General features: G+C 39.4%; 5 protein-coding genes across 15 annotated transcripts; all 5 read left to right on the forward strand.

The window, feature by feature from the left end:
* The first annotated feature begins 3,365 nt into the window (after positions 1-3,365).
* LOC121864239 (glycine-rich cell wall structural protein-like) lies at positions 3,366-7,049 on the forward strand. Of its 10 annotated transcripts, none has more exons than XM_042363299.1 (4): positions 3,366-3,399; positions 4,948-6,429; positions 6,535-6,589; positions 6,746-7,049. In XM_042363299.1, the coding sequence occupies exons 1-4, from the start codon at positions 3,388-3,390 to the stop codon at positions 6,991-6,993; spliced, it is 1,797 nt and encodes a 598-aa protein (XP_042219233.1). In that variant the 5' UTR covers positions 3,366-3,387; the 3' UTR covers positions 6,994-7,049. The 10 variants fall into 10 exon arrangements, with proteins under 10 accessions (XP_042219233.1, XP_042219229.1, XP_042219232.1 ...); XM_042363295.1 differs by having other exon boundaries at positions 4,948-6,400; positions 6,527-6,577; positions 6,611-7,049; XM_042363298.1 differs by having other exon boundaries at positions 4,948-6,361; positions 6,455-6,589.
* A 9,071-nt stretch (positions 7,050-16,120) lies between these two features.
* On the forward strand, positions 16,121-20,691 carry LOC121864241 (uncharacterized PE-PGRS family protein PE_PGRS54-like). Its single transcript, XM_042363301.1, has 2 exons — positions 16,121-16,133; positions 18,602-20,691. The coding sequence occupies exons 1-2, from the start codon at positions 16,122-16,124 to the stop codon at positions 20,381-20,383; spliced, it is 1,794 nt and encodes a 597-aa protein (XP_042219235.1). The 5' UTR covers position 16,121; the 3' UTR covers positions 20,384-20,691.
* A 12,966-nt stretch (positions 20,692-33,657) lies between these two features.
* LOC121864297 lies at positions 33,658-36,378 on the forward strand. Its single transcript, XM_042363385.1, has 2 exons — positions 33,658-33,676; positions 34,526-36,378. The coding sequence occupies exons 1-2, from the start codon at positions 33,665-33,667 to the stop codon at positions 35,657-35,659; spliced, it is 1,146 nt and encodes a 381-aa protein (XP_042219319.1). The 5' UTR covers positions 33,658-33,664; the 3' UTR covers positions 35,660-36,378.
* Positions 36,379-45,056: 8,678 nt separating this feature from the next.
* Positions 45,057-48,895, forward strand: LOC121864298 (DNA-directed RNA polymerase II subunit rpb1-like; the record flags this gene model as incomplete). The annotated part of the gene is made up of 2 exons (XM_042363386.1): positions 45,057-45,136; positions 48,185-48,895. Coding segments are annotated over exons 1-2 (723 nt in total), but the record flags the coding sequence as incomplete, so codon positions are not given.
* A 12,034-nt stretch (positions 48,896-60,929) lies between these two features.
* On the forward strand, positions 60,930-62,887 carry LOC121864299. 2 transcript variants are annotated; one of them, XM_042363388.1, is made up of 2 exons: positions 60,930-61,013; positions 62,122-62,887. In XM_042363388.1, the coding sequence occupies exons 1-2, from the start codon at positions 61,002-61,004 to the stop codon at positions 62,704-62,706; spliced, it is 597 nt and encodes a 198-aa protein (XP_042219322.1). In that variant the 5' UTR covers positions 60,930-61,001; the 3' UTR covers positions 62,707-62,887. The 2 variants fall into 2 exon arrangements, with proteins under 2 accessions (XP_042219322.1, XP_042219321.1); XM_042363387.1 differs by lacking the exon at positions 60,930-61,013 and adding an exon at positions 61,080-61,104.
* The last annotated feature ends 9,202 nt before the right edge of the window (positions 62,888-72,089 follow it).

Genomic DNA, 72,089 nt, shown 5'->3' on the forward strand with positions numbered 1-72,089 from the left:
TTAGGGTAGTCCAACCTAAATGACAAATAACAGTTATTACACAATCAGTCACAGCAATAACAGTGTCTCTCCTCCTATGGTGATTAACATAAGGAAAACCATGAGTGATTGGGTTAAAACTTGGCCAGGGGGAGAGTTATACACCTTGGTTAATTAATTAGCGAAGGTGGATCACACGTAGGACTGAATCCCTTTAAAACAGTTTCGTAATTTTAAATGAAGAAAAATTAACTCAAAGGGGACCAACTCAAATTGATATGTAACTCCCTAATTTTATATTGATGATGTTTAAGCGTAGTACTAACCTACATACGCGCTTAAAGACCTCTGTAGTTGTTTGAGCGCAGTGATACATTACAACATCAATATCAACACCAATTTCAATACGATAATAGGCGTCATAAATGTCGGTCGATGAACCACAAGTCAGAAGGTATATGGCCAAAATTCTGACCAATGAACTCCCGAAATAATCAAAATTCTGACCAATGAACCACCGAAATAATCAAAATTCTGACCAATGAACCACCGAAATAATCAAAATTCTGACCAATGAACCACCGAAATAATCAAAATTCTGACCAATGAACTACCGAAATAATCAAAATTCTGACCAATGAACCACCGAAATAATCAAAATTCTGACCAATGAACCACCGAAGTAATCAAAATTCTGACCAATGAACCGTCGGAAAAGCCATAACCCAACTTTCAACCAATGAACTGCCGGAATATAAAACCGTAACCCAAATTCGAACCTCTGAACCGTTGGAATATGAACCATAACCGCTGACCATTATTTTCATAACCATGGCACAAAGAAAGAGCCCCGCTTTTATCCGTTAAACCAATGTATATTAAACCACTGTATGTTAGACCTCTGAATGAACGGGTTATGACCGTTTCGTTTCAAGTCGACTGAAAGGTAGGTACCAGAAATACGTATATTTCATTATAAGCTAATGTGTAACAGCAGTTCTCCACCAACAAAGGAAGCTCTTCTATTCGATACCAAGTTTTTATATCCTGGCTGGAAACGAAAGCAAGCAAGCAACACACCCACACGTACCAGGAAAAACACAAAGCGCAGAGAAATATTACAGAAGTGTTGCTATCAGCTCTAAATCGCCTCGCCCCTTGGAATACTAACTCCCTTTACTGTCTTTCATTAAGACTTTTCATCATTTTAGACTTTCACGCACACACCACAATTAAATAAATGAATATAAAAAAAAATACAGATTCCAAATAAGAAATTTAGGATTTTATGAACGTCCCTATATTTCCAACGTCCAATGGTGGAAACTTTACTGAATCGGCCTGTAGAGAGAAGTGGTTTAGGTTAGGTTAGGTTAGGAAGTGTATGTCAGTTTTATGTAGTAGATTCCCCTTACTTTCAAGAGAGTTATAAACTGTATTGAACGACTTGACAAATTTAGCCCACACATCTGGCAGAGAAATTTAGCAAATTATTTGAATCCAAATTTATGCCCAAGAATACAATCACCAGTATGCAAGAACAAGAAAATGAAAATAAATATGTTTTACAGGTGAGCCATAAAGCCTTCAAAGGACACAGATCACCTCTTACACAAACTGTTCCGAACTTAAATCATCGTTTCGTACACACATTCAGGTCAATTGTAACTAAAATAACCACAACAATACAAATAAACTGCTAGAACATAAAATCCTGACCTTGTATACACAGCTAGTCACATCTATACGAAATGACCCCGTACACGAGAGAGATCAGAACATCATTAAAATACCCAGATCATGCAGTCTTAGCATTACAATACAAGAAGTAGCTATCAGGTGGTATGTGTGGTAGTGCAATCCGGGACGAATACGACGTAGTAAAGACCTAGAGACATAAACACGCCCGAGAAGGTGAACGTGGACACTGGATATCGCCACATGACACAGCGTATCCCCGCGACCCTGCAAAACATGGAAACGCACCTTCTACTGAGCAACTGCAGTGTCAGGGAAGGGATGAAAGTTGATATTATATTCATACAATCAAGTTGTCAATCTTGTTTACTGTATTTTTTTCTTTAACATAAGCTGAGTTTGGTGTAATCCTGTATAGTATTTTCACGAAGTATCAAAGGGAATCTTTTTCACGGAGATTATAATTTTAGGGTCATACTTTCCATACAGACCAGAGTATATAACTATAATATAACCAGTGATATTGAGGCAGCGAATAACAATACTTCAAATGAGCAAAATAACTGAGGTTTGTATGAGAGAGAGAGAGAGAGAGAGAGAGAGAGAGAGAGAGAGAGAGAGAGAGAGAGAGAGAGAGAGAGAGACGCTACTTTTGATTCACCAAGAACTTTTTGAGTAATACCTCAAAAATTGTCTTTACCGTCTTCCCACAACACAAAAAAGATTAATGGAAAAAAAAATATTAATAATTTTACGAGATTTGTTCTTGTTTTACGTTTTAGAGATATTGTTTTTAATTACAATTACTTCGATACATCTAAATTATTACTGTAGAGAAAAAAAAAGAATTGATAAAACTTACAATGTATAGATACTGAGGAAACTATAAGTCCATTCTTATATGTAACCCTCTGAGTACAATGATTTAATCCCTTGAGTACAATGATTTAATCCCTTGAGTACAATAATTTAATCCCTTGAGTACAATGTCACTGTATAAGAATTAGGTCATCTTATTCAAAGTGTTAGCAAATTATACTTGAGGCTCTAAAGACAATGTACTCGAGGGCTGGCAGGCATTGTCCTCTAGAGATTAAGCTCTTACTGGACTAACTCATTGTACACTGAGGTGAAATAACTCCTTATGGGAAATGTGGACTGATGAAATATCTCGTATATATCGTGTATAGTTGTTAGTAGTAGTAGTAGTAGTAGTAGTAGTGATCAAACCACCATAAGGGTAATGTGTATTTACTCTCTTCTTATAGAGATACATACATACATACGAACAGACATACGTGGACACAGAAAAACACAGACAGATACACAATAGGGCAGAGAAAGACAGATATACATAGACAGATGGACACAGACAGACAGGTATACACATACACAAGGACAAAGAAATATAACAGAAGAGCAGATACAGACAAATTACTCATACACAGAAAGACAAGACATCCTTGGACAGCCCCACACACACACACACACACACACACACACGTCGCTTTCATTACTGAAGCTTATAATTTGTAAATCTAGTACAACAAGTCTCTTCCAATACGCAGAAACGTGAAACAAACGCAGTGTAACGTTAGGGGGGAGGAGGAGGAGGGATGGGGAGAGTGGGGAGGCTAACGTGAAAGAGGGAGAGTTGAAGGTGTATATAAGGCAGCGGACAACCGGAGCAGACACGACACTCCATCCACCATGAAGCTCCTGGTGAGTCCCGTGCCTTCTTGATCCAGCTGTATTTATCTCATACCATTATTTACAAAAGTTGTTATGTTAGTGAGATTTAGCTTCTCTAATCCCTAAAGATATAAATATTTTAGATTTGTATCCTTGGAAAGTTTCAAAAGGTATAAATATTTTAAATTTGTATATAAACGTAATCAAAGCCTCAGTAAGGTCTTTGGAATTTGCTTTTTTGATGATTTTATTACTTATGTCATCGTAAAAATATCTGATTTACTCATTACTTCTTCACCAAAATGACAAAGTGAACTTGAATCTAAGCCGCATCAAGCCTTACATAGAAACAAATACTCATTAATCTAATCCGTGAAAGAATAATAAATCCCAACTTAAGTTTATCGCTTAAAACACAATTGTAATCGTTTGTTCATCGACCCCCCACTGCTTAACACGAATTAATTTAACGAGTTACAGTAGGTGAGCCGCCGACCCCCTCATCCCCCAGACAATTTAAATCTTCTTTGGTTCTTCAATTCAAACATTAAGTAAATAAAATTAAACTATTTCAGTCTCGTAAAATAAAATAAAAAATCCTGCAGAGACACTACCCAAGATTTTTTTAACATTTATTATAGTAATTAACATACGGACTCACCTGATCCAAACAACAATATGAGATCACACACACACACACACACACACACACACACACACACACACAAACACACACACACACACACAATGTATACAGTATATATATCTTGTAACTCTTCTTTTACGACCAGTGACTTTCCCGTAACCACCGGGACTTCCAACGAGTAGCCTAAACCTGTATAATATATATGTGTGGTGTACATCGACCTCTCCTACAATGATTCATACCATTCATTATTCACTGGGAAGCTCGATGTTGAGTTACACGAGATGTCATAAACACATAATGACTCCTACAAGCACCACCTGCTGATTCCCAGTCCTACATTCTATCTCACAAGGTGGATGGATATTTTACCTTGAACTGTTACTGAATCAAAATATACAGCGAGATCATAAGCCTGGGTTTAAGTTACGTTTGATTAGTTTCATAAGTCAACAACTAAATAGCGTCTCTGGATCTTTATAGCCAATTCACGGCAAATTAACTAAATATATAAATCTGGTTATGTCAGTGTAACTCCTGATAAATGCAGTCCATGACGGCTATATTGTGTAATCCTCTCGGTCAAATAATACTTAACGATGACCTTCCTTAATTGCGACCAAAGAGTTTACACTATCAAGACGTCAGAGGATTGTAAATGTTTGTTCAAAAGGCAGTAAAAAAAAGTTACGATACTATTATATTTATGGACATAACGATGCTAACATACAATGCAAAAACTTATGCCACAGTCAAGTTTATGTTAATGGTAAGGAACTTTAAGATGGTGAAATATATACTGTGAATGACCAAGTACTCTGATCTAACTTTCATAGTGTGTGTGTGTGTATGTGTGTGTGTGTGTGTGTGTGATTTCAAATTTATTCCACCATATATTTATATCTCCTTAACGTGTATAACTTGTACTGCAGGTACTACTCACAACCCTCGTGGCGGCGAAGTCTGACAAACTTCCGAGCTACAACTTGCCTGCGCCCTCTGGCCCAAATGGTCCTGAAGGTAGCTGCAGAAACGGCGAAATTCGCCATGTGGACGGCACCTGTGTAGTTCCTAAAGTTACACGAAACTTGTTTGTGTATAACGCCCCTGAACAGCCTACCGAGTCTTACGGACCACCACCAGACATCCCTCCCCCTCAGGTGTCCCACAACATCTTGTTCATCCGCACTCCTGAAGGAGGCCAGGGACCTGAGCCCATCATCGTGCCGCCGCCCAGGCAGCAACACGTAGTGTACGTCCTCAACAAACAGTCAGAACAGAGTCAGCGAGTCATCGAGGTTCCTGCTCCACCGTCCGAGAACCCTGAGGTGTACTTCGTCAACTATGGTGAAGGAGATAACCCGACCCTGCCTGGTGGTATAGACTTCCAGACCGCCCTCAACTCTGCAATCCAAGGTGATGGTCAGGTCATCGGCGGCGCTGGAGGACTTGGTGCAGGAAGCGGAGTTGGTGGTGGCAGCTTGGGTGGTAGTGATGGATTTAGTGGGATCGGCGTCGGTGGCAATGGGGGCATAGGGGGTCGAGTTGAAGGCAGCAACGTTGGTTTTGGAGGCAATGGTTTAGGACATGGAAGTAGCGTCGGAGGCACTAGTGGTGGGGGTTACGGAGGTAGCGGTGGAGTTGGAGTCAACGTTGGAAGCAGCAGTAGTGGATTTGGAGGTAATGGTGGAGGCATCAGTGGTGGGTTTGGAGGTAATGTTGGAGGCAACAATGGTGGCTTTGGAGGCAACTTTGGAGGCAGTAGTGGATTTGGAGGCAACGTTGGGGGCAGCAGTGGTGGTTATGCAGCTAACGGTGGCAGCAGCAGTGGCGGATCTGGAGGTAATGTTGGAGGAATCAGTGGTGGGTTTGGAGGTAATGTTGGAGGCATCAGTGGTGGGTTTGGAGGGAACACTGGAGGCAGTCCAAGTAGTTCTGAACATGGCAGCGAAGGTTATGATGACAATAGTGGAGAAAGTAGCGGAAGTTTTGGAGGTAATGCTGGAGGTATCAGTAGCAGCCTTGGAGGTAGTGTTGCTGGTAGCAGAGGCAGTTACGGAAGAAATGGTGGAAGGACAAGTGGTAGTTTTGGAGGTCAAGTTGGAAGCACCAGTGTTGGTTTTGGAGGTAACGGAGTTAGCAGTGGTGGATTTGGAGGTAACGGAGTTAGCAGTGGTGGATTTGGCGGTAACAATGGAGGCAGCAATGGTGGATTTAGAGGTAACGGAGTTAGCAGCGGTGGTTACAATGGTAACGCTGGAAGCAACAGTGGTGGATTTGGAGGTAACGGAGTTAGCAGTGGTGGATTTGGCGGTAACAATGGAGGCAGCAATGGTGGATTTGGAGGTAGCGGAGTTAGCAGCGGTGGATTTGGAGGTAACGGAGTTAGCAACAGTGGATTTGGAGGTAACAATGGAGGCAGCAATGGTGGATTTGGAGGTAGCGGAGTTAGCAGCGGTGGTTACAATGGTAACGCTGGAAGCAACAGTGGTGGATTTGGAAGTAACGGAGTTAGCAGCGGTGGATTTGGAGGTAACGGAGTTAGCAGCAGTGGATTTGGAGGTAACAATGGAGGCAGCAATGGTGGATTTGGAGGTAGCGGAGTTAGCAGCGGTGGTTACAATGGTAACGCTGGAAGCAACAGTGGTGGATTTGGAGGTAACGGAGTTAGCAGCGGTGGATTTGGAGGTAACGGAGTTAGCAGCAGTGGATTTGGAGGTAACAATGGAGGCAGCAATGGTGGTTACAGAGGCAACACTGGAGGAAGCAGTGGAGGCAACGGCGGATTTATCATCGTCAAAGGAGTCAAAAATGGTCTTGATGGGGTCGTTGGAGGTAATGGTTTTGGTGGCAACGCTGGTGGTGGGAGTGCTAGTGATGCCAAGCTTGGCGGCGGCGTCGGGTCTGCTGCCGTTGTGGCCACTCCAGGTCGCGAGTACAATCCTCCCTCGAACGTTAACACCCCTTCTGGCCAGTAAGCAACACCCTAAACAAGACACGCCCGCCCCCGGCTACGTCCTGGACCTAGACGAACGAACAGTACTAATTAACCTCAGGAAAACTTTTGTTACTCCTGGATCTGTGACTTAAAAGTGAGATTAGAATAGTTTTGGTAAATTAGTTTATACTTTTAAGTAACGCAATGTATCCTTTAATATTAACATTAGTAACATTGGTATGTTTTGTACTCTATTCTTGATATAAAAATAAATATATATATACACCTTATGTCTAATTCCTTATTTTCCTTGATGGATGTTGAGTTACACAACTTTTTAATAATGATTTCACGAATAAAACAATGAACTTAACAACATTTACCTACAGTAGTCACACTGATTTGGCAACTCACTTTATATGTAATCTTTTCTGCTCTTACTACATGAACGACATCTATTTTGGCTCAGTATTATTTATTGAACAGAATATAATCAAATTTTGGGCTAAGTGTTGAATTTATCCAACCCAAGTATGAAATAGTAATTGTCACGGGGCACAAACTTCACACCAATACGTGAATCAGCAATTACAGTAAAATAAACACTTCCCCTTGGTGTTGACACTCCTTATGAATTATCACTTCTGGACACAACACCCAACAACCCAACACCCCCACAAAGTCACGAATTACGCAGCAGGAAGCTTCACGTAAGAGATTCCATCCACAGTAGACTACAACATTCCTACCGTGAAGCTTCCCAGGAACTCTCTTTAAAGATCTAATTGATACTGAAGCCACACAGCATAAGAAGTTCACGAAAAATCACTCCTCTCCCCAGTGTCACATGTAAGTACTAATGAAGGCAACATTTTGAGTCTTGTTAACAACGATGACGTGATTTTTTGTTGATGATTACTAATATGTAATCTGGTATGTAAAAATAGGAATATGGCAAGTCTTCGTGGATACCTTGATCATAATCGTTGAGTGTACAGTTTAATTACTCTTGGTATACAATGAAGAGTATATCTACCCCAGTGTTGGTCACTATATAATATGTTATTAAACAATTACATCTAAAACACTTGCTGATAACAGTTACAGGCAATGGGAATGATGCAATGAGATTTAAGGATGGGTTATAAAGGAGAAATATCAGGACACGTGAAAGCTGAAGCAGACGAGACACTCACTATATGGTGGTGGCTCTACGTAGTGTCTTGGGGCACAAAATCAATTAGACGAGTCCCAGTACATTAAAGCGAATACGATAATGAAAAAATCGAACTCTAATCACCTTATAATTTCCAAGCTAAGCATATTTAATAGTACCACTAGCCCTTAGGTATATAATAGTAAATAATAGTATCATTACAGCGCTCGCTCTTCAGTACAGATTAATGTCTCGCCAGTGGATAAAGATGGGAATAAACAGACGTGACACTGTCCTGAATTCATGAAGGAAATATATACGAGATACATATAATAAGCTGATGACAGAGACGAAATGAGGAGAGTTAAGTTTATACCTGAACTAACTACTGGGAAAATGGTGATAACTGCAACGGAAGACAAGAATATCCAGGAAATGCTCATCCGAGACAAGCGACAAGGAGACAGAACTATATGACTGTCTAATGTTAATCACTGAATACATGACATGGATGGTATGACAACTAGCAAATAGTTAACGATATTCCCATAAGTCTTTAAACTACTGTATACTTGGCATATTAACACACACACACACACACACACACACACACACACACACACACACACACACACACACACACACACACACACACACACACACACACACACACACACACACACGGTATACACTAATGGTACACTCAGTCATAATATTCAAGGTAGGCGAAGCAGAAGGTAAGTATGGACGGTGTCCGGTCGTTGCTGAATTTTTATCACTACAGTTCTATACTGTTGAGAAGGTACAAAGGTTCTATATACAAAAAGAAGATAATCTAAGGTTAATACTGGGAAGAGTAAATGAGAGAGAGAGAGAGAGAGAGAGAGAGAGAGAGAGAGAGAGAGAGAGAGAGAGAATTTACGATGCCTGATAAAGTTTGAATAAATTTTGATGATCCGTCATATAAGAACGAAATGTGAAGTCCTGTTGGGTGTGAAGGAATCAAAACTATTTAGGATCGGCACAATTGAGAGGGCAATTGGAGAGAGCGGCACAAGGGACGAAGATGACTGGATCTCTGGATTGTGAAAGTGAAAAATGTAACCATGCATGTAAGGAAAGGACGGAGAGATAGCCAAGTCTTTCCGAACCTGACACACGGGAATGGACATGGAATGGAACGAGAAAAAATGTAGGCTGGCGAAATGAGTTATTGGAGGCACGTGCTACCGCTAGATGAAAGGGAGCGAGCAACAGTGACTTATATCTGAAGGATGAGATGAAAGAAAAAGACCTGAGATACTGTACAAGGTGTCTGCCTCACCTCACTGAGTGGGTTGGAAGACATAACCCTGAGGTGGGTTGGTCGTGGGGAGAGAGGATGATGGAGGAGTGTTGTAAAGGGGCTAAAGAGCAGCCAGTTTTCCCGGAAACAAAAAGTGGAGTACACAAGGGAAAGTCGCAGCATGCGGCCGTGAGGGGAATATATTAGGCATGGACGACACGTGTACAGAGGACGGGATGGAAGGTTTTTTCTTCCTGCAGTTACCCCACACAAAGGGGGGCGGGGAGCTCCACGGAGAACAACGAATCATTTCTCTCTCGTATGTGTGTTGAGAGGGGGAGGGGAGGGTGGGAGAGATGCCTTCGGCCATGGTACGGATTTAGACTTGCCTCACTCAGGCCCGAGGTTAGTTTATTGGGCACCCCCCTTGCATCCTGTGCATGACGAGCGCAAAATAATTACAGTCGCTCAGGCAGGAAAGCATACGGTGTTCATGTTTGCCCTATATACTACAGGCCATGGAACAGAAAATACTGCGTTGTTCCGCCCGCGAGCAGCAAGGTTATTAAGCAGTGGTACAGTAGCTCTTGTTAGATTCGGGGGTGAGACCACAACAGAAAAAAAAAAATAAAAAATAAAAAATAAAACCCCGGATGACGCTTCTCGCCAGGCAGGAGTACCCTCAACGGACAGTGGTGGATCTGGATACATAATATTTGAGGTCATCTCACTACGCATCTTAAAAAAAATAATATTAATAAACGAGATTCAACTGACCATCCTGCTACTTTCAACGAAATGATCAAGTGTGTTTTATTATGCTTCTGCTGCGTATATGTGGACAGCCATGACTCGCATCTATCCTCTTCTCCGACCCAGGTTCGTTAACAACAATTACATATATATATTACCCAGTGAAGGGCAATACAATTTCGTAGCAGGCTTCTTTAATTGTACCATTAACTAACCAAACTAGAATTTAAAATTGTCTTACGGTTTTTTTTTATCCTACCAAGACCTCTTCCCATCAGTTACCCTACAAAACAAATACTTGTTTTCCTACAATATTCTTCACATCTCTTCATATTTTTCATTCATTTCCAATTTGTAAAGTAGAACATTATTAACTAAATATCAATCTTGCTCTTTTTCGGTTTTCAGTATCCACAAGGTATTTATGTTCACCTCAAACTATTATAACACCCACTCCTCTACTCTACTCATATACCTGTACAGTATATATGTAGACCAGCGAGGAAACAACGCGAGTTAAGCCTAAATTAACACTTCTATACAACATAATATCCACATGTTTATAACGAGCCAAGACGTATATATATATATATAAAACTCTGTTCAGCAGCGGGAATGCCGACTCACCCACCACTGCTTAATGACCAACGTATGTACAGTATACAATTACATCCATCCTCGTAATCACTCGCCGCTCAGCACTACGCCCTCATCTAGTTCTCCATCATCCGAATTGTCACCTTCTGGAGTCCGGGAGTAACGTGTCTATTAACCATTTCAGCTCAGTACTCCAGTAAGCAGTACAGTATTTAATACACGCTAACATTTCAAAATACCTTTACTGTCTGAAATAATCTGAATACGCTCGGACATTAACACACACACAAGCAAACTTAAATACTTCTTAATAGCTCTACTGTGTGTGTGCGCGTGCTGGGAAGGGGGAGAAAAACATTTACAGTAAATGTTTTTGGTGTTCCACATTAGCCTCTAGCAACATGAGTACAACAACTTTCATCGTTATTACCCGGTTTGTTTACACTGGGCCCTTGCTTACCCCAGAACCCTCAGTCATCTTCTAGTTATTCCCCGAGTAATAAAAGTCACCACCTATTTACTTACTCCATAAAGAGAAAGTCGACTATATTTTGCTTCAGTTTTTTTTTTATAAATTAATGATCCTCTAACTGCGTCTATAATACTAACGAATTGCAATTTCTTGTCGTTTGATAACCTAAAGCGTCTCTTGTTACCTGCACCACTAGTTCCTACCAAGAAATTTTCTAATAAACTTTAATAAATTTTCTATCCTCGATGATTGATTCCAGGGCAACAAAAATTCAAAGCAAACAAAAATTATTAATATAATATCAATTTAAATAACATTATAATTTAATCGCCCATGAGAAGTCTTCAGATCATCTTATTACTCTAACCCAACCCAACCCAACCCAACCCAACCCAACCCAACCCAACCCAACCCAACCCAACCTAACCTCACCACTTAACCTCACCTAACCTAACCTATCATAAGTATTACTAATTAAGATGTTGTCTTTTGTACAATATTTTTACACCCAAGTTTGTTATGCCTTCACTGAGAGGATTATTCCTACAATGATCATCTCTATAATGTTATGATTACGTTTAGATTATGCTTATGCTTGTATTAGTATTTTGATTTATTTCAACACAGTCATTATTTCCAGTGTGTTAGGCCTATAGACGTCAACACTGTGATGTCATATGTTTACATCGTTAGGCCTACAGTATGTCTACACTGTTTGGCCTATGACTAATACTGTTAGGGTTATATAATTATACACTGTTATGGTCATATTTATACTGTTAGGTCTATGGCTATACTGATGGAATCGTGTCTACACAGTTGGGGCTATGTCTACACTGTTAGGCCTATGTCTACATTATTATATGCTTATGTTTGTATAATGATGAACAGTAAACATTTAGATAAAAAATTAAAAAATTATATATTAAGTGATTCACTATAACAGATTCAGTGTAATTTTGTCGCCTAACCCGAAATTATTCCAGTAAATGTTGATATTCTGACTCGATAAATAAATAACAATCACATTAGCTGACTTTCACTCCAGGTACAAGAATAAGGAAGTATATTTTGGACTCAAGTATCTTTACGGTTATACCATTTCTCTTTGAGGATTCACGACTAGCAATATCACAGCTTTTTAAAAGATCAATAAATCTGGAGACAGAGAATAAACCAGAGAATTTCCCATCCAGAACTCGGTAGACAATGCATGGGAGTAAAACATTAATGTCGAGCAATTCAACTCTCACTACGTTAAGCTACCACACAACGTGAAAACCCCAGCGTCGTGTTAGGGTCATAAAATATACCTCTAAAATGTTAGAATATTCTACCGTTCTACCACCGTGGCGGAAGGGGGGGAGGGGGATGTTGGCGTCAGTGGTAAGATACATAAAAATATCCCACGTGACTGTAAAATATACAGTTGAGGATGTTTAAGTTACGCTAGACCGACGTAGGAAAATTATTGAAATTCCAGGCGCGTGGGTTTCTACATCATGCAATGGGAGACTAAGGCCTCAGGTCGTGTTTTGTTGTGATATGAATATTAAAAATTCAAGTCAGATGGGCAGAACGGGTGTTGCGCAGCATGTGATAAAATCAAACCGTGAAGGGAGTGAAATGGAGAGAGTGAGGACATGTAACAGGTAGGGACTAATAAATGCAAGTGACGCGGCGCTTCTTCGTAAACCTGCAAAGTGACGGCGTACATTGCTTAAACGCAACCCGGCTGGCAGGTAAAAGATGAAAACTTAGATTGCATTCGGAGACAGTCCTCGTCGTCATCCTTGAAAAAAATTAAACAATGTTTCTGAATAGAGTGAAACTACGTAATTTTCACCACTTTCACCTATTTTTGTGTTAAAACTATTTCACCACATGGAGAAAGACAGTGTGAGCCATTGTTGGACGGCGTGAATGTTTAACCAGAACAGAACATAAACGCCTTTTTTTTTTGCCCATCAGTCGATACTCAACCTGAACTCAAAATATATTAAGGAACAAATGAAGATGACGAGGGAACCACAGTATCATGACTTGGACTCTCTTTCATGGCAAGAAAATAACTTCATCAACACACTAGGTACTGAGAGCTGCTGACCTAACATATTACATACAGGGATCAAGAACCTAGTTTAATGTGTACTTTAAAACATTAATTAAGGAAAGAAGATATAATGATTTATCAGTTCATCTATCCCAATACGAAACTTTTAAAATAATAATATTAAAACAGAACTATAGGTATAATCCTCCATATGAACTTATATAATTTAACTTACTTTCAATGCTGGACAATATTTAAGTTTTTTTTTTTAATAATCACATTAATAAACTGGATGCCTAAACTGAATTACATCGTGGTAACAGTAATCAAAGCTAGAGAAAATGTATGAACGCTTTAAAATAACAACACACACACACACACACACACACACACACACACACACACACACACACACACACACACACACACACACACACACACACACACACACACACACACACACACACACACACACACACACACACACACACACACGTTCTACTACTCAAACTCCACAATGCAACTCTCAAACATTATTAACACGTACGATAATCTCAAATAAAACTAGAATTCTTGCTCCTCACAATGGATCATAATCCCTAACAGAGACATTATATTTTAAGAAACCTGTTTTTATATATAGACTTAATACCACCAAACTTTTTTATTAATCACTGAAGACTCGTATATAAAAAAAACCCATATATATACTGACTTTTACATCAACAGTAATAACCTCATGGCTATTCAAATATATTAAACTACATCAGCTGAGGTTTTTCTTTCGTATTGGACTAAAATTAAACCATCGGACAATAATTAAACCTCCGTTCTCCAATTCATAAGCCATCATTGCATTAAAAAAAACCGTCCAACATCCTTAAAAATACCTGGAGGAGAAAAAATTAAAATTCAGACGCTGGATAAGTTCAGGTGGCTGGCAGGTGCAGGGGACCGGCAGGTGCAGGAGGCTGGGTAGTTTCATGTCAGTCGAAATTGTCGAGTTTCATTGACAAATATTTATAGCTATGAATCGTAATAAAGTAGCCATAAAACGTACAAAATAGCTATGAATCGTAATAAAACGGTATATGATCGCGAGTACTATTTCCTTAGCGGTCTCTTGCCAAATACATCTTGCAGTATCTTGCTATAAGCTTGCATTATCTTGTATATATAACGCTTGTAGTGGTTAGGGAGAGGCAATTAGCCGTTTTACCATAGTTATTTTATGTCTCCCGTTATACATTATATTTCTTTAGTTATATACTGCTTATAGAACCTACTGTAGTCTCTATACTCTATAATGTCTATGTACTATCACTGCCCTATTATAGATTAGAGGTGACTGCTATATAACGCGTGGTTTGTTATATAATTCATGGCCTGATATATTAATGTGAGTGGCCTGTTATATTACGCATGGCCTGCTGTATGACGCATGGCCTGCTATATCATCCATGGCCTGTTAATATTACCCATGGCCTGCTAATATTACCGATGGCCTGCTAATATTACCCATGGCCTGCTAATACTACCCATTACTTGCTATAATACCCATGACCTATATAACCCGTAACCTGCTATATTACCCATGGCCTGCTATATTACCCATGACCTGCTACAATACCCAAGACCTGCTATAATACCCATGACCTATATTACTCATATCCTATATAACCCATGACCTATATTACCCATGACCTATATTACCCATGACCTATATTACCCATGACCTGCTATACTAATTCCTCTTGTCGTATTTACATATATTAGACTATTTAAATTTTCATGGACGAGCCCCGATTTAATTATGTAACGAACACTTCTTAAACATGCATCATCCTCATCTAGCGTCAAAAAAAAGTCGTGTTCGAGTTATATATTTCATCTATGTAATCTTGTGCACATTAGACAAAACAATAAGAAAAATTAAATCATGCGGAATAAAATCCTAATACAAAGTCATGTTGGTTACTCGAGATACTGTGCTTCAATAGTTAATGTGTTTTAGGATGTGCAATAAACACGAACTTAAAATTCGGTGAAAATAAACCAAGCTTTTTATTCACTCAAATTTATCCCAATTTCAGAAAGAATAATCGGGTTTTTTCCTATCGAGTTCCCTCATGGTATAATAAATAATAATAAAAATTAATAAATCTAATCTTTTTCAACTAATCATAAACAAATTTTAGGCACGTACAGATGTCATTAATGTGAAACAAATATTAACAAAGTAGCAGAATAACCTAAAGCAATATATATATTTTTTTTTAATTGTTGATGGTCGAGTGTAATTATTAACCTTGTTACGCGCCGAAGAACTAAGATGTTGAAGGGCAGTAATAACTTAATAACGTCGACGGAACAAGGTGTCGACTTTCAGCTTGTCTTGTGTGCAAAAGTTTCAGAGAACAAGTTATTCCATGGGAAACACAAAACATATTGAAATATATACAAAATCCTTAATTTACGTTATGTAGTTGAAGCACTTTTGTTGGGTTACGTTAACTAAAAAAAATAAACTTACCTACAGCATTTCACTTAGCCATTATCATATATTACCAGTGTACTTAATAAGCACACGTTAATACACATATATGCTCACCACCATACTAGGAGACCACAACAACACTTTTATTTACGGATTAAAATTGTGATAACTTCTCTACCCTTGAAGAATGAGGACACTTGGTTTGCGTACGCCATAGGGGAGGAAGGGAGGGGGAGAGGAAGAGGGGGGGAGAAGGGGGAGAAGGGTCGTAACGCAGAGGAGAGGATGACGAGGAAGAGGGAGAGTGGGAAGTATATAAGGCGCCAGACACCAGGTACAAACATCTCACTCCACCATGAAGCTCCTGGTAAGTCCTGCTTCCCTCACTCTAGTTTTGTGTTGCTGGTTTTACATCTATGGTTTGTACGTAGGTGTTTCATATGATTAATAGTCACCCATGTTGGAGAAAGCTTCATTCCTGTACCAATTATATGATTTAATTCAGTCTAGCGGTCATAAGATTTATTATTAAAATACGTCCAACTTTCTCATAGCAAGAAGATGCATTGATAAAGTTATAATTTTACCCCAGTGTTTTCTCTATAAATTATATTCCCAGATATTAATGAATTTGCGTAAAAATTTAGAGTATTGTATTACTTCGATAAAATTAATTGAGGCACTAAAAGATTATAATGTAATGGCAATTCTTCCTTGTGTGATCATTTTTTTTATTTACTTAATTATGAGACAAGATATATTTTTCCCTCCAAACTAAATTCTCGTTTTTTTTCATTGTAATTTTGTTGCACTGCTTTACCTTTCTACATGATTTATAATACATTGTACTTAAAATGGGTTAAGACTTCGTACTCAAGAAGTTAATTCATTATATTCAATATGATAATGTCTTGTATTCGGGTGCTGGCAAAATCTTTGTACTCTGGGGTAAAAATATCGTATTCAATGGGACAATTTATGTACTCTGGAAGTTGTCGTAATCAAGTGGTTAAGTCATCTTACTCAATGGGTTAAGTCATCTTACTCAATGGGTTAAGTCATCTTACACAAGGGGTTAAGTACTACTTAAAATGGGTTAAGTCGTACTCTTACTCAAATTCGGGTGCTAAGCCGCCAATTTATGTACTCTGGAAGTTGTCGTAATCAAGTGGTTAAGTCATCTTACTCAATGGGTTAAGTCATCTTACTCAATGGGTTAAGTCATCTTACTCAAGGGGTTATGTCATGTTACTCAAAGGGTTAAGTCGCCTTACTCAAGGGGTTAAGTCATCTTACTCAAGGGGTTAAGTCATCTTACTCAAAGGGTTAAGCCGCCTTACTCAAGGGGTTAAGTCATCTTACTCAAGGGGTTAAGTCATCTTACTCAAAGGGTTAAGTCATCTTACTCAAGGGGTTAAGTCGCCTTACTCAAAGGGTTAAGTCGCCTTACTCAAGGGGTTAAGTCGCCTTACTCAAGGGGTTAAGTCATCTTACTCAAGGGGTTAAGTCATCTTACTCAAAGGGTTAAGTCATCTTACTCAAGGGGTTAAGTCGCCTTACTCAAAGGGTTAAGTCGCCTTACTCAAGGGGTTAAGTCGCCTTACTCAAGGGGTTAAGTCGCCTTACTCAAGGGGTTAAATCATCTTACTCCAAGGGTTAAGTCATCTTACTCAAGGGGTTAAGTCATCTACTCAAGGGTTAAGTACTCAGGGTTAAGTCGCCTTACTCAGGGGTTAAGTCATCTTACTCAAGGGTTAAGTCATCTTACTCTCGCCTTAAGGGGTTAAGTCAAAGGGTTAGGTCAAGGGGTTAAGTCCTTACTCAAGGGGTTAAGTCATCTTACTCAAGGGTTAAGTCATCTTACTCAAGGGGTTAAGTCATCTTACTCAAAGGGTTAAGTCATCTTACTCAGGGGTTAAGTCACTCAAGGGGTTAAGTCATCTTACTCAAGGGGTTAAGTCATCTTACTCAGGGGTTAAGTCATCTTACTCTTAAGTCATCTTACTCAAGGGGTTAAGTCATCTTACTCAAAGGGTTAAGTCATCTTACTCAAGGGGTTAAGTCGCCTTACTCAAAGGGTTAAGTCGCCTTACTCAAGGGGTTAAGTCGCCTTACTCAAGGGGTTAAGTCATCTTACTCAAGGGGTTAAGTCATCTTACTCAAAGGGTTAAGTCATCTTACTCAAGGGGTTAAGTCGCCTTACTCAAAGGGTTAAGTCGCCTTACTCAAGGGGTTAAGTCGCCTTACTCAAGGGGTTAAGTCGCCTTACTCAAGGGGTTAAGTCATCTTACTCAAGGGGTTAAGTCATCTTACTCAAAGGGTTAAGTCGCCTTACTCAAGGGGTTAAGTCATCTTACTCAAGGGGTTAAGTCATCTTACTCAAGGGATTAAGTCGCCTTACTCAAGGGGTTAAGTCATCTTACTCAAGGGGTTAAATTCTCATACACAGAACTCATAACGAAACAAAACTCATCAGCTTACTTACTCTGAAACGACTTACAGTCAGACAACTTCTATAGTTAAGTCCGGTGTCTCGGAGATTACCCGAGTCATACTGCTAGTGACTTAGCGATCTTTTAATCCCTTTTCACATGTTGCAAAGGAACTTCCACGTCTTCCACGTCTCATACCAACATCACTCACTTTGTAAATACCGAAGTAAACTATCAGGTTACTGTACGTGCTTCTCTCATTCAATATTAATGCACCTGATTCACGCGTATGCAATTCCTAACATTGTGTTATTACTTAAATAGTAGATAGACCATTTTTCTGACAAACTCTTAGTCAACTCTAAAGATTTTGTATATCATGATTGTTTATTTGGTGTTTCAGGTTTTCGTCTCGATACTTGTGGCAGCAGCGTCCGCTGCGCTCCAATCCTACAACCTGCCTACGCAATCTGAAGCTACGCAATCTATACCTACGCAATCTGAATCTACCCCGTTAAACGGTGGGTGCAAAGAGGGCGAAGTTCTTAATGTATTCGGTTCATGTGTCGTCCCTACCGTCTCTCGCCAAGTGTTCTTATTCACAATCCCCGAACAGCCTGAGTCTTATGGTCCATCCCCAGAAATCCCTCCACCCAGGGTTGAACACAACATCTTATTCATCCGCACTCCTGAAGGAGGCCAGGGACCTGAGCCCATCATCGTGCCGCCGCCCAGGCAGCAACACGTAGTGTACGTCCTCAACAAACAGTCAGACCAGAGTCAGCGAGTCATCGAGGTTCCTGCTCCACCGTCCGAGAACCCTGAGGTGTACTTCGTCAACTATGGTGAAGGAGATAACCCGACCCTGCCTGGTGGTATAGACTTCCAGACCGCCCTCAACTCAGCAATCCAAGGTGATGGTCAGGTCATCGCCGGGGCTGGAGGACTTTCTGATAACAATGGCGGTACTTTTAATGGTAACAGAAACGGTCAAGGATTTGTCAGCAATGGTGAAAGTGCTGAAGATTATAGCAGCGCTGGAGGTAATACTGGTTTTATAGATAACTCTGAAAGAAATCACGCGGTGGAAGTCAGTTTTGGAGGCAATAATGGATTTCAAGGCGTTGTAGTGGACACCGATAACTCTGGGAATAGTGATTTAGTAAACAACAACAACTTCGTAAACAACGGTGCACCTGATGGTAATAAGTACAGCGGCTTCTCTGACTTTAATGTTGATTTCCAAGTCGAAGGTGGACTTGAGAGTCAAAGTCATGATGACAACCATAATAATGGAAATGGTGGACGTGACGTGAACACCGGCGGTACTGGCGCGATTAAACTCATCGCTGGAGATTCCATTACTAACACAGGAAGCAATGGGGTTACTAATAATAATGGAGCTAATGGCTTTGAAATCACCGTTGGAGCTGCTAACGGTCATGTTCAGAATGTAGGAAGAAATGGATTTGCACTGAACTTCATAGGTGAGAGTAATCTAGGTGTTGGTGGTGTTGCTGGTCTAGGAGTCACCAGTGAATCCGTGTCGACTGGAGGAAGTGTTGGCTATGGTGACAACACCGCGAGTAACGGGCTGGTTGTTTACAATGGAGTCAATGAAAATAATGGTTACAATGGAGTCAGTGGACTTGGCAGTAGTGGAATCAATGGACTTAATGGCAACAATGGAGTCAATGGACTTAACAGCAATGGAGTCACTGGACTTGGAAACAATGGAGTCAATGGACTTAGTGGTAACAATGGAATCAATGGACTTGGAAACAATGGAGTCAATGGACTTAGTGGTAACAATGGAATCAATGGACATAACGATTACAATGGAAACGGTGGCCTCATCGGACTTAACAGAAATGGTGCTAACATCAGTCCCAACGGTGGTAGTGTTAACATCAATGGTGGTCACACTAGACCTATTGGATTCAGCAGTAACACCCAAACTAACACATTCGCCGGTAACACCAACCTCAATGGAAGCAACAATGGTGCTACTGGTACTGGTGCTACTGGTGCTGATGCTACTGGTGCTAGAGGTACTGTTACTAACACTATCGTCAAGGCAAACTTTGGTGTCAGCTTAGCAGCCTCGGGCACCCAGGGCGACGACACTTTAACTCCTTCCTCCAACAATATCCGAACACCGTCAGGTTTTTACTCCACGCCTTAGGACACCCCCACCCTCGCCTCCTCCAAGCAACGACGATTCTTTATTATATCTTTCATTACTTCCGCTCAAACTGTCTTAATTTTCATCCCTCCAAGTAACGAGGAACCATTATTAAAATTGTGACCTCAAATTACTAATGCTCAACTGTTTGTATCATCAGGAATATAGTTTGTTTTAGTGTTTGAGTCGTTCCTTTAGTTAGGAACACATGATTTTTTAACAGACTTGAATGTTGTGGTCTTGTTTTACTGTCAAATGAGAAAAATCATGTTTAGATTTTTTTTAAATAAAGTTTATTTTTAGCATTATCTGTAAGACTTTATTTTCCTTCCATTAACTGAGGTAAATTATAATTACGGTGAACAATGAGTACGATAGTTACTATACGGTCCATGGTTCACAGCATAATATCTCGCGTGTTGCATTAAATATTTAGGAAACACCACCCAAGGATTCAATACGGAGAAGTAAAGAAAAGATCAACAAATGGTTATATTCAAGTGTTCCTAAAAATAAGGACATGCGTGTATCTGTGTATATTGAGCGTTGCTGTATTGTGTGCAAGTTGTTCAATGTCATATTTCGGTAATCCCTCACTAGATTGATTTTGTACTTGGAAATTAACATCATTACCCACTGTAGGGCAACTTTGTTATTTTCACACAATAGTTGTTAAAGACAGGATATTTTTTTATTTACAAGTTTAAAAAAAAAACGCACCCAAATTTTTGTAAGTTCCACTAGCTTAAGGCGTTGTTGAGGTTTGTAAACAAATCGTATAACATATGGGGCAGCACCACCACTAAACATATAGTGTACTGTTATACACAATCAATACATAACTGATCATACAACCATCTACACTTTCTTAAACTTTATACCGAATAAAAGAAAGTGATCGTTTGTCTTGTCCATTTATTGAACATCTTCCCAAATTCCATAAAAAAAAGATGAACTGTACCTGTACATTTTATTTTACACGAGGTCTGTGACGACGTTGCCACCGCTACTAAGGACCACCGTTAACCCAGCTCAAGGTAACCCAATCAATGGAAAGTAATCATGAAATACCAAATGTACAACACAGGTCCCAGAATATAACGGATATAGAAACTAATATCACTTGTTCAGACACAATTATACAAGTACAAGAATTTATTTAATTTATTCTTAAACACAAAGGTGGTTCATTAGGCTATACAAAATCCAGGAATTATCTGTTTCTTAAAATATCTTACAATTATATCGTTCGCTGACGCATGATTAAGGAGACGCAGCTTAACCCCACCATGACCATCCATCGGTCGTCAAGAATTAATGTACCGTGGCCATCAGCCCTTAGCGCAGGATACCCGATGCTTAATGACCGTAGAGCGTAAGCGTGGTAATCCATCACTCAGCCAGAAAGTATTGTAAACTTTATCAATTAACGCATCAGGATGTGTGTTGAAAATTTTGGAATATTAAATACGATCCAATAAGAAATAGTATTCACAAGAGCATATAAATATGATGGGTCATTAATTATCCTGGTTTGTGGACATAATCTGCAGTCTTCCAGAAGGTGTAATATGGTACAGTGTGATGATCATTTATGACAATTGGCAAAAAAATTAATTCAAAATCTGGAGTAAAGTTCTTTTCCGATGGCTATTTATATTGAGAGCGTACATCAACCAATGATTTGCCAGAATTTATTAAACAAAACTTATAATCATCTTGGAGGAATCAATAAATTCTAATCTCATACTTCCATTAAATGCATCGATTATAATTAATACCTCCTGCTTTCGCTGCTTTCGTATAAAGGTACCAGTGAAACTAGTGTAGTCTGTACAGGCATCTTAGGAATGAAGATAAGCACTAATTTCTCTCATTACGGAACTATAACTAAGGCAGTCTTTGTTCCTCACAGGGCTTCCACTTTCTCCATGTTTCACCCTCCCCTTTGTCTTTGACCACAATTCATTCTCTAGACTCGCAGAAGGGGGGAGGGAAGGGGGTTACCTACACCTTTTAATAGCGTCTCCCAGTCGTACACTAATTATTGTTCATCAGTTTTGACATTTCTACTAATCAACATTAAAAATTGTATTCCCTTTATAAGGACAGGTAAGCCGCCAAGGTCCCCATAGTGGTCCTAACGCAGCATTATGTCAGAGATCAGGTCTGATGTATTGTACTTTGATCCTAGCTTTTCTGCCCTATTTTAGACTAATATTTTTGTGTTATTTTCACAGATCCTATAAAACTATCTTCTTAAACTGACTTTACTGAAAATACAACTACAGTTGAAGGTTTTTGATAACAGAGGGTCTAATGAGATTGTTATTACCTGCATATGTTCATTCGATATTACTCACACAACTGCCAAATCTTGATCAACAGGCTACCAAAACGAAAGTACTGTACCAAGAAGTGCATGTCATTATAAAACTACGTGACCACTTATTCTATTTTTTCTTGCATAAATAGGAAAAGCAAAAGTAATCCAATAATTGGAAGTGTTACAGTACCGTACTTATCTTAATTATCTTATCACACAGCTAAGTGATTATGTATACAATAATATCTTGCATCTGCGACAAGTACATCGAAATTTTAGTGAATGAAAAGGTTAATAACAGTCAGAGCTTTATATCCTTGTACAAGTTTAAAATCCTGTTAATATCCACAGTTGCATTATGTTCTCTTGCAAGCTTCTCGATAACTGTCACCATACTACATTATTCACAAACATAAGTACAAGTGAAGCCCTTACGGTCAGATGCTAACTTTGACCATTGGCCTAATTTTGTGGGACACATGTCTAGGACTATGACCCACTATCGAGAAAGCTATGCTACGTTCAGATGCACAGAGCGAGTGGAAGGGATTCACTAAAGGACTCACAAAATGGTTGGGATTTCCACAATGCAGTACATTATCTTCCGAAACAAGTAGAGAAAAATGCCCTTCACTAGAGAAATTCGATTTTCCACAACGAAAACAAACACATTCGTTATCAGGATTGTACGTTAAAATGGCAGTGTCATTCTGTGTGTGTGTGTGTGTGTGTGTGTGTGTCTGTGTCTGTGTGTCTGTGTCTGTGTGTGTGTGTGTGTGTGTACTCGTATATATAACCATTTTGCTTACTTTCTTTTTCACTCAGCTGTCATTACTTAAGGATGGTGTTAGACTTCTGGGTACACGTTAAGATCACGAAAATCCAAAACCAACATTTGGACTGAGCGGCGTGATCAGCCATTCATTATTTAATATAGTCGACTTCTTCATATGAATAAACAATGCACTATTAAATATCACTGTTAAAGTACAGTTGTTTGAAGGTAATCAAGTCATAATATCTACCTACCAGTATACATGAAATACAATTGTTAAATATTAGCATGAGTAGTAAGAGCAGTGATGAATTCCGGGAATCAGGAACTCAAAAGAGAACACAGTTTCTTGTTCGACAGACCTCCACTATCATTACCCAACAACTAAATTCAAGTGACCAACTAAACATTCAGTACTTTTTAGGGAGTTGAATAATACTAAAATGGGGTTTTAAACGAACACTATCGATTATCTATCATTTACTCAGTTTTATAATAAACCGTGAGGTAAATGCGTAATTCTCTTGATGTAAAGTAAGGAAGGTGTTGGGATTTACTAACCCCAAAAGAATTGCAGCAACTGATGGAAGGAGAAACCAAAGAAACCTTACCGTCACGCAGTTGTAGATCAAGTATTAACTGGCTTGTCATTCATCCAGCAGTGTCCGTGAGTTGTAAGTCTGTCACACGTCCCTGCGAAATATTGGATTTAATAACAACCGATATGCTACGAGCATCAGCATATTAATTATATTGAATAAAATGTGATAAAATATACAACGAAGTCACGCGACCCCCTGACGGAGACACGATGATCCTCCCCATACTGGCCAGATATTATGTAAATAACATTGATTATGTGTTAAAGGAATATCCTTCCTTCCTTAGGCTTTAGTAAGCCCCTTTATAATATTTATACTGTATATACTTGTCACACTTGCCAGATGCTTCTGGTGTCATTGTACAGGAGTACCTAGTGACAGCACTAGGATCCCGCTTCCTCTATCAAGGAATAAACAATTGAAATTGAAATTGAATTGAACGAAGTCACCATTGTTAGCAGGTGAATCACACGCGTCAAAATGATGGTCGGTTTACTTGTCAAACATTTCTTTATAAAAGCTCTTTGTATTTCCTACTGCTTTAAGATTATTTTTGTCCCATACAGATTGTGTGTACGTGTTTATAATATAATCTATGTATCCATGTGTGTGTGTGTGTGTGTGTGTGTGTGTGTGTGTGTGTACATGCGTGTATGTCTGGTACGTTTCATCTATGGACACAAAATATATATGAAAATTTTAAATAATTAGCTTTGTAATTTTGTGACTAGTGGCATCTTCTCGAGAATTTACCAAAAGTTATAAACACCGAAATAAAATAATTCTAATCTTATCGTTTAAATATTTTAGTATATATTGCCTTTATTAGTAAGATATAAAATAAAATACTAATTTGGAGACAAGTTTTCACTTCGTCACGTCTCGCAAAAAAAAAACCCATCCCAATATCAATATAACTCTTACCAGTATTTACACTGTCTGACGGGGAAAATGGACTGATTTGGGAGAACATTGGAGGGGCGAAGGGAGAGTGCTGACGTGGGAAAACCAGCAGGTAACAGGTATATAAAGAGGCTGAAAACTGGAGTAGACATCACACTCCACCATGAAGCTCCTGGTGAGTCTTGCTGCCCTCACCTTTCGGCTCTAAGCCATTCGTGATTGATAACCAGGTACTCAGGCTTAAACCACAAGATTCCAACGACATTAAACGTTAAGCACTAAACACAGGATATTAGAGCAGAAAATGAGTCCTTTCCCTGGCATACTGTAGCGGCAGATTCCAGCCACAACTTAAACTATAATTTGATCAAGTTAAGTACAGCCAATGAAAGCCTTCCTCTCAAATATAATCACCTCTCGACACTGGTTAATAAATATAATTCTTAAGAGAGAGAGTTCAAGGTCGCTTAACCGGGCCAAAAAAAAAAGTTAAGTTTTGTACATCTAGATTTTCCGCATGTTTCAATTGTTTATATAACGCAAAGTAAAAAAAAAACTAAAATATCTTGTCTAATTTACTTCGTCATGGAGACTCGTTGTTTACCTTCACACGTATTCCGGCCAACCGGTTATATCCACCTGTACAAGGTTACGATGACCGACACGACCGCTCAACTGACGAGTACGCTCACAATGACTTTGGTATTTCGTAAATCTTGAAAATTTTAAACTTTAAATTACTGACTATACAGGTTCCTTACCCGTTAACAGTCATCTGGAAAGTGCTTCATATACTAATTATATAAAACGATTTAAATGATTTGATTGGGCTGTATATTCTTAGTACAATTTCAACAGTTTATTCCAAATTATATTGTTAAACACTTGAATATTGTAGCTGGAATAAGAAAGAAGAAAGACTCGTTCCATGAAGAATACACAGGAGAGCCGTGCTAATTACAAGAACAGATTGTATCAAGTTATTCTGACAATTTCAGCGTGAAAAAATACGTGTGAAAAACAAGTCGCGCGAGCGTAATAGAGTTCGCCGTTAGAACTTGTACTTTAACTACCGTGTTATTACTGCCCAAATATTGCCGTCAATTTACATGCCCATAACTGCTGAAGCTAAATAGAACTATCAAAGGCAGCCAATGGTAGTTTTAATGTGTTAAGTAAACGTATTAAGTTCATTGTCTAGGATTCACGATCATCACAGTACAGTATATTACATAATCTTATCTTGGAGTCACCTGGGTCCCAAGTCTGTGATATAATTAATGTAATTCAGTCACGGTGTACGTAAAGCTGAAACAAAGTGCCATGAATCACTCAAATTCCAAAAGAAATAAAAACAATTTCTTAAATAAAAGGCAATTCCAGACAACAGTACTGTATCAACAAACGCCCTCAAGTTCCCAGTCTAACAATGGCACATTTTTCACCGAGAAAATATTGAAACAAGATAACTGACAAAAAATTAAATAAATAAATAAATAAAAAGAAGGTAAGATTTAGCTTAATGCGCGACTTTACCTGAATGGCTGATAATGAGACACACGGAATTAAACGTGAAGAGGAAGAGAACATACGGACCTAAAATTAGGCCTTATTCTTTTTTGGGGGGGAGGGGAGGAGGGGATCTGGGAGGGGGATCTGGGGGAGGAGGGATCTGGGGAGGGAGGGATCTGGGGATGGAGGGGAGTCATGTACCAAATTACCTTTTATTTGACGATACGTCCTGTATGCTGTAATGTTATAGTATGTTCCTAGACTACTTCTATGACCTACCACGACTTACCATACATACACCACCCAAGCAGTCTAGCTCAGTACTTATAGGCAGCAAATAATGCGCTGTAAATAAGAGGCAGCGTACCAGGGGTTCTCTTTCATCTTCACCTGATTGTTAAAAATTATCTGAAATATTGATTAAAAAGCCCTATATGTTTAACGAGTCACTCACTCGCTCAATTTATACCACCACCTTACTAACTGCTTTGTAACTGTACTCTATTACCTCGGGTACGTCACGCTTGAGGCCCGACAGGGGAAGTGACTAAGTGAGTGAACGAACGTGTTTGAGTTTTAAAACACTTACGCCACACTAATGATTAAAAAAAATCAAGTATAATGCCGGGTGATTCACTCGCTGGTAGCCCCGATATTTTGCTAACATGCCCATTATTTGTGAACCAATTTCCATATTGGGATTTCTTCAATGGCTTAAATCTGGCTGTGAATGTTTGCCTTTCGCTCATTAATGGTGCGAGGTTTATTTTGGTAAACCTTTGCCTTAAGGAAGATCCCGGCGAAGGAATCACAAATCATGAATAATTCTTTCAATATCACTGAAAAAATATAATATCTGGAGTGTGAAGTCTACATTTACAAAGAGTAATTCATATGTAATTAATATTTGGTTATGATATTATAACTATACGGGAGGACTGAGGACTTTAAATGCAACGTTATTTCAATACACTGTTTTGCCTCGCACTATAAGAAGTATGTAACTATTTACTTTATTCCATGCTCCTCAGGCCCTTACATTAGCACTCGTGGCCGGAGCATCTCCTGCACCTGAAGGATACAGCCTTCCCAAATACACTGCCCATAAACTTGCTGACGGAGGCTGCAAGCATGGCGAAGTCCTTCATATAGACGGTACCTGTGTTTTCCCTAAGGTGACTCAGCACTTCTATATATACACCGCCCCTGAGCAGCCCCAAACCTACAGACCTCCGCCATTCATCCCTACACCCGAGGTAGAACAAAACATCGTGTTCATCCGCACTCCTGATGAGGTTCAAGCTCCTGAGCCTATCATCTTGCCGCCGCCTAGGCAGAACAACATTGTGTACGTCCTCAACAAACAGTTACATCAAGCTCAGAAGGTCATCGAGGTTCCTGTGCCCCCGCCAAAGAATCCCGAGGTCTACTTCATCAACTATGGCGAAGGTGATTATCCGACACTGCCCGATGGTTTAGACATCAAGATTGCTCTAAACTCCGCAGTTCAAGACGATGGTCAGCTCATCAGTGGCGCTGAGGGTCTTACTGGAGGCGAAGATGCTATTGGTATACTAGGGATTGCTGATGGCGGTGGTGACTTCAAAGGCGATGTAGATTATGACACTAATATCAATGGTGGTGGTGACTTCAAGGGCGATGTAGATTATGACGCTTATATTGGTGGTGTTGACGGCATTGTTGATAGCGGCAGCGGCTTTGTCGATAACAGTGGTGTTTACAACGACAACGTGGGGAGCAGTTTTGGTTTAGACGCTGGAAGTCTTGTGGGGGAATATACAGAGGATGATAAGCTTGTGAGTAGTTATGGAGATGATGGGGGGTTATAAAGCCTAAAAAGACAAAAAAATATTCACGATAACGTAACCAAAATGATTCGGTTAAGAGCCAAGGGGGAAACTGGCTTCAGTATTAATGTTGTAATAAACATACCATCAAGTACAATGTTCTTTCACCCTATTATGTTTAGTCTCCAGAGAACTACTGCTCGCTCAAGAACTTGTTTTTATCGCGTGTGCCTGAGTTAATAATTGAGTGTAAAAAATAGTCTTAGCTGTATATTTAACTTTTTTATAATAAACAATGTTCTGCATCACAATTTAGTATTTAACACCCCTAATGGTATGTCTGATCATATCACCTTCCTGCTACGTACAAGACTGATAAATTAATAACAAAAACATGCCAGCTCTCAGAACTCCCAGCCATCGTCTCGTCTTCCCGGGACTTGGATGGGCTGCTGAGATTCACACGGCCAAGATAAAATGCTGAATCACAAAAGTAATAAAAGCTGTGTTCTTTTATGTTGATGGTAAACTATATTACTGCGTTTGAACAATAAGGATCTTTAAAGTGCGCATGTTAGTTAAGATATTAGTCATGGACGCCATTAAATACGTCTGACATTAGTTGTAAATAATTAAACGTAAAATAATTCTCTCTCTTATTTGGGGAGTAACATATTGCTGGTTCTGAACAAAAGAAAATCTCAATAAAGTCCGGAAAATATTATTAAACACGTCGAAACCAATAAACAATATACAAGTGAATGAAAATTTGTTCCCCGTTTGGTAGAGTACAGAATTTTTCTTTTTCATTCAACAATTCGAAATTTCTGAGAATGAAAACAGCCAATCACCAAAGATATATGGGAGTAAAGATTATCTGTATTTACATAAAAGAATCTATCTAAAACTCATTGACAATGTTTCATTATATATATATATATATATATATATATATATATATATATATATATATATATATATATATATATATATATATATATATATATATAATCACAATTTATTGCATATGATATAATCTCGCGCGTCAATATCTTTATATTTCAATATTTTTTTTATGCAACATTCCAAATATTTGCTTTTAATTATAGTAACATTATTTAAAACATTACCTGCACCTAAAACCTGAGTTAATATTTTTGTATAATTTGTTTCATATTTATGCAACCAATGCTAAGTTAATACAGTATTACCAACAAGTAATGCATTTAACAAGCAGGCTTCTAATCATCAAAAGAATTATAACATTAGACCACCATAACTTATCCCGAAACAGCAAATCCTAACGCAAATTATCCCTATAAAAATCTGATATTCCACGAGCGTAAAACATATTAAGACTACATAAATTTTTCCCCTTTAGCTCCTCCATCCACGAGTAACCAAATCACCCCGTGAGAACTCCCATATAAGAGGTCACTTGCCAATCCTCCTATTATCCTGGTCTTCCCAATGGATCATAATTACTCCCTGTCAAGAGAATCAAAGGGCAGACATAGATATCCACACAAAACAAATAGACAAAAGTAGTAGTTAGTATTTAAAACAGATGCACAATACGCTAAACCACAGCTCTTGTATGGCAGACAAAATATTCTCTCATTGAAATCTTCGTTGCAAAGTACGAGTTCGCTGTTCCATTAATTTATACAAAATCCACCTAAAAAACTAAAGTACGTAAATATCGCTTTAAGCATTAGACATGACAAGCTTATGTACTGTAATTACTAGTAAGACGACAAGGGCGAGCTCTTCGTATAGTTAGTACATGTTGACGTAACAGCTCCCTGTACCCAACTGTGCTCACACCAAGTATCTGGTCTTGAATTTTAAACCCTAGTACGTGATGCATGGAAGCAATTGTCGAGAAAGTCATAATCTGGGACAAGCACAAGACAAAGACCTGCTTACTTAGACTACAAAGCCCAGGAATGAATTGCACAACGAGGCACAACGATAACTCAAAGCCTAGCATATACTAGATACTGCAAGGGAGGAATTTTCAACATGTAAATGCTTTCAACGATGCTATCGGCTAAATATTCCTTTGTGTCTCCCTGTCCTTGTCTTTCTAAAATCAATTATACGTTAAGAGTAAAAAGTATATTCTAAGTTACATGAACCTACCTTAAAAATAGGTCACCACGCCACACAGTACATACGTTTGGTCCTTGTACACACATCTGCACAACACACAAACACACTCCTCTTATATTCTACCCCTCCTATCATCACCGCTGTAACTACATATACAAAACAAATCAGTATAAAAATGGTAAATCTCACTGTGATGTTCTATTTTTGCTCAAATTCCAGCCTCGGCCCAGGTTACCATATCCCTTCTCTACACACCTCTGACAAGCAATCTGACCCTCGTCTAGAGACCATTCCACTGCAGAACATCTTTCCTCCTTCATCAGATTTGCCTGTTCGTGATAACTTTAAATTAACACCTACCGTTTCATTAGATACCTTAAAAGCCTTTGGAAATTTGATAGGAGGTCCATGTCAAATTTCCTTCATGACTATTTTCTATGTTATTACCTGGATCAAACCTTAGTATTTGTGCAATCATGAATGAATTACTATTCTTAGTTAATGCTGCCAACGTTGTTTTCTTGTTTCAGCCTAACTTTAACTTAGTAATGACCTCTCGATGACTAGAAACCATGAGAAACTCTGTACAAATATTTACATATCAACAAGCTCACACTATATTCAGCACACCGTTAACCATTTGTCTGTCTATAGATCACCAGCACACCACCTCCACTCTCATCTCAAACTGCGGTAACATTAAACCCCTACTTGATTATGTCTCTAAAAGTCAAAGGCTACCCATGTCTCGCAGGTAAAATACACTTACTTCTACACCTCTATCGCCAATGTGTCCTAAATCAGAACCCAAGATTCAATGTAACTTATCTCTTGGAACAAAATAACTCGTATCGTCCATATCATCCTTCTCTGCAATGGATACGAGTTTCAACTGTTCCCTAAAACTTGACAAAATCTAACCTGAAGCAACAGTTACAATTAAAATGTTAACAGCCCGAGCCTTATAAGACAAACAATTAAAACCTTTTATTGAGAATTACAAGTTCAAGAAACATTTTATCAGTATTTATTCACATTTATTTACAACTCACGTCATTACTCCTTCAATCTCAACATATCCAGGCATCTTTTCCCTAATGACTCAGGTTTACGAAATTAATTTACCTTTAAAGGCAGGGAAAATCACCCCCCCCCCCCATGCGTGATCCAAACTCCCACCTCCATTTTATACATAGCCATCCTGTAACACTTTAGCTTTCATTTGTATAATATATTTTAGCTCTCCTTATCAATTCACCGTTGACACACTATAATTACTAATACCTTCTTTACAACTTGCACCTCGCAATTCTCTCCGTGAACTTGTCTCTGCTTCCACATACAATTTGCGGCGTTTCAAATACAGGTACATGATAATATATTTAATACTTCTTTAACCCAGGCAATGCGTTTACCAGTTTTCACGGATAAGACAGATTGTCAACCAAGTCATAAGTGTGTGTGTGTGTGTGTGTGTGTGTGTGTGTGTGTGTGTACATAGTGTCACCACACAAGAGTGCTTCCTTTTCGCCCTGAGCTCTAATCTCGGCTCAACCGTCACAATTTCTCCAGTCGCTTTAATCTACAATCATTAATTTTTCTTTGGTTGGTATGAATGTTTAATACACTTACTGAATAATAAAAAATAAAAAAAATAACGAATTTTTCATTGCTTAGTTTCCCTATAAAAGGAGACGCGGCCCAGTGGGTATTGCTATCTTCCTGTCCTAAGGAGTACTGGTTTGATCCAGATGCAGTCTCAGTCCAGCCATCTGTAAAAGGCCACCTAACTTCACAATTTGGGGAAGTGAAGAACGTCGAGTGCAGTGTCACCCATGTTGCCCCCTTGCGTAACGAAGACTTAATATACAGCACTGTCTGTATTAACATTGTCCTTAACAGGCAGTCATGACTATGGAACCCACTTTCACTTTTCCTGTCACTAAGCTGAACTAGTATCTACAAGTTGGAGTTGGCTGATCTGGTCATTCACAAATTTCAAACCAATCTGCTCATCCTTTTTTCCCTCATTACTTTATTCTCCATTAATTTTCCTCTAGACGAGTGAGTCTAGAGAGGAACTCGCATGTCCTAGCTGAATTTTGCTTTTCTTCACTAAAACATCCACATTTATCAGGGCGGGGGGGGGCCATTATCAAAAGCATTTATAAACACAAAACTGGTAAGTCTCGGCCCCTCCTCTGTAGTGTCTTTACAGGTGTGTCAAACATCATCCCACACAAGTTCATTATTAGTATTTTTTCATCATTTATACGGTAGGTCAAACCTCCACTTGTTATCCGATCGGTAAACTAAATTCAACAAGTTTATTAACAATTATCTAAAATAGTTTTCTGTTGTCCTCCTGAACTTTTAGGTTTATTCTCTGTCCATTAATTTCCTAAAACTATCCCAATCCATAGACTCATCTCTCTTCCCCACTTGTGTTTGGGGTAAAGAATGGGATAGACATTAAAAAAATAGGATAAATAATAGGGATAATATTATAACTCGAGTGGTGGAAATGACAGGAAAGGAGTTACATCAACTTAAAGAAACATTATCAATTAATTCAGGATGTAGACCATAAGAATCTTTACCATAAACGCTGATCCAGTGTTTCACATCAATTTACCATTACAAAATAGCGGTAACTTTTAAGTAATTATTCTTTATGAACACTTCTACTGGCCACAAACGATAATGTAGAGTTGTAGACAATGCATACGAGTATACTGTATATGAATAGTTTCATACATAACCTAACCAAACCTATTTCCGATATAATTAGGCTATCTTATGAAGGTACACGTCGTCTTAAATGAAACGGAACAACTTTTGCCATATGGGACTTCATTTCCATTAAGCTGTGGGCATAAATACAAAATGTAATACTTATTTGGCAAAAACGTCAGATGTTTTTTAAAACTTAATTGGCGATCATCCCTATTAAACTTGATTTATATGTATACTGTACTATGTATGTATGTATGTATGTATGTATGTATGTATGTATGTATGTGTACACACACGTGATACAAATACTGGATGAAAAACAATTAAGTTAGATGAATCCATTGACCTTTAATCAGTGACCTTACACAATAACATACTACAGGGTGAGTGGTTCTCATGTCCAGGCAGTGGGAAGGAGGGAGGGGACAAGGGAGAGGAGGAAGAGGGAGAGTGGAGGTGTATATATAAGGCAGTGAACCATCTCGGCAGACACCACACTCCACCATGAAGCTTCTGGTGAGTCTTCCTTGCTAAACTCTTCCACTGTAGCGTAAATTCAATGATAATTAAAGTTTACTAAGCGTTAACTAGATACACTCGCGTCCCGTGTTGATCAGTGAACTGTTTGGATGGTGTTTTCCCCGTAGGATACTTCAAAGTCACTGTTTTTCTATATCTTTATAAATTATTACTTTAATTCGGTGCAGAGGTCAGAATATCTTCATCTACGCAACTTTACGCAGAAAACAAAAGCTAATAATGTAAAATAAAAGATAAATACATAATACGTATTAATCCTGCTCGACTGGCTATCAGACCCGGGTGGAGCAGACAATAAAAAGGTCTAACTCCCTCCTTGCAGGCTGTACCTCCTGCGTTTTGCTTATAAATAAACTTGTCCAAACTGCAGCGGGTAATTTTTTTAGTTTTATCAGTTCTGATGACTGGTTTATCTTTTGTCAATACATGTCGATATAACTTCAAGATTTCAGAGTGAATTAATAATTTTCAATTATTTTCCATTGATTTTTCCATTACGACAGAGAGTACAATGCTCGTATACAATGCCGGAAAAACTAACTTCTGGAGTTTTGAGTGGGCAATATGCTAACAAGTCTCTCGTAGCACACCACGACAGCTCTGTTTTCAGGGTCTGACACGAAAACATTTATATAACTCTCAACATCGTCACAACCTTTTTCTCGGTCACTTTTCAATTAAATTTGTATTACGTTATATCCTTTACTTGAGTCATGTCTTTGGTTAGCTATACAGTATAGTTTTCGTAAAAATCGCGGGTCAGTCAATCGTAGATGAGGGAGGAATTAGACATTCTTTTACATCTATCATTTTTCTGTTCTACAGACCTTGGTTTCATCTCTTATGGCAGTCACGTCCGCTGCACCTCAGGGTTACACTCTGCCTGAGCCGTCTGGTTCGAACAACTCCATTAATGACTGCAAAGATGGTGAAATCCTTCATGTAGATGGTAGATGTGTAGTTCCTAAGATCACCCGTCACTTGTTCCTATTCAACGCTCCTGAACAATCACATGTATATGGCCCACCACCAGTGATCCCTCCACCCAAAATAAACCATAATGTTTTGTTCATCCAAGCCGGCCAGAGAGGACCTGAACCCATCATCGTGCCGCCCCCCAGGCAGAGGAACACTGTGTATATCCTCAGCAACAAATCAGACCAGGGTCAGCGGGTCATCGAATTCCCTGCACCTCCGTCTAAGAGCCCCGAAGTATACTTCATCAACTATGGTGAAGGAGATAACCCGACCCTGCCTGGTGGTATAGACTTCCAGACCGCCCTCAACTCAGCAGTCCAAGGCGACAGTCAATTAATTGTTGGTGCTGAACAATTTACTGAGGATGATGCCGAAAGCTTGGAAGTTGGTGATGGCTCTGTAAACATTAATGAGACAAACATTGGAGATGGAAACGTTGTAAACTACGATAACTTTGCAAGTAATGGAGAAAGTGTTCCAATTCACTTAGGACTGCAGAATGGTGAAACCCATCCCAGCACTGACCATGACCCTTCATCCATTGACGACGGAGGAAATTCTAATGGCAACACAGGTATTGTTGCAATGTCTTTGGAACAGCAGGAAGTGGATAAATCCGGCGAAAGTTACTTCCCTCCAACACATGAGGTCTTCACGCCTTCAAAGAATGATGCAATTTTAGTGAGCGGCGGCGAAGTGAAAATATCCGATGAATATCTAGCGAGCCTCAGCGACTCTACTAGCCAAGCTGGAGTGCCACTGGAACTACAGACTGGTGTTAGTAACCCAAACGTAGAATACATCCTTCCCTCTGATAACGTCAACTCCCAATCTGGCGGTGTTGGTAACCTCTTGAATATTGCGGATTTCAATAGTAACAACAGAGCAACCATCTCAGAAACAAGTCACCCCAAAACTCCTGACAACGGCGACAATACACCTTCAGGTCTCTACTTGGCACCTCATAATGAAGCAACATAGCATCCCTATTATCTATCCTCTCCACAAGTCTACTACAGAACCTATATACAGTAGGCATAATCGTCTGATCAAGCTTTAAAATACAACTGAATCGTTTCTCAAACAGGGATAACTTTGTATTAATTGCCACAAGATATAGGAAATTGGTTCTTATACGGGTACGGTCAAATCTGTTCAGTTTCACATAAGACATCGTTTAGTACAACGGCATAACCAACCTAAATCTCTTACTTGTTTAGCTATAGTTTGCATTACGATTATCTACATGATCGTTCCTGTATATAAACTGCTCCAATAGCTTTTTTATTTATGTGTATTTCATCCTGGGATATGGTAATGTAATTATTTTTTAGAGCATACCAGTAACTGATGTATTCACTGACAATAGAACACTGATTTTAAGTTAAATTTACTCACAAACATGAAATTAAAGTATAGTAACTTACGGACATAAACTAATGACATTAACTACTGCCACGAATTGGGTTTTATACAGTACAGAAAATAATTGTTTGTTCTCTAAATAAAACTATACAATGAGTTATCTTATACACAATACACTGACCTTGTATCGCCTACTTCATCAGATCTTTAAGTGGTTTAACTGGCCAATAACAGTGACTCATTAAACTGTTGTTCCTCGGATGTATCTCTCACAAACAATTTGTTTTTAAGATATATGATTATAAAGCGTCTTCAGCAATAAATCTGTCACTGCATTTCACCATTTTTTTAACACACTACTGTTCATGTTTCCTCGTGCACGGGAACGGGGCATAACCTTAATCCTGTAGAACCACGACTTTTTTTTTTTAGGGCATGATAATAAGAATGTACATAGCGGTGGTATATACTCCTCCAGCCACTCACGTGACCTCATGATCCTCAAGAGATTAACTATAATAATCTACAAAGTCATCCCGAAGGCTGACTCGATGAACCTATGGTATGAAGTGGCTGCGTAAGACCTTTCAAGAGATTCGGGTATCTTGATTACAAACAGAAGCTAACTAACACACGGACGGATGGCAGCGGTGACACTCCCCGTCAACCCAAATCTAGGTCGCGAACAGGTAAATTATAAAAAATTAAACATGAATATGAATGTATCTCAAGTTATATTTTTAAATTCCTCCAGTGCGACCTTTTAATCCTAAATACTGTATATCTCTGCATAAATTATCCGACCCATTTCTCCATTTTTCGACATATTACATAGGCTATCTTTTCTTTCCTATATGTACCTTAGAGGCCCTATTTTCTCTATTTAATCATAGTTTTTTCTTCTGTATCAATTTCCCTACCAGACATATTCTATTTAAGCTATAAAATGAATCTTCAAAATTAAGCACATCATTATTTTTATTAATATTATTATTGTTACAATGTTGAACACCTCCTGCACACTGGACGATGGAGAAACTGTCTTTAGTAAACGACGGAAGTGAAATACATGAAGAAGATGAGCAATAGTTAAAACAAGAGTGCGGCATCAGGGCACATTATACGCCTGCAGTGACCCTAAAATAAGGAAGGACTTTCTTCTTCCTAGAGGTGAGGTGCTTGTGCCGTCTGGTTTACTGTACAGTACTGTATAGTATATGAATATCAGAGTTACAGTTCGAAAAAAGACAAACAGACAGACAGTGCTAAAGAAAAAACTAATTTGAAGACAAATAAACTGGTGTAATATAAAAAAAACTAATGGAAAGAACGCTGAGCTGGTCAAAATAACACTTCTTTAACTACCCTGTACTGTATTAAGGTCTGGAAGTAAAAATAAAATATAAAAATATATATGATAAGAGTTTACCAAATACGTGAATATTGGTAGAAATAACTAACTGTGAAGAGGTAAAAAAAAATAATAATTTATAAAGTGAAAGTGCAATATACGTAAAACAGTTCAGTATCAGAGTACAAGTGAAACCAAATGACAAATGTTGTCACAGCAGGACAAAGGAAGGTGAAAATCTCGGAGTACAATGCAACTGAACCTTAATGAAGGCGACAGTGACGGCGCTCCTATGCACTGTGATCCTGATTAATGAAGCAGTGTTGAACACCTTAGTTAATGAACTTGTCATGACTCGTACGTGAAACAAAAGTAATGCAAAAAATAGGTTGAGTAAGGAAAGAAATAATATTACAGTGGTAATTCGATCTAATGTATACAGTATATACATATGAGTGTTATGGATTCAATTATATTTTACTCGAGGACCATATGTAAGCCAAATGCAAAACAAATTTACATTTAAAAACTCCAATCCTTTTCTCAACCACTGGAAATAACTGCCATCCCTAATTCACGTACTCAAAACAGGTTTCTTAATATAAATGTTTTGGAACAAGTACAACACACACACTATACTAACTTGTTTATTTCGTGCAGTAAATTTCCGGAGATTTACTATACACGAAATTCCATTATTTTCAATACATTTGGTTCTCACGACTAGAACAGTTACACATAATTAAAGCTTATTCTGCTTCCCTAACATTACTACATTAATACTAACAGCCATGTGACTACACTTAAAATCTGCGCCAGCTTGGGAGTACTGACACTATCAAAAATATTTACAATACTCACGATACTATGAACACCGGCACTAGTTTATTTGTATTTGTTTTATATCTCATCGTTCTACTGACATATAACCTAATAAAGCCCATTTAACCTTTACAGTCCGTTATCACTTGCTATAAACTAACAGTAAAAGGAAAGTAAAAGTTACCAACAGCAACATTGCGGGGGAAAACAAGAGAGCGAGATAGCAGGATTTTGAGGTTGAAAAACATGGGTCCAACGCGCGAACTGATATCATACGTACTCAAAATATTTCTCTACTACAGTATATACTTTTAGAAAACACAAGCGAATAAACTACACCACTAAAATTAAAACTTAAAAATAAATTAGAGTCAACACAGACTGAATTGCATATTTAGAATAAACTTTAACTCAGGAGGTCATGTATTCAGAGTTCACAGGCACTGAATGGTTTATAAAATGATGCCGGGAATGCCAAGAAGCTAAGGTATACAGAAGCGACACAAGGTTCCAGTGTCGGCTGTAACAAAAGAGAAGGTGACAGTGGATATGCTCTACCTAACATTTACCTCCTATTATCTACTCCTTTGACCGAATTCTAAACTGAAAGAGAATGTTTGGCGTAGTAGTTGTAGTAGTAGCAGTAGTAGTAGTAGTAGGTAAATAAATGGTGGCGAAGGTGTGGCTATTGGGGGAGGCTGGAGGCCATTTAAAAAAAAAAAAAAAAGTAGTAGTAGTAGTAGTAGTAGTAGTAGTAGTAGTAGTAGTAGTAGTAGTAGTAGTAGTAGTAGTAGTAGTAGTAGATACGTCAGATACGTCTATAAATATTTAGACAACACATAAAAGAGCTATGATTCACATCTACCTTCCTATCAGTAATAAATAAAATACAGTACTGTCTATTAAACAAGAGTACCGCTCGCAGATGCAATAGCTCGAATGCTCATCTAACTTAAAGGCTACCGACTACAACACAGATGTAAAGGTAGTGACAACAGCTCATCGCAGTCTTTGAAATAAAATAAAACTTCCTTCAAGATGCAAGTGTGCTTTACATTCTACGATGCGCCTGGTCACCTCCTCCTCCTCCTCCAAGTATATCAACTACAGCTGGTTATGTAATGTACAGTAATTTCTTATCGGTTTTCAACATGTATAATTCGTCATTGCTTTGTATATCTTCTTAACTTAACTTTCACTTCCATTTATCAATCTTGTTATTTCATTAAACTATCTTAGTCTGGTCTCCACGCGCTATAGTAATTCAAACTATATTAGTATATAGTATTTATTTCTGTTGATATATAAACTGCAGGACTAGGATGGGGATACTGTGGCATAAGTGGCCCGCTCTACAGTATAGGGTGGCCCGCTACCATGTTTGAATTCAGTGGGGTTTTTTCTTTTAATACGCATCTTTACTGCGGTTGTATATATACGAAGTTTCGGCTCGTTTGAGAAATAAATTACGTTGTAAAAAAAAAAGAAAAAAAAACTAAAAGCCATACAATCGGCTTCATTTGCATAGTCGTGCCCAGCTCAAGACACATACATTACTTGCGTCCCATCGCTGCGGAACTGCCTTGAGTTAACGTTCCAGGGAAGCAGCCATGCCCATTACACCCTCAAGGATTATTATTAGCTGTGAAGATAACAGGTGGCCGCGAAGAGCCCTCATGAGTCCAATATCCCCCCCCCCCTCACACCTCATGAGCTTCCGCCACCCCTGCTGTACGGGATAATTTAGGTACAGTAGATATCTAAATCGTTTAAAAACAACTATATATCATAACAAAGACTACTTTAAGATAAAACTTTTCTGCAGGAACACTAGACATTAAGTTTAACCCAACTTCAAAATCGTATAAAATGTGGTTAAATAATTATAAGTGCCATGACCTTCCAACCCAAATTCTTGTGTATCGAAGTGATGAGGAGAAATTCGAGCCTAATAAATGCATTACATGTTCCTTGTTAAAACCAAACAAGAAGTTTTATATATATGGTCAAAATCAGTATATCCATGATAGTCATTCTTTCAGCAAATTATATAACAGTAATAACACAAACAATTTCCCTTCTTCACTGTCAGTAATATATTTGAAAAGTATTCTGAGAAGTAATTAAAGTAATAAGCTGAACATGTACTAAAGGTGACCCACATATCGCGTCTACATGTAATGTACACTTAGACGCACGTAACGTGTAGTGAAATGTGTATCACGACTTCTACGGCAAGTGCTTGGGGGAGAGGTGGTGGGGAGCTTATAAAAAGAGGAAATATAACTGCTCAAGACGTCAACACTCCATCATGATGATCTGATCGAGTCCTGATATGCACTTGTAACGTCTCCAACTATTCCAGCGAGTCACAGTAGCTACTACCATGACATCATCTTCGGCTTCTACGCCATTGATATTTCCAATTGACTCGAACATTTCAATAAATCATTACATAATAATACATAGTTTTTCGTATTAATGAGATGGATAAGTGTCAGGGTACGACGAGAGCCAACTGTACCCCCTCTTAGTCTTGGAGGTGCTTTTATGTTATGAGGAAAATTTATTCAGTAAAAATATGAGTCTAGAAAGAAACTGAATCACTATATATTGCTCACCTTGTAACAGGTGGTCTGTTGATATTCATTTTCCTAAAGCTTTATTTTCTTATTGAAATTACTTAAAATGAATTTGTTACAAGCCTCCCCCGGCCTCCCTCCCGTGCCCGTGAATGGTTCGGATACAAGAGTCGATTTCCCCCGGGTTCACACTACACAGAGAGGGCGCATTGACAACGCTGATTGTACCAGTTGGAAGTGGAAGAGACTGATCATGCCATGCTTCTGCGCAATGCCTTTTTTTTTTTAATTACGATGATACTTATAATTCGTCATCTAAACAAGTACATCGCACTTCAACAGCAGACACCTTGAGCATTTATTTACATACTACTGTACCTCAATTTATCACAGACACAAAGCTTTTGACAGTGACTTACATGAAAGACTAAAGAGAATAGAGACACAAGTAACACTGAAGAGGACATTCTCAATTGGATACTAACATGGTTAACGTAAAGGAAACAGAGGGTCAAGCATTGAGTGTACAAAACCCAAATGAGGAAATATTACAAGAGTGTTCTTCAGGCCTCAGTCCTAGGACCCTTACTGTTTAGTATAAATATTAATGATACTAGACATAAACAGCAACCTAAGTAGAGCTAAAAACACAAAAAAAGACGCGCAGAAAGACTTAAACAAGCTGTTACTATGGACCTAAAAACGGAAAGTGCAATTTACATAAAGAAATGTTACGTTTTAAGGATACAAAGTGCAAATAAGCCATTAACCCATAAGCTGACCAACGTAGACACAGACAGACCATATAGTGAGATATATCTAGAGGTAATGATTAGTAGGGAACTAAAACCCAGGCAACAATGTGTTTATGTACACAATATAGTTACCAGAGCACTAGGGTTTATTTCTAGGAGCGATATATACAGGAGTAGTCGTGTTATTTCACAACTAGATCCATCATTGGTGAGAACTCAGTTGGATTACCCAGTTCAGTTCGGTCACCGTAATATAGGATGGATATAAATTCACCTGAGAACATTTAGAGGATGACCAAGCTAATTCCGGGCATTAGAAAAATTCCATATAGAAACAGATTACAGAAACTCAATTTACATTATGTAGAGACAAAGTAAGAAGATAGTGTATGATCGAAGAGTATAAATAGATGTAAGGGCGATACAGTACTTAAAATGGTAAAATTATATTCTCGGTCATCCCCGTTTTTCCGATGGTTTTTGACCTGTTTTGAATAATTCTTATCTAACTTAAACTAACATAGACTGGCTAGAATATGCGCCGGACGGAACAAAGGTTCACTAGTGGAATATTAAGCGCCACTCGGCAGAGACGTGTAGGTTGAATACACACAACCCAACCTCAGAGCCTCCCTTCACACTGAATTTGTTACCAAAACCTGGTGTTTTGTCTCGATAAAATTCAATAATTATTTACTGAATAAAACAAATAAAGTTGCTACAGTGGTGGGGCAGGAACCCACAGACACGTGCACGGTCGGAACGCCCGAAATCGATGGGAACATCATGTTGTGAGGGGGCCCCGTAAGGCAGATGATCGCCGAGAAGGTGAAAGACAACCTGCCCGAGTCTATGAAGGTCACCTGCACCAACGAGACCTTCTGGGCGGTGAGGAACACGACCATGTGTGCCCCACCACCGCCCTACCCAGTTATTTCCTCATTGTTTTATTTTACTACACTACTGTATCAACTTTATTTTGCATGTTTACGGTTAACCAATAGATCAGCGCGTCAGTCAACTCTCTGAGACAGAATGTGAGTCAGTCACTAGGGGGTAGGTATTCGCACAGCGGAAAAACACAGTTGAAATACTGTACAATGTACATAGCTATGACATTGGTGACTCCAGTCAACACGAAATGAAATAAATTTTACGCACTTTTCAAAAAATATAACTACTGTACTACACTGGAATGCTTTTGTCAGTACTGTGGGCCTGTGAGCACGAATGGCCCTGCAGAATATTTACTACACCAAGCACTGCAAACTACTGTACTGTGAATGTGTCTGGGGTGAGGAGGAAGCTCAGCATTATGCAATTTGTTATTACCATTTAAATCTGAAAGCCTTATTCGTCAAGATGAAAGCTTCGAAGTATATTTTCATCTTGTTAATAATTACCAACAATACTTATTTTAACTGATATGCACCCACCCACACCCTCCATAACTTTTGGACCCTACTGTAGTTAGTATGAAATAAGTGGAGATGATCACAACTCCAAATTAATTTGTTTTCGAGTTAAAAAATAATTCTTCCAAGTTACAGGTTAACGTGTCCCTCAGTAAAAAAAATTAAAATAATAGAAGTAAACATACAAGCATTAATACATCACTTGGAAAACCATATTCAAAATTTGTGAACGTCACCAAACATCACTACGTCACGGCCCCTAACTATGCTGCCATGAATATTAAAACTTTGGCCTAGGAATTTGAGGGAGCAGACAAACTAGCAATACATTGCTAAAAATTTACTCTTAAAAAGATTATCAGCATTACTATAGTCTAAACCAGTTACTGAATTATTAGCATTAGCTACTAGTCCAAATCAGTTATTGGTTTCTTATTATTTCATGCATTTTAATAAGAAATTTAGAGATCTCGCCCACCGTTAACAGACTCGTGACATTTAAGTCACTTTCAGCAATGTTCAAAATGAGGTTATTGTTCTAAAACATAATTTATTTTTGTACATCTTCAAGGATGTTTATGGCACATAGTTAATGTTGTGCATTTCTTGTACAAATGTGTAACGTTCACTCGAATAAATCATAAAGTATACAGCTTCCCAGAGAAATACAGTACAGAACCGGTAGTTATATGAACCGAACATTTTATATTTTGGTTCAATGACACACAATCTTATCAAATCCCAACCTAATCTAATCTAATGTTTATGACAGGGTTCATAATATTGAAAAGCATTAGGACCTGGACCATTATGACAAGATCACACTCTTAATATTTGGGTTAACACTGGGACCATTTGGCAGGTCACCACTATACACTTGTCAATAAAATAAAGCTGCTAAACTATATAGTATATAGTTTAGCAGCTGGAAGCCGTATATAGTATATACGGCTTCCAGCTTACGTCAACACCCAGGGGTAATTTATTAAGTTATAATTATATTCGAATGTTCTATTTAATAATATGCGATATCAGTTAATTTTCAGCAAGATCAACATTTAATGAGTAATCTAACCTAAAATGAATGACAATTTTTCCCCAATGTGTTAATTTACTTTAACAACTAATGGATGTTATTTGTTGTAAGTAGTACAGTACAGGTATTAAAGGCATTTAAATGAAAGACTTTGATATCTAGAGAGAAAAGCTGCATCCGTATGGCAACTATCTTCCTAAGAGCTCCCCAAAAATATATTATTTCCAACTGCTGCGAGACAATGAAATATGTCAATCAGTTTAAGAGGACCTACCGTTATACTCGCCAATAAGCACCAGAAAAGAGCGATGGAATTCGTTTTGGCAAGTTTGATGAGGGCGGCTAATAGCTTGAAAGAATTAACCCATTTTAAGTTTAATGTACAGCAAATAAGCTAATTTCCGTGACCCATCTATACTAAAATACTTGTATTGACAAATTTTATAAACAAACCAAGTATCCAAGGCTGTGGCTGGTCTGGTGCTCAGCAATCTAGTATGTAAGAGCCGTCCATCTTGGCAGAATTTAGTGTTTCTACTGTTACGAACACGTATTTATTTTACTTAATTTCTCAGAAAAATATTATTGAAACATCAATGAATACTGAAACAGCGACAGATATCTAAATATGAAACTAACAGTTGTCGCCCATTCACTTTTCTTTCTTGAGGCACATCAGCTGTTCCGGAATTGGAAATATGCTTTGTATGACAAAATACGGCTCTATGAACCCGATGGCATGTTTCTCTTGGTTAGGAACAATAGAAATGACGGTAGATAGGTCATGTCAGAAATTCCTAATACATTATGCTTTCCTCTGAAAGATCTCCATGTTGTTCAAGTCTAGTTCAGTATTTACATTAAGGCAACTTTTATTCGACTAACATCAACAATAACTCTTATAGTTACCGAGTTATTTCTTTACTGCTGGGAAGTACTACTGTAGTTACAGAAAATCAATGCGCTGCCACATGCCAAAGCCTTCATTGTAAGGGGCACAACTGTGTGTATTGTCGCAGGACGGATAAAAAGCGTGGCTGCTGGAGAAGAGAGGGAATGGAGGTATGAGTATACCTGTATATAAGACGGCGGACGACCTACTCCGACATCACACTCCACCATGAACCTCCTGGTGAGTCCTGCCTCTTACTCTTTGGTTGTCTATCAGACATTTGACGCTACATTACAAGCTGTAAACACAAAATATACACGTGTTCAACACCCAAATCCCTGATGTTTATGTAGTCATATTCAACAGGAAACGGAACTAAATCATTTAAATTTAATTTTGCAATAAGAGGAAAGATCTTACTAATAATTTGACTAACTAATAATAACACATTAGTGCTGTATTTAGACTATGTACCCCACCTGGAGTACATCACCGACCCGTGGTACACACATGTTTTCAAAATGATTTTTGCCAGTACTGTACTGTGCACTCTGATAATTTCTATATGACGGATATAATACAGAATAATAGTCCCATTTGTTTTGTTTATATTGACATTACTGAAAACTTCAGCGTTTCAATCATGATTTTCCCGTTATGAGCAGTGATGGCACTACAAATATCTAGGGGAAGAGGAAAGTTAGGATTTCCATCTGACGCCTTTTGATTATTGCCGGTCAGCAGCAGGACAGTGATTTTCAAGATTGTCGGGGCAAAAATACCAACATACAAGGAAAACACACGCACACGTTCTCTCTCTCTCTCTCTCTCTCTCTCTCTCTCTCTCTTTACTGTCACTCCGAGAAAAGTGAACATCACACAGCGATGACTAAATAATGGAATTCTTTAGTGGTGTCACTTTCGTTGGTGAGCTCTGAGGTGGCTCGAGCGGGTGAAACGGGATCGGCAAGGTTGTCCAAAGAGGTTGCATGTGTGGAGGAATACATCTAGTGCGGGAGGGTCGTTAGTGCTTGTTTGCCTCGGTGTATAATAGATCGACCTGAAGCACTTGTTTAACTTCTAGGTTTATGGATTACACGCGCGCGCGCAAACACACACGCGCAAAAAGGAATCATATTATATTATGAGTTACTTCTACACGGGAGGGTCTGACTGTGCGGCCTTTATATTTATTTTGTAAATGGATTTCAGTTTCCTTAAGAGAGACCGGCCAGAATATGAACCACTAGGCAGAGACGTGAAGGTTGTGTACACCGTAACACCACCTCAAGAATCTCCTCTAACGCTCAAGTTCTTTCCAAAACTATCTTTTATCTAGATAAATAATTTTCTGTTACATTAATAACACAAGTAGATAAATTAGATACAATGAACTTAAAGTTTCTCTTGGTGTCGCTGGCTCTTTATGTGTGTGGTAGTGGCGGTGTTGGGGAAGAAGCCCAAAGACAAGTGCGCGATAAGTACACCCAACGTCGACTTCAAGGTGTCGAAGGAGGGAGTAGAGAAGATGATCGCCCGAAATGCGCTCGAGAGGGTGAAGGACGACAAAGAGGGGTCCTTAAGGTCGTCTGCCCCGATGAAACCTCGGTGATGGTAGAAGCACCGAAGCCCCACCACGGGTGAGCCCATCCACAGCTCTACAATAATTATTTCCTCATATATTTAATCTGAATACACAACTCTATTTTAGCTTTATAATGCAACTTCTCTGTACATTTACTTTTTTCCTCTCTTTATTTCTGCCTCACCTCTGTCCTCACTATCAACACTGGTCTGTAAGTTACGGTACATTGTCCCTGTACAATATGGTGTTGACCACATTACATCATAGTTACAGAACACTCCAGTAACAGCACCATGTTTTGGTCACCTTCCATCCTGACACCAAATGTTCTACAGTATAAGCAGCTGCTGTTCATTCATTAAGTAGTTTCTTGTGCTTTAGAATACAGTGGTCCACGTGGAACTAAAACCATTGTTTTTGGTAAGTGTGGAGGGGGGGGGGCACTTAACCATAACCACAACAGTGAAGAATACAAGGTGTTGAAAGTACACGAGCATCTGATATGAACGTCACACTTAGCGGAGATAATGTTTCACAGGTGAATGAATCACGAAGGGGCTGACGCTCCTCTCCAAGTGCTATCTTAATTTTACTTCATTAAACATAAGATTACGTCTTTATGAAGAAGAGAGTTTAGGCAAGGCACAGACACCAACCTGCGCCCGCCGGTGCCATCCACTCAGAAATTCCATTAATTTTGGCATTGAAAACAACCTGACGAAGTTTAGGAGTGACTTGAGCATTCCTTGCAGCCTGCAGTTGAAAAGGTGAAAGAAGGTCCCATAGGCAAGACTGCCCGTTAGGAACAGTGTAGACAGAGGACAGTGTAAGGAAACGATAAGGCCGTTAAAGTGGATCTTGGATACTTGGGATTCGTTAAGGATGTTTTCCGGGATATTTGTTTTGTTTTTTTCTTAAGTAAAAGTCTACTGTTCGTAAAGCTGTGGTCACACTAATGTTTCCTCTCAGAATAAATTCACCGTAGCGTTGATTTTTCAACGAACTGCTCAAGTTGTCTGTACAGCGACAACATATTTGTTGTCGAAAATGGGACGATACGAAGCGTCTGAGAATCCACGGTACGGTGGGTTGAAATTTGCTAGTCTATTGTATTAATAAGATTTACACCGTTCTTATGTCTTCTTATTAAAGTTAAAGTGTACAAAAATTTGTAAGTATATTTCAATAACAAAACACGGGCAAAAATGCCATAGTAAATAAATAAATAATAATAATAATAATAATAATAATAATAATAATAATAATAATAATAATAATAATAATAATAATAATACATCACAACGGGAATTTCATTTGACTCGAGTACTTGTGTCACTTTTGTAAAACTTCGCTTGGACGCTACAATCGTTTCTTTTTCGCCTTGGTCTTCTTTAACAGGACCACACATCTCACTAAAGCGGTTAATGCTGCCATGCAAACATGCAATGAAGCCCGGGCACCTGGCCAATGGCTCCTTTCGTCAGTGTGACCAGTGTGACGATCGTACTGTTGACTTATTGCCTGTGGATGAAATGCTATCGTGGATTTATTGCAGGGAAAACTCGAGTGTGATCGTAGCTTTAGGGGTTGCATAAACATTGTATAACACTAGGTTAAAACCTTAAGCCCTCCGTATGAAATAATGTCTCAAACCTATTTTTACATTACATTCATTGGGTGGATAACAAAACATTATATTACAGGTTTTGATATCAACACTTCTGGCTGCCACAGCCGCTGATTTCCAAGGCTACAGCGTGCCCACTCCCCCGCCTGTAACATACTCAAGCGGAGGCTGTAAAGATAGGGAAATCCTTCATGTGGACGGCACCTGTGTTGTTCCCACAATTAACCGCCGCCTGTTCCTCTACACCGTTCCTGAACTGCCCCCGTCTTATGGCCCACCACCACATATCCCACCACCTAAGGTGGACCAAAACATCTTGTTCATCCGCACTCCTGAAGGAGGCCAGGGACCTGAGCCCATCATCGTGCCGCCGCCCAGGCAGCAACACGTAGTGTACGTCCTCAACAAACAGTCAGACCAGAGTCAGCGAGTCATCGAGGTTCCTGCTCCACCGTCCGAGAACCCTGAGGTGTACTTCGTCAACTATGGTGAAGGAGATAACCCGACCCTGCCTGGTGGTATAGACTTCCAGACCGCCCTCAACTCTGCAATCCAAGGTGATGGTCAGGTCATCGCCGGCACTGGAGCAGGTGGTAGCCCTGGTAGTGGTCTAAATAACGTTGGAGTGGGTACTGGATTTGGTGGTACTGGAGCTTTTGGGATTCAGTCAACCGTGCAAACCCCTGGTGCCAGCTACAACCCGCCAACAGACACCTACAATCCTCCCACAGACACCTACAATCCTCCCACAGACACCTACAATCCTCCCAAGGACACCTACAATCCTCCCACAGACACCTACAATCCTCCCACAGACACCTACAATCCTCCCAAAGACACCTACAATCCTCCCAAGGACACCTACAATCCTCCCACAGACACCGACAATCCTCCCACAGACACCGACAATCCTCCCAAGGACACCTACAATCCTCCCAAGGACACCTACAATCCTCCTACAGACACCTACAATCCTCCCAAGGACACCTACAATCCTCCCAAGGACACCTACAATCCTCCCAGGACACCTACAATCCTCCCAAGGACAATCCCCCCACAGACACCTACAATCCCCCACAGACACCTACAATCCTCCTACAATCCTCCTACAGACACCTACAATCCTCCTCAATCCTCCCAGGACACCTCATCCTCCCAAGACATCTCAATCCTCCCAGGATGCCTACGACCTCCCACAGACACCTACAATCCCCACAGATACCTACAATCCTCCCACAGACACCTACAATCCCCACAGACCTACCTCCAATCCCCACAGACACCTACAATCCTCCCACAGACACCTACAATCCTCCTACAGACACAATCCTCCCAAGGACACCTACAATCCTCCCACAGACACCTACAATCCTCCCAAGGACACCCTCCAGGACACCTACAATCCCCCACAGATCCACCTAATCCACCCACCTACACCCACCTACAGCTACAAATACCCACCTGCCTCCCTACACCCACCTACAAGCCTCCTACACCCAAGCCTACAAGCCTCCTACACCCACCTACAAGCCTCCTACACCCACCTACAAGCCTCCTACACCCACCTGCCTCCACACCCACCTACAAGCCTCCTACACCCACCTACAAGCCACCCACACCCACCTACAAGCCTCCTACACCCACCTACAAGCCTCCTACACCCACCTACAAGCCTCCTACACCCACCTACAAGCCTCCTACACCCACCTACAAACCTCCCACACCCACCTACAAGCCTCCTACATCCACCTACAAGCCTCCCACAAGTTTGTACACCGCTCCTTAACAAGACCTCCTAAACAATGGCCAAGCTGCTTCTCGTCCATGCGTTACTAACTTAAACAAGCCTTCTCCTCTTGGAACAACATTATTACACACATAAACACCAACATAAATCGGTACAGAACATGAAACTGAAGAGATCTTGTACCGTTAGTGTAAACGAGCTACTTACAGCGAATTACAATGATTATTATTACTGTATATTGTTCAGGTAAGTAATTTCTTAATAATGTCATTGTATCCGACATGGGGTTAGCATAATTCCCATTAGCATTGTAAAAATAAAAGATTTCCGAATCTTTAGCATTGATTATTATTCATTATCCGTGTTTGAGTCAAATTTTAGGTTAGTTAATGGATCTACAGTATAAGTCCAGGAAAAACAACAACGAAATCTAGAAGAAAACCTGATTGTTGTTCAGTAAAATATAAAAAAAGCCTCAAATTTATAAAAGTGGATGAATATTATAATATAAATGTATAGAAACAGTTCTTTGTAGACATGCAGCTTTTAGGGGTCAATCTGGAGTGTATTCAATACATGAAATGAAATTTAATATTTGAGAATACAGTACAGGTCAAATATTTGGAACTTGACTGTTGCTAGTTTGGAGGGGAATTTTGGGCTCACTTTGCTCAATATTTGATGCTCAATGCAATGGAGAGAGTCTTTTCTGTGGAAACGCTAAAAAAATAAACTTCCGATTTGACAAGTTTTGTTAGCGGAGAAATTATCGACGAAGATGGTATCGTCCCAGTCCCTCTGAACTCTCGATCTGCATTGCATTAAGCATCAGATATTGACCAAAACCGTCCACCAAACAACAGTCAAGTCCCAAATAATTACCCAAAACAGTATTAGCATCCGAAACTGGTATGATTAACTTTCAAATGATAAAAGCCCGATTCTCACCAATAAGTTCAATAACCAACTAAAACTATAAAAGTCCTTTAGACGGATGTAAGTTAAACACGTACCTGTACTAAACTAAATCCTATTCGACAGAAGAATGTTACACTCGTATAAAAGGTCTAGAGTATTAGCTTTAGAAACATGTATATCAACAGAACAGATCTATACAATACTACATTTACGATAACTGCCGTATTTCAAAAAGAATTAACGATTTAAAACATTTTGAAATCTGATTTTTCCACATTATTTGTTTTTCTAATAACCTTTAAACAAACTAACTCCTAAGCCAGTAGGTTCACCAGTACCCACACCCTGTATAGAGAGACCAACCCCGTCAGGAGCGGATTAAACGTACTCGGGGCCTGAGATTACTTTTATTTTGAGGACCCTTTTCTCTCGACACTTATTTAACAATACTATACAAGTACATTGTATAGTATATTTACACAATTTACGGATACAGTCTTTAGACTAACTGAGTAAACAACCATAAGGTCATTAATACAGTGTATTGTGCCGTTGGCTAAAATAAAACAGTAGTTACAAGGCCCCGACCCCCAAAAAAAAAAAATATATATATATATATACACAACGTGAATTGATCGTCCTCGAATACTGGACCTGAAGCTTTTAGTCTCAGTTGCTTCATTGATATATGCCACTGAACCCAGTGGCTTTACAGAAATCTTTATGGGAGAAAATGAAATTTGTTCTAAATAAATCGCATGTTGTTCGTGAACTTGCACTCCAAGGCAGAGAAGAGAGTGAACTGTCAATGGTTCCAACACTTCACAACAGAAATAATCATGTTTCAGGTTGTACCTTATGTAACGGAAATGATCCTACTGTATATGTCTATTTAATATGATCAGCCAGAACACCAGGATTTAGGATCTGGACCACAGGGAATCCTCATGCAATCTTCGAAAAACATTACCTAACAACCCAAAAAAATTTACGGACTGTCAATGTGAGACAGTTAAATTAGGAAGGGTACATTAATAATATACAGTATATAAAACGAGACTTATTTCTCTCATTTACATTTAGAAACTTTGAATAACAAAACCCACCTTGGCATGACTACACGTAAAAAGGTTTACCGTGTGTCAGCCTCTGCAAGGTTTATATTAATTTTTGTCAATTATTGGTAAGTGATGAAATGGATTCACGAACTAACAAAATGAAACGACTGTATATAATAGGCTATAACCATCAGTGCGATGGTTCACTACTAGCTCTCTTCAATGTATGGCTGTTGACATTTTTGATTGGCGAGTGAGGGTCCTACTACTACTGCTTTGGTGTCATATTTCCGGTGATTAACCGTACCTGTAAATCAAACTAACTTTCAAATTAAGACTCCCCAACAGAAACCCGTTTACATATTATTACCAATCGGGTCGGATCATCACTTTCGTTGTCTTCCACCACGCAACACTTTAATATCGCCCCTCCAACATCATTTTCATCCAAAATAACACGAACAGTTGCGAAAATGTGTTCCTACATCCCCTGTGGTAACCCGTGTCTCCAAACGGCATCGTCGCAGTAGTAGTATGGGTATTGGTCGTGTAACGACGTGTAATTAACCCATTTATATAATCGTTCTGTTTCTTGATTTATATACATAATCACCCCCTGTAACTTTCCACTGGCTATGAGTTGGCATGTTCATGTCACGTGATCGGCAGCTCCCTAAGGTGCGGCCAGTAACTGCTTAGAGTTGCATTAAGAAGCCGGCGCCCTGGGGCCATTGTTACTCGACGACTCACATAGGTCAGACGTATTTAAGCAAGTCTATTTACATAGCCTCTGTCCTTCTCTTAACACTCATAGCTACAGTGATTAAGTTATGGTTGATTTACACTTTGGAATTGTCTTAGTAGTTCCTAAATAAATGGATAACAGACAATTGGGTTTCGCTACTAAACCCAATATAATATAAACGTTCCGGCCTAGTTAAAAGGCCTGGAACATTAAGACGTGATTGGTGGATAGGTTTGCTATAGGTCATAAAGTTGGCCGTTTGGCCAATTTTATGGGATACGGCTTCTCTCAGAACTGGGGGCCATTCAAAAAAGCTCATCGAGCCTCAATGCAATAAATGACAACACAAGGTAAACTATTGGCGACCTACCCGTCGCTCATTTTTCATGGAAAATTCATTTTAAATTGCCGTAATTTCACTGAATTTTGCAGCGGACACTGTCGTAGTTGTTAAAATGTGGTTCTTTTTAACTCAAAACTAACCTTTAAAAACCTAACAGTTGATAAGAAACACAATCGGCCGAAGCGTTGTTAAAAGACCGCACCAACTTAACCAAAGAAACCTACTTAACCTTATCTAACTTCTTAACCCCCCCCCCGGCGTATTAAACGGAAATAACTTACTAAACACTGTGCGGAAGATAAATAGGGAGTGGGTCGGCCTAATCCACTGATTTATCGCGAGGGAAGACGAAGTGCGAGCTTAAGGGCCGAATTATCTACCAAACGACAAATTTGTCCAAGAAATGAAACTCATATCCCGGTAGACCGCACACTCTAGTAACACCGGAAAAAAGTTAGGGTAGATTCGGAAAAAAAGACAACTATGGAACTCTATATTGATTTCTATTTAAGGAGATAAATCAAAAAATAAAAATAAAAATAATAAATACTCTGTAGCGTTTTCACGGAATTTTTTGTTTAATTTAATTTTCATTAAAAACACATTTTTGATCACACAAAGTGGGTATGGCTGTGAAGTAAAGGGAAATTGTAGGATAAAAAAACTTAAAAAAATTACAAAACTTAACCTATTACATAAAACTTTAAATGGTGTAATATTCAAGAGCAGGTGCCCAGGTTAAGGAGCCTTTTTAGAACAATTTTCGATAAAAAAAGTTCTTCGGTTTATCAAGAACATCCCAAAAAAGTTGGAGGAAAGAAATTTTGGTATTTTTGCGTTTACACACCACACATTCCTACCACTAATCTATTATAATATTCTAATAAGACGTCTAATTATAAGATAATTTTCATCTATTACATTACCGGCGTAAATGTATAATAACGGAGATAGGGTATCCAAAATTTTCTCTATTTTCTTCCAATAATCTTCTGTCATTATCGCCTGCCTCACCTCCAACACTGCCAACACTGCGTGTCTCCTGCATCTCCTTCAAAAATCATCACGCGGCCAATCAAAAGCGTTTTTGTTTTTGCAACCTAGAGGATAACTACAAAACTCTGTTATTTGTTAGTATGTAGAGACAGCACTAAAATTTACTCTATATATACTGTTTCTCGCGTATTTATATTTTTCCAGTTTTTTTTCTTGTTCGATTTCACTGACTAAGAGTACAATTTTGATCGGTCTCTGGTTCTCCACTGCCGAAAACACTCCTAGGGCAAAATAAAGGAGCCCCAGCGAGTTAGTAGCCACACGTTTTGTTTAACTGAGAGCACAATTCACACTTGGAATAGTCACACGTCTTTATAGTTACTCACATTCTGAAATGAGAAGCTCGGATAGGTGTAACAAGAAGAAAAACTGAACAGATCCGTCAGACAACTCCTAAGTGTCACTGCCACGCTCCCAGGTCAGGCTGCCATAATTCCGACTGTTTTACCGAACGCTCTAGTTGGGTTGTCTTCCTCGGGTTGTGATTGGCTACGACCATGATGTCATAAAAACGTTTTCTTTGTTAAATGTCATACATATAAAGGATACCAGCAACAATTCATTTCCTTTTTACTATTATTATGCATATATATATATATAGTATGAAATATTGCTCTTTAGATTCTTCAAACAACTTTAAAATCGGGTGGAGCAGTAGTATATTGAATAAAAGAGATAAAAAAGAGTTCAAGGAGTAGAAAATGGAGTGATACCACAATATCATAGAAAATGCACTGTTGAAATGGATAACTATTATAATATATATAATTTTAAAATGTGTAATAAAATAACCACAAATAAAGAACTAACAGCAACGGACTCACCGAAAGCCGATGTATAACGGCGTGTAGATGCTTTTGACAAAGGCTCTACAGTGAAAGTCATATGGAAGGCGCTGAACTTACGGAGGTATCAGGCGGGGAACCCCCATGTTCATCAGAAAACTCCAATACTTTTCCTGATTGCAGTATTGTACTCAGGCATTTTTAATTACTATTAACCTCAGAATATCCCCTAATATCAAGAGCACATGGCTTCAAATGGCCTCAAAATGCCCATGATATTAGTCAGATTTAAAAAAAAATCTGGGGGGCTTACAGTTAACCCCCCACCTCCCAGATGGATGGGCTCGATTTGCTGGTCAGGTTCCCCCACCCAAAACTTCTTGGACCACCCCTGGAACTCAAACACGGAACAGGACGAAATGACTGTCTTTGTGTTCCTAGTAGACATCATCCTCTCGTGCCAACTCATCATAAAGCAGTGTTACTAAACACTCAATTATAAAAAGAAGGAAATCCAATGAAATACCTTCATAATTATTCTATATCATATTATTTTGCATTTGACCCGAAAAAGGCCTAATTAACAGTTCCGGTATTTTTCCGACGGGCCACCGGGGTCGACGTCACGGTCTACCGACCACGACATCGAATTTCATGTTTTTACCGTCTAGCAGACGAATTTCCGTCAAACGGCAACACTGCACTCCCTTGGCAACCGATCGACTGATTCAGTCGGGACTCGGAACTCGGACGGACTGAGCACCTTCAAACGTCTTGCCAAGGATCCAATACTATTTTTTCTAGAGCAATCCATTTTTGTCAATGAAAAAATTCTTTCTTTAAATATTCAATATTTAACTGAATAGATAAAAAATAATAAACAAATACGCTAAAGTTTATTTTGTTATGTTGAAAAATATTACTAAGCGTAAATTAAACTCTTAACAAGAATATAAATATTCGATTCATTGTTTCACCAAACTGATTCTAATGTGGATTTTGCAACTTCAGAAGGGAATCCCATTTTTTTTTTAGGGGGGGGGGGGAAGTAACCTACTAAAACAAAGACTGGTAATCTTGTATTTAACAGCGTAAAATTAGAATCATTTTGGTGAAGCGACGATTCGAATATTTGTTTTCTTGTTAAAGAGTTTAATTTACGCTTATTAATATTATTCAACATAATGAAATAAACTTAAGTGTATTTGTTTATTCTTATTTGTTTTACCTGTTCTATTAAATATTGGATATTTATAGCAAGAATTTTTTTCATTGACAAAAATGGATTGCTCTAGAAAAAATAGTATTGGATCCTTGCCAAGGCGTTTAAGGTGCTCAGTCCGACTGAAATTAAAAACTGGGTCCCCACTCCTCAGGGAGATACAAAACCTCGAAGAAGTGGTAAAAACAGTCCGAGAACGTTTGGAGTGGAGGACTATGGTCGCCAACCCTCAGATATGAAGAAGGTACACTGAGTGAAATACAAGATTACCCAAAAAATATATTTGTAACGTTCTGGAATTAGTATATAATATAGTATATAATTAATAAGATAACATTCTCACTCAGAGCGACTTTGTAGATTTATTACTATATACAGTAAATAGTGTACAATTATACCTGGTGTACAGTATGCCCTACTGGTAGAGAATGAATCTTTACTGAGCTAGTCAACTTAATGTAGTCACTAATTATACAGTATATGCGAGAATTACTAGTGGGTACATGAGATCACGGAGATTATAGAGGAACTGCCAATTAACTCCTACCTTCTTGGTCCTTGGCTTACACAAGTAAGTTATTGTAATACCTATTACATAAACAGAAAGACAACAACCAGTGTAGTGATGAATTAGTACCGGTACATGTATCGTACAAGAGATAATAATAATTAATAATCTTTGTTTAATCACTGAACACTAATCCTTAAAAAAGGTTTTCCAGTGATTGTCTTCATAGATTACATCTTTGTGTAAGTCGCAGAATAGATAAAGAGCCATAAAGAATAACAAAAATTAAAAAAAGATCACAAGTGAGAAACAATATATTTATGTTGTGTTGTCAATAGTAAGAGAAACAATTGAGACCCTGCAATTGTGTGTAAATGAGGTAGAAAGTTAGATCAGCAACCTGGGACTTGGTCACAATTTTCGTGGTGCCATATGGCAGCAGGGTCTACCATTAGACAATACATTATGTTTCCAATATCTTCCCTGGCGGTAGTACCTCCCTGTTTGGTAGCTGCCTACTACTACTCGTACATGGAAGGACAATTTAGATATAGGTTTAGTCACTTAGCGAATCATAATATATTGTTCAAATATCCGGCTGGCCAGGAGGCTTGGTGATAAGGCGCACAGGGAAATGATATAGGTATCATGACCACCAAAAAAGTAAAGCAGTTTTAGGGTAAAAACACGGATTTTTAAACCTATGAGTCATGCCAACGGATACTAAACCTTTCAAACTTCCTTCAAAGGGAAAGGTTTATGTAGCCGTGTGTGTGTGAGGTCACTCTATCTTGAGATGAGGATGTACAGGATATGACTTTGATGAAAACTCCAACACGGTCTAGGTGCTATCTAAAAAAAATATTCATTCAATTATTTACTTAAATATAAATATATACAGTACATAGAATAGAAGTTCCTTCATCACCGTGTGTTTGAACTATTCGGTACTCTTTTTAATGTAAACAACGTGAATTGCGTATTACTGCAACACAACATAGATGTTAGCAGTTATCAACAGAAGCCCAACGCTGTCAAACGTGTTCCTGATAGTAACTTTTTTCGCCCAGAAGTATGTGTAAACTGTGGCCTACAGTATCTTGCTACAGTGTCTTGTTTTTCTGTGTAACCGCTACATCATCACCTAAGATATACCTAACTTTATATTATTTCAGTGTAATAATATTTCACCTTAGGATTAAACACTAGGTGGGGGGTGGGGGTTAGGGTAGGTTAGTACTAGGGTGATTGATAGTAAGATGAAATAAGGTAGTGACTAATCTCCAGATGATTCGTAGCAGATAAGTCCTAGTGTTAACAGTTTGCTAGATTGATGTTTATGGGTGGTGGTGTCATGGCGCAAACACCGTATCTATATTAATTAAGCTCGACACTGTTAAAAGAGAGTTTTATATCTCATAATGTTTAACTGTTGATTGGTGTACAACAATAGTGTAATTACTACCCTTTTTACGCGCTTAAAAACCTTAGTTGTGAAGCGCAGTAATAATATTATATAAACAATTATGTTGATCTTCCAGAGGCAAATGAACCCGTCCGTTCACCTTATATAATGAAACAGTTAATGCTATAGCAAAAACTAGACTGTTACATCAGGTGGCGTTTGGATTTTCCCGTTTTCTATGTTAAACATTTTCTTGTAAATGTTATTGAACAGAAACGACAGGAGATATGACATAGACGTCTCTTTAGTAGTGCATATGGATGGTCGTACAGATGACCAGTCGCCCCATAGGCCCTCTCCCTTACCAGTGCCCTAACACGGATTACCTAAGATTAACCACCAGCTTCTTTTATCGGATGGTTAAACACCCTAACACGACCTGTCAGGGGGTTACTCTATATTAGGTTAATTAGGTTAAGTAAGCATTGATTAAATTTGATCTAGGTTAGGCTAAAAGGTTAAGTTAGCATTACGGTGGTTAATCTTAGAGTGAAAAAAGCCGGTGGGACTAACCAGCATCACGTTGACCCAAAATTTACTTCCATTTTTAAGATACAATAAAATTAAGACGTAATTAATAAAATCATCCCCATGTTTTTGGACAAGAACTCAACCCATATTTTGGCTAAATTTAGATACAGGTTGAGAACAATTTACGAAACTGTAATGTACTAAGACTGGGCCATTACCTGAACCTTTATTAAACAAGTTACAATCAAGTGCCTCTCCTGTGACATTTTGAGAGAAATAATATAAGAGGGGTGCCAGGTTATATGTTGTAACCTACAAGAAATTTTCAGGGGGTGCCAGGTTATATGTTGTGAGGAAATAATGAGTGAGTCAAAGTGAGTAAGAAGGTGAGTGAGTGAGTGAGGGGGGGGGAGGGGGGAGGGGGGAGGCAACCAATAACCTAATTTGCATGTACAGGTAGTAATAAGTATGAAATGTTTTGTCAATATTTTACACGTGTTATCCCTAATTACTTTATTAAAAAGACTAACACAACTACATTGCCAATCAACATTTACCAAAGGCCTAAGAATAAAGAATAATAACAACATAGAAAAAAAGAATAATAAAAAAACATACACAAAATATTTCAATTCATTTTCACGTAAAACATAAAATTTGTCAACTCAAAATTGCAAAAAAAAAAATCGAAAATAAATTGACTGTTACTCCACCTACACGAAGCAAATAAAAAGCAATATTTGGTGTGCACGTTTCCTTTACATGCCTTAAACTTGACGTTAAACTTCACGAAAAATTTCTTCGCATTTAAACACAATCAATGTCCAGTTAAAGTGTGACAGGTACAGATGGACGAGGAATACCCCCTTCACCCTCTTCGTTTTAAGTGTTTTTACTAGGGATATGAACTACGGTACAGTATTGCAATTGTGCATGTATTAAACAAACGTATAAATGTGTGCAAAAAACAAATATACACACATGTGTGTAAAACAAACGTACACACGCACACACACGTGTTCATGAGCGCATATAAATGGAAATGATGAACACTCGAGTTTTTTCTTTTTTCGATAATAAACATGAATTCAAAAAGTAACAAAAAACTGAAGATGTCCTGTAATAAAGTGACTAAGAGGGGAGAAGTAACGAACGATGGGTCTATTGCACTCAAATAGTATATTTTCATAGTGTTCATTAAAAGAAAATAATAAATTTATCTAAATTCATATTCCTTATAAAGTCTATGAATTCTGCTCAGAATTTCTCCACCTTAAGTGCTGTAATGAATAAATGGTGCTGTTAACCGCGTACACATTTACCCTACATATATTTTTTTCGTGAAAAATAGGCCATTTCTTTCCCTGTGTGTTACCTTTCACTGATGACTAGACATTTACATCAGTCAAGACAAAAGGTGAGTTTTTTACAAATGTAAGTTAGGAAACCAGGTCAGGAGATGAGAGGTCATTACAGTTTACATTCACTGACACAATGACCAAGATTGGGTTCAATTAATATTCATAACACATAATGAAATGTTTATGGTTCACTTTGACTGCAAATAAGAAAGTCTTTGCTCATACCGACGCATTACAGTATGTATACTGTACGTCTGTACGTCCTTCTGGTACTGTAACTCATTTTCCCTAATGACTTTCTGTGAATGTTCAGAGCTTAGCACATCTGCTGACATGAGTACTGTATAGTACAGTAAACATCTTAAACTGGCCCCAAGCGAGTTGATATAGTGTATATTTTGTACAGTTTTATATATATTGTACAAAATAAACAGCAAAATAACTAAAACAATATGCACCTGAGATGGTGACATAAATTTGCAGTATTAAACACCATAAAATACAAAAACAACTACAAGTACCGCAAATTGAAGCCCTCAATTAAGAGTGAGGTGACCATTAGGGAGGTAATCTTCACAGTCAACCTCACAGTTCCGTGGGACACAGTTGCAAGAGTTACAAATTTCCAGAAACAAGTGAGGTCAATGCTTTACAGTTGATAACGAAATGCTGAGGGGCAAGATAAAAACCTCCTTTTAATTATAGGAGCAATAATTTTAACAGGTGGTTTGTAATCTATCATGACTCATATATGGCACTTTCATAAATGGTGAATATCAGTTGAGAAATGACCCGATGACCTGCGTTGTTGTGTAACTTCTCCAACTTACTTGTACACGGAGGGAAAAAAGTTGAGGACGGACGCAAAATTCTTGTGTTCCTTAAAATGTCCAAGTTCCATGGAAAGGTAAATGTAGGTCCGACACTTTCCCTCACTAGCGGCTATTGATTGTAGATTAAAAGCTGTTATTATTGGACATACTACAAACTGGAGAGGAATAAACACTCACTTGAGGCAGAGTAATCAAGTTAGGTAATAAGAAATACAACTATACGTGTGACCTTAAATGACATGCAACTTTTATTAAAAAAATAAATAAATTTAGAGTCATTTGTGATGTAGCTGGGTCAGGGTGTGGTGATGGTAACCGGTAAGATAGGAGGTACAGTATATATAAGACCAGTTACCACCTGAGGAGACAACACACTCTGCCATGAAGTTCTTGGTGAGTTGCACCTTCACTCCTCGCCTCATGTGATTCACCCAAGACCACTCGAATGACCCGGATATTACCACACTTCCGCGATATGGATATTGTACTGGATTCACAGTGATAGTGTTTTAAACTCTGTGTGTGTGTGTATATATGTGTGTGTGTGTGTGTGGAAGAAACTTACAACTTGATTATGAATCAGTGTTGCATTTAAAGTACGCTTGGAGAAGTGAAAGCTACTTGAGTAACATAAACAAAATATTAATACTGGTTCCCTCGCTGTGTGCCCAGTGTTCCTCGCCAGATATTCACTATTCAGCCTCCACTGCCACCAGAACACGTGCTTCAACATCCTGTCTTCTCCCTATATACTGTTAATTGTGGCTTAAACTTCAGCGTACAGTATATACAATATGTCTCCGCCCGTTTTTCTGTTAATTACTTCCCTTTTTGTCCTCATGAGGAAGAACCACTGGGGCTAAGATGATCATATGTGGCATGAATTCCCTTAAAGATCCCAAGGTCAGGTTCATCTCTGAAATTCTCTGACGTACAACATCGATCTCTCTGTGCGTTTTTCCGTAATCCCTAAAATCATTCGTCGACAACAGTTGGCTTCTCCAGGTATGTGGTCAATCTCCTTTAAAATATAGATCAGGGAGTCTGGATAACGCATGTCGCCTTCAACTGGTCTAATAATATATTTATTGTACTGTATTTTAGTTCCGCTGAATAGATTATTAAAAACAACCAAGAGAGGATACGCCTCTACACCATGGGCAGTCTGAGCCAGTCGTTGAGAAGCCACTACACAGACACGAGGCATAATCAATACTATAGCAAGCCGTCAAAACTTATCCTTGGGAAAGTAATTGAATTCCACGTTAAGCAGTAACTTATCCTTCCTTCACAAGGTAATAAATTGGCAAAATTATATCCCTTCTTATAAATTAATTTAGCAGAAGAAGCATTCTCTTCACATAACTTCATAATTATGAATACTGGGATCTGGGCTGCACGTGGTCTCTGGTCGAGCATAGTCGTGCAACATCCGGCAGTTGGTAGGTTACTCCCATTAATACTCTTGGTCATATTGATTACAAAGTTCACTCTCCCTCAGGTACTCTTCTCCCTGCTGTTGGTGGCTACGCTCACCAATGCCGACGAATACGACCTACGATGTGAAGGAGGGAAAGTCCTGAGAACCGATGGCGTGTGTGTCTTCCCTAAAGTATATCAGCATCTGTTTGTGTACGATGCCCCAGCGTTACCCGAGGTCCCCGCCCCCCCACCTCAGATCCCAACACCCGAAATCATGACCAACATCGTCTTCATTCGCGGGCCAGAACCAGTGCAGGAGCCTGACCCTATCATAGTGGCGCCACCTAGAAATGAGAATGTTGTTTACGTCCTAAACAAGCAGCGGGCACCAGAGGGTCCAAAAGTCATCGAAGTTCCTGCTCCACCACCCAAGACCCCTAAAGTGTACTTTCTCCACTACGACGACGACAATATCCCAGTGCTTCCTGGCGGCGCCGACTTCCAAGATGCTCTTGCTTCCGCGATTGGTTCCGGGAGTTCTCCTGGCATTACCGGCGCCAGTGGTGCTTTTGGTGGTGGTGGTGGTGGTGGTGGCATTAGTGTTGTTGGTGATGGTACTGGCAGTATCGGCCCTTACTACATTTCTCCCTATGTTAATCATTAAAACTCTCATAGCATAAGTTCTCCCCGAGCCTCGACTGCCACTGCCCTACCTTGGAAATGCATATATTACAGTATAAATATCACATTACTTTTATTTTATTGTTATATTATGTGAACACTAGGGTCGTTGCATATCACCATGTTATATTTTTTTATTTGTTAACTAAATGTGTTATACTGTATGTCAAGCCGTTTCATTTTCCTCCTGGGTGATACTAACTAGTGTACATCTTATATATAATATTTTCTATGGTATCTCAATTATTACAGCATACAGTATACTGTAGGTTCACTCATACCAGGCAAAATAGTCAAGTTTTCTGTTTCAGCAGCGTTCAAATTTGAGGAAAACATCTTACAGAGTGATAAGGCTTACAGCACCCTTAGTCTTACAGCACCATAAGTCTTACAGCACCATAAGTCTCACAGTATCCTGAGTCTTACAGTATCCTAAGGCTTACAGTATCCTAAGGCTTACAGCACCCTAAGGCTTACAGTATCCTAAGGCTTACAGCACCCTAAGTCTTACAGTATCCTAAGGCTTACAGCACCCTAAGTCTTACAGTATCCTAAGGCTTACAGCACCCTAAGTCTTACAGCAGCATAAGTCTTACAGTATCCTAAGGCTTACAGTACCCTAAGTCTTACAGTATCCTAAGGCTTACAGCACCCTAAGTCTTACAGCACCATAAGTCTTACAGCACCATAAGTCTTACAGAATCCTAAGGCTTACAGCACCATAAGTCTTACAGTATCCTAAGTCTTACAGTATCCTAAGGCTTACAGCACCCTAAGTCTTACAGTATCCTAAGGCTTACAGCACCATAAGTCTTACAGTATCCTAAGTCTTACAGCATCCCAAGTCTTACAGCACCCTAAGTCTTACAGTATCCTAAGGCTTACAGCACCATAAGTCTTACAGTATCCTAAGTCTTACAGTATCCTAAGGCTTACAGTATCCTAAGTCTTACAGCACCATAAGTCTTACAGTATCCTAAGGCTTACAGCACCATAAGTCTTACAGTATCCTAAGGCTTACAGCACCCTAAGTCTTACAGTATCCTAAGGCTTACAGCACCCTAAGTCTTACAGTATCCTAAGTCTTACAGCACCCTAAGTCTTACAGCACCCTAAGTCTTACAGTATCCTAAGGCTTACAGCACCATAAGTCTTACAGTATCCTAAGTCTTACAGCACCCTAAGTCTTACAGCACCCTAAGTCTTACAGTATCCTAAGGCTTACAGTACCCTAAGTCTTACAGTATCCTAAGGCTTACAGCACCCTAAGTCTTACAGTATCCTAAGTCTTACAGTATCCCAAGTCTTACAGTATCCTAAGGCTTATAGCACCATAAGTCTTACAGTACCCTAAGTCTTACAGTATCCTAAGGCTTACAGCACCATAAGTCTTACAGTATCCTAAGTCTTACAGTATCCCAAGACTTACAGCACCCTAAGTCTTACAGTATCCTAAGTCTTACAGCACCATAAGTCTTACAGTATCCTAAGGCTTACAGCACCCTAAGTCTTACAGCACCCTAAGTCTTACAGTATCCTAAGGCTTACAGCACCCTAAGTCTTACAGTATCCTAAGGCTTACAGTACCCTAAGTCTTACAGTATCCTAAGGCTTACAGCACCATAAGTCTTACAGTATCCTAAGTCTTACAGTATCCCAAGTCTTACAGCACCCTAAGTCTTACAGTATCCTAAGTCTTACAGCACCATAAGTCTTACAGTATCCTAAGGCTTACAGCACCATAAGTCTTACAGTATCCTAAGGCTTACAGCACCCTAAGTCTTACAGCACCCTAAGTCTTACAGTATCCTAAGGCTTACAGCACCCTAAGTCTTACAGTATCCTAAGGCTTACAGTACCCTAAGTCTTGCTAGTATCCTACAAGGCTTACAAAGCACCCTAAGTCTTGACATAGTATGCTTACATAGTACCCTAAGTCTTACAGTGTCCTAAGGCTTACAGCACCCTAAGTCTTAAGCAGTATCCTAAGGCTTACAGCAATCTCTAAGTCTTTACAGCACCCTAAGCCCACAGCAACCCCAGCCCATAAAGACCAAGGTTTACAGGCACCCTAAGTCTTACAAGTATCCTAAGGCCACAGCACCCTAAGTCTTACAGTATCCTAAGGCTTACAGCACCCTAAGTCTTACAGTATCCCAAGTCTTACAGCACCTCTAAGCCTTTACAGTACCCTAAGTCTACAGTATCCTAAGGCTTGTAGCACCCTAAGCCTTTACAGCACCCTAAGTCTATAGCATCTCAAGGCTTACAGCACCCTAAGTCTTACAGCACCCCAAGCCTTTACAGTATCCCAAGTCTTACAGCACCTAGTCTTACAGCATCCTGTCTACAGTATCCTAAGGCTTACAGTATCCTAAGTCTTACAGTATCCCAAGTCTTACAGTATCCTGGTTATTTACAGCACCCCAAGTCTTACAGCACCCTAAGTCTTACAGTATCCCAAGTCTTACAGCACCCTAAGTCTTACAGTATCCCAAGTCTTACAGCACCCTAAGTTTTACAGTATCTCTAAGGCTTACAGCACCCTAAGTCTTACAGTATCCCAAGTCTTACAGTACCCTAAGTCTTACAGTATCCTAAGGCTTACAGCACCCTAAGTCTTACAGTATCCCAAGTCTTACAGTACCCTAAGTCTTACAGTATCCTAAGGCTTACAGCACCCTAAGTCTTACAGTATCCCAAGTCTTACAGTACCCTAAGTCTTACAGTATCCTAAGTCTTACAGCACCCTAAGTCTTACAGTATCCCAAGTCTTACAGTACCCTAAGTCTTACAGTATCCTAAGGCTTACAGCACCCTAAGTCTTACAGTATCCTAAGTCTTACAGTATCCTAAGGCTTACAGCACCCTAAGTCTTACAGCACCCTAAGTCTTACAGTATCCCAAGTCTTACAGCACCCTAAGTCTTACAGCACCCTAAGTCTTACAGTATCCTAAGGCTTACAGTACCCTAAGTCTTACAGTATCCTAAGTCTTACAACACCCTAAGTCTTACAGCACCCTAAGTCTTACAGTATCCCAAGTCTTACAGCACCCTAAGTCTTACAGTATCCTAAGTCTTACAGTATCCTAAGGCTTACAGTACCCTAAGTCTTACAGTATCCTAAGGCTTACAGCACCCTAAGTCTTACAGCACCCTAAGTCTTACAGTATCCTAAGGCTTACAGCACCCTAAGTCTTACAGCACCCTAAGTCTTACAGTATCCCAAGTCTTACAGCACCCTAAGTCTTACAGTATCCTAAGTCTTACAATATCCTAAGGCTTACAGTATCCTAAGTCTTACAGTATCCCAAGTCTTACAGCACCCTAAGTCTTACAGTATCCTAAGTCTTACAGTATCCCAAGTCTTACAGCACCCTAAGTCTTACAGTATCCTAAGTCTTACAGTATCCCAAGTCTTACAGCACCCTAAGTCTTACAGTATCCTAAGTCTTACAGCACCCTAAGGCTTACAGCACCCTAAGTCTTACAGTATCCCAAGTCTTACAGCACCCTAAGTCTTACAGTATCCTAAGGCTTACAGCACCCTAAGTCTTACAGCACCCTAAGTCTTACAGTATCCTAAGGCTTACAGCACCCTAAGTTTTACAGCACCAAGTCTTACAGCACCCTAAGTCTTACAGTATCCCAAGTCTTACAGCACCCTAAGTCTACAGTATCCTAAGGCTTACAGCACCCTAAGTCTTACAGCACCCTAAGTCTTACAGTATCCTAAGTCTGCTATCCCAAGCCTTACAGCACCCTAAGTCTTACAGTATCCTAAGGCTTACAGCACCCTAAGGCTTACAGCACCCTAAGTCTTACAGCACCCTTGCTCACAGCACCCTAAGTCCACAGTATCCCAAGTCTTACAGCACCCTAAGTCTTACAGCACCCTAAGTCTTACAGTATCCCAAGTAAGTCTTACAGCACCCTAAGTCTACAGTATCCTATACATAGCACTTAAGTTCAGTATCCAAGTCTACAGTATCCTAAGGTTTACAGCACCCTAAGTCTTACAGCACCCAAGTCTACAGTATCTCAAGTCTTAGCACCCTAAGTCTTACAGCACCCTAAGTCTTACAGTATCCTAAGGCTTACAGCACCCTAAGTCTTACAGTATCCTAAGTCTTACAGCACCATAAGTCTTACAGCACCCTAAGTCTTACAGTATCCTAAGGCTTACAGTACCCTAAGTCTTACAGTATCCTAAGGCTTACAGCACCCTAAGTCTTACAGTATCCCAAGTCTTACAGCACCCTAAGTCTTACAGCACCCTAAGTCTTACAGCACCCTAAGTCTTACAGTATCCTAAGGCTTACAGTACCCTAAGTCTTACAGTATCCTAAGGCTTACAGCACCCTAAGTCTTACAGCACCCTAAGTCTTACAGTATCCCAAGTCTTACAGCACCCTAAGTCTTACAGCACCCTAAGTCTTACAGTATCCTAAGGCTTACAGCACCCTAAGTCTTACAGTATCCTAAGTCTTACAGCACCATAAGTCTTACAGCACCCTAAGTCTTACAGTATCCTAAGGCTTACAGTACCCTAAGTCTTACAGTATCCTAAGGCTTACAGCACCCTAAGTCTTACAGTATCCCAAGTCTTACAGCACCCTAAGTCTTACAGCACCCTAAGTCTTACAGCACCCTAAGTCTTACAGTATCCTAAGGCTTACAGTACCCTAAGTCTTACAGTATCCTAAGGCTTACAGCACCCTAAGTCTTACAGCACCCTAAGTCTTACAGTATCCCAAGTCTTACAGCACCCTAAGTCTTACAGCACCCTAAGTCTTACAGTATCCTAAGTCTTACACAGTATCCTAGAGCTTACAGCACCCTAAGTCTTACAGTATCCCAAGTCTTACAGTACCCTAAGTCTTACAGTATCCTAAGGCTTACAGCACCCTAAGTCTTACAGTATCCCAAGTCTTACAGTACCCTAAGTCTTACAGTATCCTAAGGCTTACAGCACCCTAAGTCTTACAGTATCCCAAGTCTTACAGTACCCTAAGTCTTACAGTATCCTAAGTCTTACAGCACCCTAAGTCTTACAGTATCCCAAGTCTTACAGTACCCTAAGTCTTACAGTATCCTAAGGCTTACAGCACCCTAAGTCTTACAGTATCCTAAGTCTTACAGTATCCTAAGGCTTACAGCACCCTAAGTCTTACAGCACCCTAAGTCTTACAGTATCCCAAGTCTTACAGCACCCTAAGTCTTACAGCACCCTAAGTCTTACAGTATCCTAAGGCTTACAGTACCCTAAGTCTTACAGTATCCTAAGTCTTACAACACCCTAAGTCTTACAGCACCCTAAGTCTTACAGTATCCCAAGTCTTACAGCACCCTAAGTCTTACAGTATCCTAAGTCTTACAGTATCCTAAGGCTTACAGTACCCTAAGTCTTACAGTATCCTAAGGCTTACAGCACCCTAAGTCTTACAGCACCCTAAGTCTTACAGTATCCTAAGGCTTACAGCACCCTAAGTCTTACAGCACCCTAAGTCTTGCATAGCATCCCAAGCCTTACAGCACTTAAGTCTTACAGTATCCTAAGTCTTACACATCCCAAGGCTTACAGTATCCTAAGTCTTACAGTATCCCAAGTCTTACAGCACCCTAAGTCTTACAGTATCCTAAGTCTTACAGTATCCCAAGTCTTACAGCACCCTAAGTCTTACAGTATCCTAAGTCTTACAGTATCCCAAGTCTTACAGCACCCTAAGTCTTACAGTATCCTAAGTCTTACAGCACCCTAAGGCTTACAGCACCCTAAGTCTTACAGTATCCCAAGTCTTACAGCACCCTAAGTCTTACAGTATCCTAAGGCTTACAGCACCCTAAGTCTTACAGCACCCTAAGTCTTACAGTATCCTAAGGCTTACAGCACCTAAGTCTTACAGCACCCTTAAGTCTTACAGCACCCTAAGTCTTACAGTGTGATCCAAGTCTTGTACACCCTAAGTCTTAGTATCCTAAGGCTTACAGCACCCTAAGTCTTACAGCAGCACCCTAAGTCTTACATGGTGTCCTAAGTCTTACAGTATCTCAAGTCTTACAGCACCCTAAGTTCACAGTGTGCATCCCTAAGGCTTACAGCACCCCTAAGGCTTACAGCACCCTAAGGCTTACAGTACCCTAAGTCTTACAGTATCCTAAGGCTTACAGCACCCTAAGTCTTACAGTATCCCAAGTCTTACAGCACCCTAAGTCTTACAGCACCCTAAGTCTTACAGCACCCTAAGTCTTACAGTATCCTAAGGCTTACAGTACCCTAAGTCTTACAGTATCCTAAGGCTTACAGCACCCTAAGTCTTACAGCACCCTAAGTCTTACAGTATCCCAAGTCTTACAGCACCCTAAGTCTTACAGCACCCTAAGTCTTACAGTATCCTAAGGCTTACAGCACCCTAAGTCTTACAGTATCCTAAGTCTTACAGCACCATAAGTCTTACAGCACCCTAAGTCTTACAGTATCCTAAGGCTTACAGTACCCTAAGTCTTACAGTATCCTAAGGCTTACAGCACCCTAAGTCTTACAGTATCCCAAGTCTTACAGCACCCTAAGTCTTACAGCACCCTAAGTCTTACAGCACCCTAAGTCTTACAGTATCCTAAGGCTTACAGTACCCTAAGTCTTACAGTATCCTAAGGCTTACAGCACCCTAAGTCTTACAGCACCCTAAGTCTTACAGTATCCCAAGTCTTACAGCACCCTAAGTCTTACAGCACCCTAAGTCTTACAGTATCCTAAGTCTTACAGCACCATAAGTCTTACAGCACCCTAAGTCTTACAGTATCCTAAGGCTTACAGTACCCTAAGTCTTACAGTATCCTAAGGCTTACAGCACCCTAAGTCTTACAGTATCCCAAGTCTTACAGCACCCTAAGTCTTACAGCACCCTAAGTCTTACAGCACCCTAAGTCTTACAGTATCCTAAGGCTTACAGTACCCTAAGTCTTACAGTATCCTAAGGCTTACAGCACCCTAAGTCTTACAGCACCCTAAGTCTTACAGTATCCCAAGTCTTACAGCACCCTAAGTCTTACAGCACCCTAAGTCTTACAGTATCCTAAGGCTTACAGCACCCTAAGTCTTACAGTATCCTAAGTCTTACAGCACCATAAGTCTTACAGCACCCTAAGTCTTACAGTATCCTAAGGCTTACAGTACCCTAAGTCTTACAGTATCCTAAGGCTTACAGCACCCTAAGTCTTACAGTATCCCAAGTCTTACAGCACCCCAGCTCCATAGCATCTCTAAGGCTTACAGTACCCTAAGTCTACAGTATCCTAAGTCTTACAGTATCTCAAGCTCCACAGTGCATCCTAAGTCTTACAGCATCCTAAGGCTTACAGTACTCCCAAGTCTTACAGCACCCTAAGTCTTACAGTATCCCAAGTCCAGCAGCACCCTAAGCCTTAGCAGCACCCTAAGTCTTACAGTATCCTAAGGCTTACAGTACCCTAAGTCTACAGTATCCTAAGGCTTACAGCACCCTAAGTCTTACAGTATCCTAAGGCTTACAGTATCCTAAGTCTTATAGTATCCTAGCTTACAGCACCCTAAGTCTTACAGCACCCTAAGGCTTACAGTACTCCCTAAGTCTTGCCAGCATCCCAAGGCTTACAGCACCCCAAGTCTTACAGCATCCCATGCTTACAGTACCCCAAGTCTTACAGGCATCCTAAGGCTTACAGCACCCTAAGTCTTACAGCACCCTAAGGCTTACAGTACCCTAAGTCTTACAGTATCCTAAGGCTTACAGTACCCTAAGTCTTACAGTATCCTAAGTCTTACAGTATCCTAAGGCTTACAGTACCCTAAGTCTTACAGTATCCTAAGGCTTACAGTACCCTAAGTCTTACAGTATCCTAAGGCTTACAGCACCCTAAGTCTTACAGCACCCTAAGTCTTACAGCACCATAAGTCTTACAGCACCATAAGTCTTACAGTATCCTGAGTCTTACAGTATCCTAAGGCTTACAGTATCCTAAGTCTTACAGTATCCTAAGTCTTACAGTATCCTAAGGCTTACAGCACCCTAAGTCTTACAGCACCCTAAGTCTTACAGCACCATAAGTCTTACAGCACCATAAGTCTTACAGTATCCTAAGGCTTACAGTATCCTAAGGCTTACAGTATCCTAAGGCTTACAGTACCCTAAGTCTTACAGTATCCTAAGGCTTACAGCACCCTAAGTCTTACAGCACCCTAAGTCTTACAGCACCATAAGTCTTACAGCACCATAAGTCTTACAGCCCTAAGTCTTACAGTATCCTAAGGCTTACAGCACCCTAAGTCTTACAGCACCCTAAGTCTTACAGCACCATAAGTCTTACAGTATCCTAAGTCTTACAGTATCCTAAGGCTTACAGCACCCTAAGTCTTACAGCACCATAAGTCTTACAGCACCATAAGTCTTACAGTATCCTAAGTCTTACAGTATCCTAAGGCTTACAGCACCCTAAGTCTTACAGCACCCTAAGTCTTACAGCACCATAAGTCTTACAGCACCATACTTTCCCTCACCATCTCCATACTTTCCCTCACTATCTCCACCATAACTTCCCTACCATATTTTCTCTCACCATCTCCACCATACTTTCCCTCACTATTTCCACCATAACTTCCCTACCATACTTTCTTTTACCATCTCCACCATACTTTCCCTCACCATCTCCACCATACTTTCCCTCACTATCTCCACCATATCTTCCCTACCATATTTTCTCTCACCATCTCCACCATACTTTTCCTCACCATTTCCACCATAACTTCCCTACCATACTTTCTTTCACCATCTCCACCATACTTTCCCTCACTATTTCCACCATAACTTCCCTACCATACTTTCTTTTACCATCTCCACCATACTTTCCCTCACCATCTCCACCATACTTCCCCTCACTATCTCCATCATAACTTCCCTACCATAATTTCTCTCACCATCTCCACCATACTTCCCCTCACTATCTCCACCATAACTTCCCTACCATATTTTCTCTCACCATCTCCACCATACTTTCCCTCACTATTTCCACCATAACTTCCCTACCATACTTTCTTTTACCATCTCCACCATACTTTCCCCCACCATCTCCACCACACCTTCCTCACCATACTTCCCCTCACTATCTCCACCATAACTTCCCTACCATATTTTCTCTCACCATCTCCACCATACTTTCCCTCACTATTTGCACCATAACTTCCCTACCATACTTTCTTTTACCATCTCCACCATACTTTCCCCCACCATCTCCACCACACCTTCCTCACCATACTTTCCCTCACCATCACCACCACAACTTTCTCTCCTATGGTTATAAACATCTCTGTTAATCCCCTCACCGCCCGT

This window comes from Homarus americanus, unplaced genomic scaffold, assembly GCF_018991925.1.
Source record: "Homarus americanus isolate GMGI-L3 unplaced genomic scaffold, GMGI_Hamer_2.0 scaffold26351, whole genome shotgun sequence".
Classification (NCBI taxonomy): Eukaryota; Metazoa; Arthropoda; class Malacostraca; order Decapoda; family Nephropidae; genus Homarus; species Homarus americanus.

What these genes read in the sequence shown, in the direction of transcription:
- LOC121864239 (XM_042363291.1), top strand. An exon ending in CAGCAATGGTGGATTTGGAG is followed by an intron (nt 6,362 to 6,454) that starts GTAGCGGAGTTA and finishes GTGGATTTGGAG; the next exon opens with GTAGCGGAGTTAGCAGCGGT.